This window comes from Cyprinus carpio, chromosome A25 (assembly GCF_018340385.1).
Source record: "Cyprinus carpio isolate SPL01 chromosome A25, ASM1834038v1, whole genome shotgun sequence".
Lineage (NCBI taxonomy): Eukaryota > Metazoa > Chordata > Actinopteri > Cypriniformes > Cyprinidae > Cyprinus > Cyprinus carpio.
Window position 1 is genome coordinate 11,240,913 of NC_056596.1, and position 71,365 is coordinate 11,312,277.

The window sequence follows — 71,365 nt, forward strand, 5'->3', positions numbered from 1 at the left end:
AATTACCCCGATTAGGTGTCAATACTCTATACAATATGGCTTACATGTAAGAAAGAAGCAAAAGCTGAAAAAAAAATATTAAAGGATTTATTAAAAGATTTACACAAACAATACAGACTGGGAAAAGTGCAATCTGTCTTTTTATTATTTAGTGTAATATATGTAAACTTTGTAAACTTTTTGAACACAAGTACACATTCAACCTGACATAAAAATACCAGATAAAATTAAGTGATACAGATTCACATATTCTGTATGATAAAAGTACCAAATACTGTTCAAAAGTTTAGAGTTGGTAAGTATTTATTATTATTATTATTATTATTATTATTATTATTATTATTATTGTTTAGCTTCTTCCACCTTATTATTATTGCCGTTAAAAAAATGACATGAAATTACATTTTAAAATCAAAAATGACAGTAAAGACATCTATAAATATTTGCTTTTTAAACTTTCTATTCATTAAAGAATCCTAAAAAAAAAAAAAAAATAACTAATGTATCACAGTTTCCACAAAAATATTAAGCAGCACAATGTGACACTGAAGACTAGAGTAATGATGCTGAAAATTCAATTTCACATCACAAGACATGAACATGTATTTAAATAGGAGACATTTATTTTGTAATAATATTTAACAATATTACTGTTTTTAATTGAATAAATTATATGTAATTATAATACAATTAATATATAATATTATTAAATCAATATAACATAAAAATGGGCATTTTGTATCTATTTTGTAAATATCAAAGGCAGTTTTGGATTATTTCTGATATTGCACTCTATGAATTCTTGTAGTAACCTGGTTCTTTAATCTAATTTAATCTTCAATTCTCCCCCCTCAAAGCCATGGAACTGACTTAAGTGACAATGATGCAGTGTGAAGACAGTGTCCGATGTGGGGGGTTCAGCTGGGACCATCTGTTCAGACCCCCCTCTAAGAACTCTACAGGGGCCTTCCAAGGACATTGGGTGGTGGGGTAATGAGTGTCCACAGGCCCTCTACAAACAAACAGAAGGCACTTGTAAAGTGCATGGAAAAATCTACACAGGTGGACAGATGAAATCACAGAAAGCTTGAAATAGAAGCAATAAAAATCATAATTCTTAAAGTGGGGTGGGGGGGGGTTGGGGGGGTTCACAGTGATGCCACAGAATAATCATTTTTGGTTCTTCACGGAACCTTTCACTGAACAGTTCTTAAAACAATGTTTTAAAAATCTAAAGATCTTTTTACACTATAAAGAACCTTTTGTGGAATAGAAAGATTCCATGGATGTTAAAGATTTTTTCTGGAACCAAAGATGCTAATAAAGAATTTTCATTTTTGTGAGCATTTGCAACACTTTTCTACCCAGAGTGGACAGAACATTGCAGCAGGATGATGTCTCTGTTATGCTCATAGACTGGTAACAGGTGTCTATCCCATTGTCCTCTTTGTCTAGAATTGAGACAGAGTCTCAGAATGGCCAGACAATGTAGTGGTGTCGGACTCATGAATATCTGAGAAATGAGTTTGAATGTGGTCAGTGGGGGGCGGAGAAGTGTATTTATTTCAGATTTATTTCCATATGCTTTGGAGTCATTCATCATTGATCGTTTACTGATCTATTTATGCATGTGGCACGGTGGGTTTGGTTAAGAGAATTGGTTAACAGTGAGTTTAACATATGCAGGACCATAAATCACAGCCAGATAACACAGGGTCAAGATATGCAGACGCCGGAGAAACATTGTTTTGTCTGGAACAATGTTTTCGTCCTACAAAAATCTTTGTAATGTTTTCATTGGCGTGTCTGTTGAAATTTACAAAAAAAACCACCGTACCCAATTTGACAACTGCATTATTACATATTCTCCATATAGCTTGGAGGCACCACTGAATAATGTAATTAAACATGTAACAAACTAATTACCAAACAGAGTGAATTATATGGCAAAGTACAAAGTTGCCTCAACAAGTCCAGGAACAATTGTTCAGTGACATCAACAACCACCAAAACCCCCTCTAGGAACTGTAATTCAAAAAAATTGTGAGGAACACTCTGTTTCTAGGATATGACCTTTGTCTAGGGAATTTCCTGGTATGTATGATCACCGGTGAACAAGGACCGTCATTTACTGACAAGCAGTGTCTTAATAATTCTAATGAACCTGTGTGTATTAGCGACCTGAATGTGCAAGGACTGTTTTGCTCAAGTGGATGTGGCTGATGCTTGCAATTGATACATTACTGCTGCCCATTAACCAATCTTACCAAGGGTTTCAGACTGTGGCTAAATGTGACAAAATCAGCTTTTGAATGAATGTTTCAATGACTCAAAAAAAAGTCACTAGCTGTATCCCAAATGACATACTATGCAATATGCACTTACACAATGCACTTACTGTATGTACTGAACCTGTACATTCTGTATTTGAAGTGCACTTTTTCTTTCTGGAATTTGTGAACACACTACTCATGCTACAAAATGGCATAGAATAGTGCATAAGTATGTGAATTGGGAAGCATCTACTTGTTTAGTTCACAAATGAATCAGAAGTATCTGAAGTTGCATTCTGCACCCTCATTCACTATTACACTAATATAGTCTACTTAAAGCGATAGTTCACCCAAAAATGAAAATTTGATGTTTATCTGCTTACCCCCAGGGCATCCAAGATGTAGGTGACTTTGTTTCTTCAGAAGAACACAAATTATGATTTTTTTTAACTACAGCCGTTGCATTCTCTCAGTCTACAATGCTTGTCAATGGTAACAGAATTTATGAGAGAAAAAAAAACATGCACACAAAAATCCAAATTAAACCCTGCGTCTCGTGACGATACATTGATGTGTAAAGACACAAACTTGCAGTTTGTGCAAGAAACTGAACAGTATTTATATTTTTTTTGTTTTTTTTACCTCTGATTCACACAATGTCCGAACTGTTAGAACCGGGCTGATTCGGCGATCCACAGCACGAAGTTGATGTATTTCCTCAGCGACCAGCACGGATTAGCTCTAGGTATGACGAAGCGGATATCATCCTCATTTGGAAGGCCAAACAAAGTAGTTTCGCTTTCACAATGAAACACACAGCATCTCCACAACATGGTGGCAGCGGCAACAACAATACTACAGCGAGAATCAAAGTTACGCCTCCTTTCTTTGTGTCAACATTTGGGTGGTGTTATGCAAATCTTCCCACACAGTGATGTAGACGTGGGGGCGTGTTTAAACAAGGCATTTTAAGAGGGCATGGACAAGTCTTAACTTTTATAAAGAATATCTTATTACATTATTTGCAACTGTTAAAAAGTGTGTTGTATATAGTATGAATGTGTTGAATTAATATAATCTGGATATTCAACATCCGCCTAGTTGTCATTGTCATGTGACCTACCAGCATCAGTTGTGTCACTTCACTGCCATTCACAAATCCTCTCTCTTGTGGCCTCATGGGATAGTAAACTGTCCATTGATTGAATCTCACCTGTACTTTTCGCCTACCGTTTATTCATTACTTTGAATTGGGACATATTCTTTTCAGTAAAGAAGTATGAGATTTTGACAAAAAGTCATTTGGCTGGTGACTCCACCTATCTCTTTGTGTCTATTTTATTAGACCATCTCTGCCAGGCAATGTTATTGTAAGTATGGTTGTGTCTGCAATGGATTCCATGCCCAGTGCCAGCAGACCATTATCACCATTAGACAAGGGCCTTGGTGTACTGGATTTTACTTTAGCGAGCTGGCTGGACTCCACGTAGAGGAAGATTCATTATGGATGGTCCCAGGGTGCTGAATGCAAGCCTGACCCCACTACCACCCCCACTGGGGTTTGTGCCCAATGGACCATTATGATGTCCTTGGAGGCACCGGACCATGAATTTATGGGCTATGTTCCTTACTCTCTGTTTCCCAGTGTTCCATGATGCTATTCTGTGCTGTTTAGATGAGGCAAAAAAGTGTCTGTTCCAAAAACTTCAAATTGCAGCACTGAACTCATTAGCTGTGTGAAGCTGTGAGAAGACAATATGCCAGAGACAGGAATACTGTGTCCTAAATATTTTAAATGGCTTCCTTTCCCACATCTACAGTGGTATGAAAGCAGATGACGCCTGATGTCATAGTTTAAGTCTGTAACGTTAAACACCAAAAGCGTTGAATTATCATTCTCATTCTACAAGTGTATAAAGTTACACATAAACAGTTATTAAAATTACCTGACTAAAGTTGTGATTGGTAGTGTTGTGATCTCTCTACTAGTGCTATTGGATCTTAGTGCTGCGTTCGACACTATTGACCATAACAATCTTTTGCATAGACTAGAAAACTTTGTTGGCATTAATGGAAGTGCATTAGCATGGTTCAAATCGTACTTTAATGACCGCCTTTAATTCGTAGTAGTGAATGAAGAGGTATCATATTAATCACAAGTGCAGTATGGAGTACTGTACCTCAAGGCTCAGTACTATGGCTGTTACTCTTCATGCTTTACATGTTACCCTTGGGAGATACCATCAGGGAACACGGTGTTAGCTTTCACTGTTATGCTGATGATACTCAGCTCTATATTTCTTTGCGGCCCGGTGAAACATACCAATTTGAAAAACTAGCGGAATGCATAGTCGATATAAAAAACTGGATGATGAGTAATTTCTTACTGCTTAATTCTGAAAAAACAGAGGTGTTAATTATAGGACCTAAAAACTGCATGTAATAACCTAGAACACTGTCCAAGACTCGATGGCTGCTCTGTCAATTGTTTGTCATCAGTTAGGAACATAGGTGTGCTATTTGATAGCAATCTTTCCATAGAAAGTCACGTTTCTAGCATTTGTAAAACTGCATTTTTCCATCTCAAAAATATATCTAAATTATGACCTATGATCTCAATGTCAAATGCAGAAATGTTAATCCATGCGTTTATGACCTCAATGTTAGTAATGCTTTATTGGGTGGTTGTTCTGCATGCTTAATAAATAAACTCCAGCTGGATCAAATTGCAGCAGCTAGAGTTCTTACTTGAACCAGGAAGTATGACCATATTAGCCCGGTTCTGTCAACACTGCACTGGCTCCCTATTAAACATCGTATAGATTTTAAAATCTTGCTTATTACTTATAAAGCCCTGAATGGTTTAGCACCTCAGTATTTGAACAAGCTCTTGTTACATTATAGTCCTCCATGTTCGCTGCGTTCTCAAAACTCTGGCAATCCAGATCCTTTTCCTATTTAGTGCCCAAACTCTTGAATAACCTACCTAACATTGTTCAGGAGGCAGACACACTCTTGCAGTTTAAATCTAGATTAAAGACCCATCTCTTTAACCTGGCTTACACATAATACACTAATACGCTTCTAATATCCAAATAAGTTAAAGGATTTTTAGGCTGCATTAATTAGGTCAAACGGAACCGGGAACACTTCCCATAACACCCGATGTACTTGCTACATAGTTAGAAAAATGGCATCTACGCTAATATTAGTCTGTTTCTCTCTTATTCCGAGGTCACTGCAGCCACCAGATCCAGTCTGTATCCAGATCAGATGGTCACTGCAGTCACCCGGATCCAGTATGTATCCAGACCAGATGGTGGATCAGCACCTAGAGACGACCTCGACAGCCCTGAAAGTCAGCGGAGACCAGGACAACTACATGAGCCCCAGATACAGATCTCCTGTAAAGACCTTGTCTCTAACGACAACAGGGACAAAACCACAGGAACTGCCTTTAACTGAAAAATGAGTGTTTACTATTGTAATTTTGCACTATTGACACACTATTTTCCTAATTAATGTTGTTCAGTTGCTTTGACACAATTTGTTTTGTTAAAAGCGCTATATAAATAAAGGTGACTTGACTTTAGTGAAGCGACACAATTAACACTGTAAGTCACATGACACTGACAGCATGGAGGGGTGTAGAACATCTGAATTTCATTCATACTAAACACATTCACACTATAGAACATACTTTTTTGACAGTCATAAATTTCCTCATCGAATATAGCACCTACTCAGACAGTATGCGATTTTGGAAATTGGAAATACCGTTTTTTGAATACTACATAGTAGTGAAGTAAGCATATCCTGAGATTAGAATGCTTATTATACTCTCTGCATTGGGATTTATGGGTTCAAACACCAACAGATGGTATGAGTCCGTGGTAATAAAACTGACCAGTCCAAAAGGTTAGAGGACAGGGCTGGTGGCTATTGACCCCAACCAAAAAGGTCACATGCGGTCACTGGCAGCTAAGTGAATGTAGCTAAACCTACAATAACTCAGCAAATGCTTTTGTCTCTATTTCTTTTTTTCAGTGCTTTATCCCTTTATCCCAAACACGTTTTGGAGGCAAAGCACGACCAGTCGAACATTCTGTCAGGGAGGTACAGAAAAGGTAGCAGTGGTCTGTATGGAAAGCATCAAAGGGGAATGCTTTACTCCCAGCTGAAGACTAGCAGACAGCAGGTGGAGTCTGGAGGCAGCGATGAGGTCATTGAGGCCAACAATTTTCACATGGGTTTGTTTTACAGTGTTTACCAGAGTCAAAAACTCCCTAGTGCTAGCACCCACATGCCACGCACACTTTTAAAAATAAAGTTTCTTTTTGTACAGTGAAGAACTTTAACGTCCATAAAACATAAATAGGTTATTTATAGTGGAAAAAGGTTTTGCATTATTAAAATGTTCTTCCCACATTGAGTTTATAAACTGTTCATTTGGTTCTTTGCAGAACCAAAAAGGGTTCTTCATTGGCATCACTACAAAACCCCCTTTCAGAAACTTTATTTTATTAAGAGTGAACACTGTGTACTCTCGGTATGATCAAAAAATACCCAGTTTATACTCATAAACAAACAATAGAATCACAGATTAAGAAGGACAATGGTAGCATCTCCCCAAAACTATATTTGTCCTATATCTGTGATTGAGCTCTATTGTTTGGGCTTTACTCTATACTTCAGGAATGTTTTCATCAGCAAACCCCAGAGCCAATTCCACCCAGCCCCTCTCATCGGCACAGAGCCGCACAATCCAGGAATGTCATACAGTATCTCTGCATCCTCAGAATCAGAGAAAAGTGTGTCATCGAAAATAATAACGACAGGCACAGGCGACACAGGAACATGTGCAGCCGCAAAAGTTTCTATGGCAATGAACCAACACACTCGGTTTGCTCAAGTGTCTGTAAGCTGACCACCCATTTGTGACCTAGTTTCAAGCCTAACGTGAGAGAAATATTAACATCAGAAGCAAAAATTTCACACTGCTGACACAGACATTCATTTGTTTGCGACACTGCCCTCTGCTGTACAAAAGCAGTAGCTCATAGGTGACAAAAACAAATTGGATTATGCAAAGCAGGGAAGAAATTTAATGCATCACATAAATTCAGTCTTATATTGACATGCATACAAAATTTCCAAAGTTTTATATACACAAATGCTTCAAATTCTGTGCGTGCAATTTTTTTGTTAATGTAAATATTGCGTGTTATAATATCTTAAAGCAGTTGTGGCATTATTTTAAAAAAAGCTAAACAGATGTATTTAAATACATTTGTACAAAAGGCTCTGCCATACACCGACGAGTCAGAGGTTCAGCTGAATCGTGAGCGGAGCTGATCAGGTGTTAGAGAGAGACGCAGCGCACGTGAGCGCACATGGAGAGTTTGGCAGCTGTATTCTAGTTCATTCAGAGTTACTTTAAAGACATTGACTTCGAGTTATACTGGGTTACAGTGTGCGTACATGTAAAGTAAGTAACCGCGATATATATATATATATATATATATTTTCTGTTATTGTTAAGTGATCAGCTGTTACTCTTGTACCGATTAAGGAGTAGCCAATTAGCATAGCACTGCCTGTATTTCCTGCTCAATTTAGTGCATTCACGAGTATTTATGTGAAATTCCTTGTGGTGAGATGCTTATGATGCTATACATTGTGTTAGTGAATGTTATCCTTATTAACATTGTGTGTGCGCGTTATGTGACGGTTGTTGTTTGCACGTAGCGATCATCTGCTTAGTACATGTCCAGGCATGTTACCCTGCCCCTTGCTGCATTCATGTGCGAATAGTGCCCTCTTATGGACATTTAGAGCATAATACGCCCATGTTAAATAGTGTAATATAGCATGGTTTTGGGTTGTTATATTTATATAGTGTGCTGTTCAGTGTTTTAATGTTTATTGTGGAACATTGTATATTCATATCATTAAGTTTATTTCTCTTGTTTAATCCATTTCAGAAACCACACATATGTGTACCCACAAAGTCTTCAGTAAATCAGACATCAACCAACTGCATTGTGTACTTCTCTTCCATTAAGAAATCATCTCACTCAGCCCTGACAGACTGCCTACAGTGTTTCACACCCCCATAATTAAACACATCAACGAAACCTACATTTCAAGTGGTCCTTCGAGCCGGATCAGTGAATCACTGTAGAGAGATGACATCGCGTTCTGAGCCAGATCCTCCTGTTGTCCGACCTAGACGACAAATAAGGCCACCTGCACATCTAGCAGATTATCAAGTTTATGGATCAGGCTTTGTGAAGAGAGTACCATCAGCTACACATCTGAATGAAGTTGAAATCCAAGCCGCTGCACTCACACCAGAGAATGCATCCCGATCGTCTTCTCCACAGAGTCAGCCTTCATACGGAGATGATCTAGTTCTCAGAGATGTATGGCCAGAGCCATTTGAAGATGTGTCACCAGAGCAAGGTGAGCGCCACCTTCAAATCCAGCAGCTGTCTGATATAAAGTATATGTGGTTTGAGATGAAGAGGGACAACGACGAGCTTCGCAGCCACATTCTACCAGAGATCATGTCTACACTGCAAGGACTCAAGACGGAGAATGCTTCATTGAGAAAGGAAATTCAGCAGTTTAGCACCAGCTTTGAGACTCCTGGTCGATCAGCGACACCAATACCAGCCCCTCGTACTCACCTGCCACCGTCTGTCTGTAGTCGGAGAAGTTCTGCAGTGTATGCTGATGAAGTTCCTCCACCCCGACCTGCCCCGTGTGAGCAGCTGACGAGACATATGGAAGACCTTACAGTTTCACCTAGGATGCCTCATCCTGAAGAGAGTCATCACACACCGATTCAGAGGTCATATACATACTCAGCCCAGCCTGCAGGAACAGGACAGTACGACTCTGTGATGCTTGATCCCAGACACAGTCATCTTCAGAGAGAGAGAGGATTCAGTCTACCCTCACGTCCACAGGTGACACCTAGAAAGGAGCTGCTGCACGTCCAAGAACAGATATATCGAGGACCTAAGCCTACTATCCCCAGCCTGACAGCAGTAGATCCCCGACAGTTTTCCAGACTGCGGATGGCACTAGAAAACCTTCTGCCAGCAGATGCGAGTGAGCGCTTCAAGTATCAGATTCTGACTGATCATCTGGAGCTAGAAGAGGCCTTGCTAGTGGCTGACTCCTACTGTAACTCTGTGAGACCATATACAGACACAATGCAAGCTCTTGTGAAGATGTATGGGCAGCCACACAGGCTTGTGCTGCGGAGTATCGCTGAAGTACTGGAAGGTCCCAATCTCAAGCCAGGTGACGTGAAAGCATTCAAACTCTTCGCCCTTCGAGTGCGCTCACTAGTGAGTATGCTGGAACAGTTGGGTTCAGAGGGAGTAGCTGAGTTAGAGTGCGGTTCACATGTGTCCAGACTCCAAGGCAAGCTTCCACATGAACTCCAGATTAGTTTTTAAGAGATACGTCCACCCGTTTAAGATCACAGTTCCCACACTTCTCGACTTTGCAAACTGGTTAGAGTACGAGCTTCAGGTCCAAGATGATACTGCCAAATCAGTCATGTATGCTCCACCCTTACCTAGTAAGAAAAGAGAAGGTCGTCATGACACCAAGCCTCCAGGCAGATCTACGAGCATCCTGCTGGGTACTGAGAAGCCCACTGTTGACAGTGAATGCAGAGCGCATATTCCAGAGTCCAGACCCAGCTTGGCCAGGTATAGAGAGAAGTCACGTGCCTACTGTCCTTATTGTGACAATGCTAGTCACTTCCTTAATGGATGCCCCCCAACTTCAAGGAGCTTACTAAAGAACAGAAACAGACATGGATCCGCAAGAACAACAGGTGTTGGCGGTGTGGCCGCAATCATCATGCTTCCAGATGCACACTGAAGGCTCTGTGCAAGACCTGCAACAGGAAACACCTGTTTATACTGCATGACCTGAATGAGCGAGCTTTGAATACCAATGCTGAGACTGATCCCAAGGAGAACTCGTGTCTTGTGAGTTCCACGAAAGACATCTTGTATGCAGACCGTTCGGTCGGCAGCCGCAGAGTCCTCTTGAAAGTTAGTAAAGTAATCATCACAAATGGGGATGCATCATTGGAAACGTATGCAGTGCTAGATGATGGGTCAGAAAGGACTATTCTCCTCCATGCTGCAGCTCAGCAACTGAACCTCAAGGGGCAACCAGAAGATCTGATCCTGCGCACAGTGAGACACAAAGATCAGCAGGTGCTTCATGGAGCGGCTGTCTCCTTCACGGTATCACCTGTGTCTCGTCCCCACAAGAAATACCTCATTCAGCATGCATTTACAGCTGAGAGATTAGGCCTTGCCGAACACACCTATCCAGTGGCTTCCTTACAGAAGAGATACAGACATCTAGCTGGCCTTCCACTGCAGCAGATGGAGAAAGTGCAGCCTATGTTACTGATCGGATCAGATTGTCCACATCTCATCACGCCTGTTGAACCAGTCCGGTTAGGCCCACCAGGGGGTCCTGCAGCAGTCAGAACCCGCCTTGGATGGACTCTTCAAGGTCCTACTCATGAGGTTCGTCGTGAGATCAACACACACCAGTGTTTCTTTACATCCATTCTCCCCAACACAGACTTGTTTGCTCATGTCGAGCGACTATGGCAAATGGATGTGATTCCCTATCGCAGTGACAAGATAGCAACACGATCCAAACTAGATCAAGAAGCCATCAGACTGCTGCAGGCGAAGACTGTGCGAGTGGAAGTGGAAGGTACGATGCGGTATGCCACACCGCTCCTTCGTATGCAGAGTATGCCATGCTTAACTATGCCCAAGGAAGCTGTTCTCCCTCAGCTTAGGAGTGTAGAGAGGAGACTGCTTAAGAATCCAGAGCAGGAATCTGCCTACCAGACCGAGATCACCAAACTGAAGGAAGCAGGTTATGTGGCCAAGCTGGAACCGAGAGAGGAGGATAGTTTCCACAGAGTCATGGTACATCCCGCACCATATGGTTCAGCACAATAACAAGAACCGGGTCGTCTACAACTGCTCCTTTCAGTTTGAAGGCCACAGCCTTAATGAGTTTCTCTTTCCAGGACCCACACTAGGCTCATCACTGCTAGCAGTCCTGCTCCGCTTTCGAGAGCACTCTGTCGCCATAAGCAGTGATATTCGTGGTATGTTTCACCAGGTGAGGCTGCTTCCTGGTGACATGCCATTGCTCCGATTCCTGTGGCGAGACTTGAAACCTGAGCGACCCCCCGACGTGTACCAGTGGCAGGTGCTCCCCTTTGGCACCACGTGCAGTCCCTGCTGTGCCACTTATGCCCTGCAGAGACACGTCATGGATCACAGTCAGCCGGGAGACCAATTCAGAGAGGTAATTCAGAGATCATTTTACGTCGACAATTGCCTGCACAGTCTTCACTCCCCCCAAGAGGCTAGAGACCTAGTTGATCAACTTCGAGCACTTCTAGCTACCGGAGGCTTCGAACTTCGACAGTGGGCCAGCAATTGTCCATCTGTGATTACTCACCTCCCCGCTGAATCGAGATCCAGTACCTGTGACCTCTGGCTCAGTCAAGGCCAACAAGACGTCCACGAGTCTACACTTGGACTGCAGTGGCATTGTCAGTCTGATACTTTACGTTACAAGCATCGATCCAGATGCTCTTCTTCTGTAACAATGCGTCAGATCTACCGAGTACTAGCGAGCCAATATGATCCTCTTGGATATCTTATCCCTTACACCACCCGGGCTAAGATATTAGTACAGCGCCTGTGGGACAAGAAGCGCGACTGGGACGACCCACAGTTGCCTAAGGAACTGCTTGCATCATGGCACAAATGGGAGAATGAGTTGAGTGGACTAGAGGAGATCTCTCTGCCCAGGTGCTATTCTCAATCACAGAAAGATCACTCATCCTGTAGATATGACATTCATGTTTTCTGTGATGCCTCGGAGCAGGCATACGGTTCAGTGGCCTATCTGCGTATAGAGCACAAAGAGAGTCAAGTCGAAGTTGCCTTCATTGCCGCCAGGTCCCGGGTAGCACCTCGCAAGCAACAATCCATACCACGCCTAGAGTTGTTTGCTGCCCTTAATGGAGCACAGCTATCCCAGCTTCTGACCACAGAGCTTACAATTCCTATCTGCTCCACTACACTCTGGTCTGACTCCACCACTGTGCTTAAGTGGTTTTAATATTGCTATTTTCGTTACAAGGTGTTTGTGGGAACAAGGGTAGCAGAGATCCAAGAGATGACAGCTTCCGCCATCTGGGTGCTACGTCAGATCTTCAGACAACCCAGCAGACGACATCACTCGTGGCAAGCCTCTTGGAGACCTCTCCAGAGAAAGCCGATGGAGCCAGGGGCCGGCATTTCTTAAGCTTCCATTAGATTGTTGGCCTGAGCAGCCTCGTTTATCGCTTGAAGAGCCAAGCTGCGAACTAAGACAGTCATCCTTCTCTGGGTTAGTGACCACTACTGCACCCTCAGCTAAGCTGCAGCACTATGTCACACTGGCAGAGTGCCTGAATGCCTACGGGCAGGAGCTTCACGGGGCGGCCTACACCTCCAGTGCTGACCTCCAAAGGGATGTTCAACATGCAGTCCTTCGTCAAGCTCAAGCAGAGTGCTTTCCCTGATGAGCTGAGACTTCTGAAGTCTGGGAAACCCATATTATCTACAAGCAGACTGATCACACTCTCCCCGGAGCTTGATGCTGCTACTGGACTTATTTGAGTAGGAGGTCGTCTATGCCACTGTGAGGTACTGGAAGAGGACGCTGTACATCCAGCTGTTCTAGACCCTCGACATCCAATCACTGTGCTAATCATAAAGGATTATGATGAGAGGCTACATCATCCAGGTACAGAGAGGTTGTTTGCAGAAATCAGGAGGACGTACTGGATACTAAGAGGTCGTGAAGCTGTCCGTCGGTACCAACGCCAGTGTACAGAGTGTAGGAAGTGGAGAGGACGCCCAGAAGTACCTCTCATGGCTGACCTGCCCCTCACCAGACAGAGATACTTCCGTCCAGCTTTCTACTCATCTGGCATGGACTGTTTTGGCCCATTCCTCATTAAGATCGGCCGACGTAATGAGAAGAGGTGGGGCATAATCTTTAAATGCATGACCTACAAGGGCAACCCATCTTGATCTTCTCAGTAGTATTGATTCTGACTCTTTCCTGATGGCTCTACGACGGTTTATTGCTAGACGTGGCAAACCGTACGAGTTATTGTGTGACCAAGGCACCAACTTTAAGGGAGGAGAACGCGAACTGAATGATGCCTTCGCCACCCTCCAAGATGAGCTACAGAGCCACCTTGCCAATCAGCAGATCAAGTTCACCTATAATCCACCAAGCGCCCCTCACTTCGGCGGGTGCTGGGAGAGGGAGATCCGCTCCATCAAGGCAGCACTCAGAGTGACTATCGGAGCCCAGACTGTTACTGAGGAAGTGTTAAGGACAGTCCTGATTGAGGTGGAAGGTATCCTCAATTCAAAGCCTCTTGGGTATACCTCCTCTGACGTTGCTGACCTTGACCCGATCACCCCGTACTGCTTCCTGATTGGCCGTCGAGATGCGTCATTACCCCAAGTCATCTACCAGGAGTCAGAGATGCTGAGTCGGCGACGCTGGCGCCACAGCCAACTGCTGGCGGAGCACTTCTGGAGACATTTTTTTGAAGTACTACTTACCAGATCTTCAAGCTCGCCAGAAGTGGAGAACTGAAAAGAAGGCATTGGAAATCGGAGACGTAGTCTTGATTGTTGATCCCCAACTTCCTCGAGCCCTTTGGCCTGTAGGCAAAGTCACTCAAGTGTTCCCCGGTGTAGATGGTCGAGTCCGGACAGCCAGTGTAGATGTCAAAGGGAAGACTTACACACGAGTTTTGGCCCGTCTCATCCAGCTTCCAGCACTGCCCGAGGACGACTAAGACCTTTTGTTAGATGAGCGAATTCAGTTCCTGGATTCGGGGGCGGCTGTACAAAAGGCTCTGCCATCTCTAAGTGCCGGATGATTCTGCCCAATCAGAGAGTTCAGCGCAGCAGCAATGGCATCACGTGAGGCGGAGCTGAATCGCAGGTTAGAGAGAGACGCAGCGCACGTGAGCGCACATGGAGAGTTTTGGCAGCTGTATTCAAGTTCATTCAGAGTTACTTTAAAGACATTGACTTCGAGTTATACTGGGTTACAGTGTGCGTACATGTAAAGTAAGTAAACCGCGATATATTTATATATTTTCTGTTATTGTTAAGTGATCAGCTGTTACTCTTGTACCGATTAAGGAGTAGCCAATTAGCATAGCACTGCCTGTATTTCCTGCTCAATTTAGTGCATTCACGAGTATTTATGTGAAATTCCTTGTGGTGAGATGCTTATGATGCTATACCATTGTGTTAGTGAATATTAACCTTATTAACATTGTGTGTGCGCGTTATGTGACGGTTGTTGTTTGCACGTAGCGATCATCTGCTTAGTACATGTCCAGGCATGTTACCCTGCCCCTTGCTGCATTCATGTGCGAATAGTGCCCTCTTATGGACATTTAGAGCATAAACGCCCGTTAAATAGTGTAAAATAGCATTGTTTTGTGTTGTTATATTTATATAGTGTGCTGTTCAGTGTTTTAATGTTTATTGTGGAACATTGCATATTCATATCATTAAGTTTATTTCTCGTTTAATCCATTTCAGAAACCACACATATGTGTACCCACAAAGTCTTCAGTAAATCAGACATCAACCAACTGCATTGTGTACTTCCCTTCAATTAAGAAATCATCTCACTCAGCCCTGACAGACTGCCTACAGTGTTTCCACCCCCCATAATTAACACTATCAACGAACCCTACATTTCAACATTACTCAGATGTTACAACTTCCATGTGTGCATCAGACAAGAAGAAAAATGCAAACGCTTCATTCCTTACAGTAAAAAAAAAAAAGTAATGAAAAAAAAAAGACATGCATGCTTTATTGAGAATTATCCTACAATCTACATACTCTTGCTGTGAAGGCAGGTGTCACTGGTTCTGTTAAAAGGAACATATCACATGATATATTTGTTAAAATAACCACAAAAAACTCATTCATATCTATACATGTTATATCTATGCCTAGATCTACAGGTGCTGGTCATATAATTAGAATATCATCAAAAAGTTAATTTATTTCACTAATTCTATTCAAAAAGTGAAACTTGTATATTATATTTCTGATATATTTCATGTTTATTTCTTTTAATTTTGATGATTATAACTGACAACTAAGGAAAATCCCAAATTCAGTATCTCAGAAAAATTAGAATATTGTGAAAAAGGTTCAATATTGAAGACACCTGGTGCCACACTCTAATCAGCTAATTAACTCAAAACACCTGCAAAGGCCTTTAAATGGTCTCTTAGTTTAGTTCTGTAGGCTACACAATCATGGGGAAGACTGCTGACTTGACAGTTGTCCAAAAGATGACCATTGACACCTTGCAGAAGGAGGGCAAGACACAAAAGGTCATTGCAAAAGAGGCTGGCTGTTCACAGAGCTCTGCGTCCAAGCACATTAATAGAGAGGCGAAGGGAAGGAAAAGATGTGGTAGAAAAAAAATTGTCCAAGCAATAGGGATAACCGCACCCAGGAGAGGATTGTGAAACAAAACCCATTCAAAAATGTGGGGGAGATTCACAAAGAGTGGACTGCAGCTGGAGTCAGTGCTTCAAGAACCACTACACACAGACGTATGCAAGACATGGGTTTCAGCTGCCGCATTCCTTGTGTCAAGCCACTCTTGAACAACAGACAGCGTCAGAAGCGTCTAAAGACAAAAAGGACTGGACTGCTGCTGAGTGGTCCAAAGTTATGTTCTCTGATGAAAGTAAATTTTGCATTTCCTTTGGAAATCAGGGTCCCAGAGTCTGGAGGAAGAGAGGAGAGGCACACATTGCTTGAGGTCCAGTGTAAAGTTTCCACAGTCAGTGGTGGTTTGGGGTGCCATGTCATCTGTTGGTGTTGGTCCACTATGTTTTCTGAGGTCCAAGGTCAACACAGCTGTATACCAGGAAGTTTTAGAGCACTCCATGCTTCCTGCTGCTGACCAACTTTATGGAGATGCAGATTTCATTTTCCAACAGGACTTGGCACCTGCACACAGTGCCAAAGCTACCAGTACCTGGTTTTTTAAGCATGGTATCCCTGTTCTTAATTGGCCAGCAAACTCGCCTGACCTTAACCCCATAGAAAATCTATGGGGCATTGTGAAGAGGAAGATGCGATATGCCAGACCCAAGAATGCAAAAGGGCACTATCAGAGCAACCTGGACTCTCATAACACCTGAGCAGTGCCACAGACTGATCAATTCCATGCCACGCCGCATTGCTGCAGTAATTCAGGCAAAAGGAGCCCCGACTAAGTATTGAGTGCTGTACATGCTCATACTTTTCATGTTCATACTTTTCAGTTGGCCAAGATTTCTAAAAATCCTTTCTTTGTATTGGTCTTAAGTAATATTCTAATTTTCTGAGATACTGAATTTGGGAATTTTCTTTGTTGTCAGTTATAATCATCAAAATTAAAAGAAATAAACATTTGAAATATATCAGTCTGTGTGTAATGAATGAATATAATATACAAGTTTCACTTTACGAATGGAATTAGTGAAATAAATCAACTTTTTGATGATATTCTAATTATATGACCAGCACCTGTATTATATTTTCTAATGAAAGTGTGTCATGTTTGCCCATTCAAAACTTGCCCATTCATGTTTTGGGTGGTTGCCAGGTCATTGTTATAGGTTGCTAAAGTGTTCTAAGTTTTAAGCATGTTGTTATGCGGTTGCAAAAGTAAAAAAGGAAAATAAAATAAATAAGTAAAATGTAAACTAAAAAACATTTAAAAGTGAAAATATACAAATAAAAGATCATTCAAAATATTAATAAATACTACAATAGTATATAGGTAATACAAAAACAAGCCTCTTCTGGGTTAGTTTAAGCATGTTGTTATGGTGTTCGTTGCTAGGATGGTTGCTAGGTGGTTACATACTAGCCCAAGTCTCTCATACAATAACTATGGGGTTTTTATGCTCAAGGTCAAAAAATAAATCTGATTGTTTAGAAAGGTAATAGCACACTTCAACTCAACAAGCCTCACAATTTTAGACATGAGCAGCATATTTAAAAAGCACCACTAATAATAGCTAAAAGGTGGATTATAATAGCACTGTGCAGTATAGGTCAAGTTAAACAAAATCACAGAATAAAATACCTGACTTTTAATATTTATAAACTAATATGCATTTGCAATTTTACTTTGAAATTGTAAGTATATTCATTTGTAAATTGAACTTGAGACCTTTGTTAGCTATAAAAGTAATCAAACTGTATCTAAAGTAAAAGGAATTCATACTACATGTACAGTAAATATCGTGCATGTGTGTGTTGGGGGCTCATGTCTGATCACGTCATGTGCACCAGTGATTGTAATCATAAATAGAAAAGAACTAGAATGCTGAGGACTCCATTATATGTCTATTATATCTTCTTGGTTTACATACCATCCTCAGACATCTGAGTTTTGTCTATGGTGTTCTCTTTTTGTCCCAATCTATGAAACAAGAAACAAATCAAAATCAAAACAAACCACCAGATCTTTCCAGGAAAAACTGACAGTAGCAACTGGAGTCTAACAACTGGTATCTCAGAGATTTTCATCTTTTTTCACAACATGTCCACACCCGATTCATTTCTAAAGCTTATATGCAGGTTTGGAACTGGTATGTCTACTATTTGATTTGTGTTGAAGCCTACTGTTCATAAGACTTACATCTATAATTTGCTTTTAATTATAACTTTTATTTTCAGTGGAAAGGTGTTGTTAAATCAGGGACTACTGTTTTGAAAATTATATATACATTTTTGTCATAGACTCTTTAATCTCAAGCACAATGTGTACTATTATCACCAATAACAATCTTGCCTTTTCCCTCTAGCCAGTGGCAACAGGTGTGTCAAACCAATGTCGGCTTACCTTTTATTGTCATTCTACCAAACAAGACAGCCGCCAGGATCACTGTCAGAATAATGAGAAATGTCTTGTTTTTTCCCTCTAGCCAGTAAAATCTTCCTAATAATGTAAACTCCTCACAAGTGACATTACCAAGTACATTTTTATTAGCTTGACATTACTTTAGATGTTTTCAAAATAGTATAGATTTTCCAGTACAAAACACTACACTGCAAGGATTTATCCCACCTTATTGTGTTGTGTGCTATGTAAATAATTTTAAAAATCAATATCTGCTTGAAAGTATGCATAGATTGTATAACAGATAAACTAATCCTACTAAACCTATCAGCTTTTTAATAAAAGCTACACAAAACTGTGAGTAGCTCAAGATTACAAACTGTTTTTAAATTATTTTAAAAGTCATGCTACTAACGGCTACACTGCATAATGCTAGTTTAGCTGTTCAATGGTGTTGACATTAAGAAGCTACCACGGTGGATGATCACAATCTATTGTTGCCTGTCATGTTACCCTGCCAATGAGATGACTGGGTTTTGTTCATAGTGTATAACCTGGCCTAATTCAGTTTTACTACAAATACCATGGTTAAACTAGTCTCTCATCTATTGACATCCATTCAAACAAAACGGCCTCTGGTCTCCTTCCCTGTGTACTGCCAAAGCGCCATGGCCATTAGCCATTACTGACCTGGTTGCAGTGGTTTTCTGCTGCTACTAACTCAGCTGCAGGCAGTTTCACTGTTTTCAAAATAGTGTAGCCTTTACAGTAAAAACCTACAAAATACATTGCTAAATTTTCATCGCATTGTATTGTTGACACATCTCTACATACCAGAGGCGTTTCATCCGAGGAGGGAAGGGAGCCAAAATATTGAATAAGAAAAAAAATTGTAGTACAAAAATAAAAACAATGTTACAACTTATCCCAAAATCAATATCCTTAATAGATTGTATTGTGTAAACTATCCTACTAAGGTTGTTGGTTAATATTTCTATTATTGTAATGTTAATTATAATGAGACTGTTCATAGTTATTCTGCCTGTTCTGTCACAGCCAGGTGGTCTGGCCATGTCCCTGGTCTCTTAGCCACCTCCCCTGCGGTGGTCCCTACTCCTGACCTGCGGTGGTCTTCTGCTCTGCAGGCTCCTGACCTGCGGTGGTCTTCTGCTCTCCTCGGTCCCACCTGCTCTGTCTTGGTGGTCTTCGGCTCTGCCCTGGTTTTCTTCTGTTCTGGTATGAGGCTTGCTTCTTTGGCTGTGAGATGGTTGTCTTTTGTTTCGTGGTTGTTCTCCTAATTTTAGGTCCTCCATTGCTCCATGGTTTGGGCCCACCACTGCTACACGGTTCAGGCCCGTCTCTGCTCCATGGGCCAGGTCCACCATGGCTCCACTGCCCATGTCTTGCCCCAGGTCAACCACTGCACCAAGCAATTGCTTCATGGTCCAGGCCCACCTGTGCTCCATGGGCCAAGTCCACCATTCACCAAGTCTTTCCCTCTGCTCCATGATCCATGGCCTCGGTCAGTGCTCCTCGGTCCAGGACCGCCACCATGCCATGATCTGGGTCCAGTTCTCCTGCATGGGGCTGCCTCTCCACTCCGCCCCCTCAACAACATCCAGTCCTCCACCACCACCACCAGACTCTTTGTTGGTTTTGGGTGGTTTATTAGGGCGTCGGGAGCTGCCCTTAGAGGTGGGGGATATGTCATGGTTGGTTTTGGGTTTTAGTTTATGTTCATGTTTTCATGTCTTTTACTTTGTATTCACGCTTTTAGTCTAGTTTTCTGGTTTGTCATGTCATGTGTTTCCCTTGATCCTGCCATGTGGTTCTTTTGTTCATGTGTTTTGTTCCCATTGGTTCCTTTGTTGTATGTGTCATGTGTTCGGTGGTTGGATTATGTCATGTAACCACATTTGCCATTAGATGTGTTCAACTTGAAGCAGCACTGTGCAGACCAATCAGCGTTTGACATCAAAGTACCACGAGAGCAATTCAAAAGCTTAAAGAGGTGTCTGCTCTCCAATTGCGCTTGTGGTACTTTGAGGTCATAAGCCGTTTGGTCTGCGCAGCACCACTTCATGTCAAACACACCTATTGTGTCTCATCTAGCTTTGTGTTGTGTAACTGCTGCTTGGTAAGTCTTTGCCTGTGTTCATTTTCAAGTTTATTTCATGGTTTGGTATCAAGTCAGGTCTTCATTTATATTTATATAGTTTAAGTCTTGTAAACAAAAGCGGCACATGGGTTCAGTATGCTTGCCTGCAGTGGACTTTGTTACAAGTAGCTAGACTACAAACATTGTTATATTTTTCAATGTATTGTGCCCACTTTTTAATAGCTTATAGTTGATGCATATTAGCATAACTATAGTTGAACTTGAAAGTATTAGTAGCTGTAGCTGTATTGCATGTGACGACACTTACATACTAACTTTTCATAAGCGTGACACTAGTTTACTTTGCCCATGATGTAACTAGTAGCTTATTACGAAGCTGTTTTTAAAAGTTTACCTGTAGATTAGCTGAACTACTTGAAATTATGGGCAGTGGTGGAAATGGCCAAAATTCATTGGGGGGACTCTAGCTTATAGAGCTATATTTATAAACGTTTTCATTGTTTTTATTAAAACAAGACATTCAATAATAAGACACAATCAGGAAAAATTTGTAACCAATCAAATGAAAGCAGTATCAACAAATTTAATCCTTGCACTTCAGAGGTGTCACAGAAGAACGCAAAAGTGGCATTTAGGTTTATTTACAGGCTGTTTAACAAGGCTCACAAGTGGCATGAATGCACAATAATGCTATGAGATTCATGTTTTAAATATAAAGCTTTGAAATGATGAATATTAAACTGATTAGCCACTGTGTTCAAGAAGTCAACAGTTATGTCTGTGATTGGCTACGTTGCTCATTGCTGCATAAACATGTTGTAAATAGAAGCCCATGATGCAGAGCGCATTTGTAAATTCTGTTTCACCAATATGCTATAATTAGTTTAAGCTGAGGGTGCACCCTCTAGAAGTGTGGTAGATTGTGATACTGTTTTCACTCAATATGTGTCTCATAAGATCTTTTCGGGCTAGAAGAAATTATTTTAAGACTGAATTTACATTAAAATCTAGATCATTTGAGATACACTAACACAGCTTCACCCATATCAAACTTTCTGTTATCGCATCTGATAAAATAAGATGTTCAGATTTCCTGCAAAAATCACGGTTTATCCCAGATAATTTACCTTAAGCAGTCTACTTTCACAATCTGTCCTGTGAGGACTAGAACACGCAAATAATGAAAAGTTTCCATTGGCTGCAGTCTGCAGGTATTATGGCCAATCACAAAAGCGACATTGAACAGTCAACCACAGACAAAAATATTCAGCTACGTTTTATTATATATTGCACTATGTAATGTGTGGAACTCTGATTGCTATTGAATGAATAAGATATATACAGAAATCCCTTTCATTTCTCAAAAAAATCAAACCAGTTGGAACAGGAATGCCCAGTTTGCTTGTCGGTTAACAAGCTACAATTTCAAAAGTAGCCTCTGCAGCAATCTTATCACCTTTACATATGTACTTACAACACTGCAAGTCGCACTGAAGTACAGGGACTGAAAAGCGTACATCTACCCTCTGGACCTACAAACATGAAAACACAAGACCATCCACATCAATATTTACCACTGAGAAAATCCAACAAGATTAGACAGCACTGTTACTGTCACTCTCCTTTGCTGCCATACCTTGATGCAGACACACACTTCGCATGCACTTTTAGACAAGTTGAAATCTGTGTGCTTCATTTTGTCCTAGAAAACAAATAAGACCTGGCATGACATCAAATGAGCTTAAACAAGACTGCTTCAGTGTTTTGAGTTTTCCTTAGAACAGACCCTTTCCTTTCGCAGATCATCGGGCATGAACCAGTTGAAAAAATTTACTTTGACAAGACAGTTGCCTTCAGTGGAGGCCTCAAGGCATGGTTTACTAAGATGAATAGGGGTGTACAGAGAAAACCATAAAAAAAAAAACATCCATATGACATCATGTACATTTGCTTTGAAGTTATTATAACTGATCCTACAGGCAGTTTATCCTGCTTACCACTGAAAAGCTTTGGAATTTGTTTCCCTCGATTTGTTTACACTGAGGGGAGGGATTCATCTCACAGACAGAAATGGAGAAGCTGGCTTTGACCCATGTTGAAATCTCTGCCCACTGCTGACCATCTTTGGATGTAACCTTTGCTGTCCAGACTGTCAGATAAAAGGATATTTAGATTCATACAGTGTGTAACATAAACATCTGTGAAAGGTATTGTGCTGATATACCTGAGAAATTTCCTTTGGCAAAAGGACACTTTATCCATGTCCCCACTTCAGTGGTAAACTACAATAAAGAAATTGTCATTACAATGAATTCCAAACCAACCCAAAAAGTTATTTTCTGTCAATGACATCATTCATTTAACAGAACAATTCACCCAAAATTTAAAATTCTGTCTTCATATCGAAACAACTGGTAAATTCCAAGTCATCAGAAGTCATTTGATAGTTTTTGTTTTGTTTGTATGGTAAATATAACTCAAGAACAATATGGATATAGTGCATGTGTCATATGGACTACTTCTATAGTTCTTTTTATCATTTTTGTAATGTGACAGTTCCAGTCCCCATCCACTTTCATTGTATGGAATACAGCAGCTAGGAAATTTTACTACATCTCTCCTTTTGTGTTCTTTAGAAGAATAATTCATGGTTTGGAACCTCATGAGGGTAAGTAAATAATAGCAAAATTGTAATTGAAATATGCAATAAAAAACATTCAACCTTCGTGCAAAGCATTGGGTGTGGATCCACGGAGGAGAATATCGCCTGAGGTCAAAACAGTAAAAAAAGATGTAAGGGTTCCTAATGATCAGCAGCTATTACTGCACATGTAATAAAAAGGAACAACTGAACATACTTTTTGCCCCTCCGAATGAAAAACATTTCCAAGGTCTTGGCAGCTTTTCCCTCCATCGGCATGGCACAGAGAAACTGACACTTTGACAGGACACAGTGGCTCCCATATCAGCTCTTCCTTATTGAGGTCATAGGTTATCCCAGACCACAGTTCTTCTAAATCTTTAACAGAGGACAGTGTGGGTATTTTAAAGTAAAATTTGAGCTTTAAAATGTCCATTTATAATATATGTTTTTTAAATTCCCATTTATAATATTCATGATTTATCCATGGTTATTTTAAGGGAAAGTTCGATCAAAAAATGAAAATGTAAGGACAAAACCATTTAAACATGCTTCAAAATATCTTCTTTTGTGTTCCAAAAAATAAAAAAACTGCTGCAGGTCTGAAACGACATTGAGACTTATGTGATGGTGAATTATTGATTTAAGTGCTTTAGCTTCACATACGAGACCACTGGCAAGCAAGTAATTTGGAACGCTATGCAACAGGAAATAGGTACTCCCTTTACAAACCCGACAAGTGCTAACTAGTACAAAAAATCTCATTCAATATAAGCATATGCAAATAAGCAAACCAATGCAAAAAAGTTTTTTTGTTTATCAATTCAGCTGTTGGGAAAAAAGCGGTTTTGATGTGGGTCTCAAGATTAACTTAGTAATTGGCACTTGTTTTAAAACTTTAGCTTACCTCACAAAGCATTCTGACAGTGAAAATCGAGAACCTGAAAACATCTAAGACTTTTGTTTTTAACAAAACTTTTACTCACTGTTTTTAAATGGACACACTTGAACTCTCCGTGCATCTACTCTAGCAGGCCAACCCTGAAATAAAAGACAGTGGAAATCAACAGTTCCTTTAACTGTCAGATTCATGTTCAAAACCCAATTTTCCGTAAAATAAAGCTTTCATACCTCAATGCACAAACAGGGCAATGGTTTGGAATAATGAAGTGTTATGCTACTCTCTAGGTATTGTGGTTTTATCTGAAACACATGCAAAACACAAGGGTAAAATAAAATGATGCAAAGTCTTCTAGGAAATGCAAAGGAAATGTGCTTGCCGTTCTTACCGTTCTCTGCGCCCCTTCCCCAGTACAGATGACATTGCGTTTATGGCAGAGCCTGAGGTTGTAATCTGTGTTCTCAGGAGCATCAGTAACTTTCACTGTTAACATATTCCTGGCTTTATCTACAGCGTACGCCAGCTTCCCAGCTACAACAAAACGACAATAAAGTTACAGATTTACATACTAACATATGTATTTGTGTGTGTGTGTGTGTGTGTGTGTGTGTGTCTGTCTGTCTATGTCTATCTTTCTATGTCTGTTCATCAGTCTGTCTGTCTGTCTATCTATCTATCTATCTATCTATCTATCTATCAATTTGTCTGTCTGTCTGTCTGTCTGTCTGTCTGTCTTGTCTATCAATGTAGTGACATCATGATAATGAAACTTACTGATGCACTCTGTAATTTCATCTTTGATACCTTCGTGACTGCATTCTGGCATTCAAAAAGGAAAAGGGCATTAAATGTAAATGTTACTCATGTCATTTGGTACTACATTGTATATAAACTCAGACTATTTATAGACTGCTGACAACACAACACTGATACCAGGAACAAGGTGTCTTTGTGTCCACATAGCCTTACAGTAGTTGGGAATCGTTTTGAGAGTCACAAAAACAAGCTGTCCAGGTCTAACAGGAACACACTTAAACTGCACATCAACCTAGAAGCAGAAACGAGAATACAACATCTGACAACCATGCAAGGAAGGAAGATTATAGTTTTGGTGGTACAATGATTTGTCATTGATACAATTCTTAGTTGTAATGTTAGAAATCTATTTGCATAGTGTAACCATCAGGTAAGCATCATATGTTCATACTGTACCTGTTTTCCTGTGGCTTTTCCTTTGCCAACATTGCCAAAGGTATAAATCTGGCAATGTCCTATCATCCCTGCAGAGTCGGCACACACTGAAACTCCACGAATATCACCTGGAAAAACAGTCAAAACTTTAGAAGAACCAAAAAAAAAAAAAAAAAAATACATCTATTTTATGGCAAAAAAACATCAATTTTATGGTTGGTGCAAAGAGGTGACATCATTAGTAATTATTAAGGCATATTGTGTTTAGTTAATGTTAGACCTTTAAGATTATAGAGTATTTAATTAATAACTTATTGTTGTGAAAGATGCAGTGATGTAGGAATGACTCAGTAGTTCTACCAATGTGATTACAAAACATTCTAACAGAGGTTGTTGAGGTTTTTCAGGATTACTGCACCAGACAAAAAAAAAAAAAACAGTTCACTAAACACACATTAAAACATAGTGGGGTAAGTTGTCACAATGCAAACATTTAACAATTTGTAAAATATACAAATATCATCCAAAATGAGGTATTTTTGCAGAAATATGGAACCACTTATTATAGTTATTTGTAGTTTGTATAAATGTATAACATTTAAAACATATCACATTAAAATCTTTTCATTCATAGAATGTGACCAGAATAATACACACCAGTAACATTCACTGATGCTGCGATTTTGAGCTGGAGTGAACATTTCCTCCCCTCACACGCTAACACATTAGACAACATCACATTATTGAACACGGCGCTGCTAACAGCCTGATTCCTGCAGTGAAATGCTGACAGTGGAGCTATAAGATATAAAATATGTTAGGATCATAGATTACTGCATATATAGACAGGCAGACAGGCAGACAGACAGACAGACAGACAGAAAGACAGATAGACAGATAGATAGATAGATAGATAGGTAGATAGATAGATAGATAGATAGATAGATAGATAGATAGATAGATAGATAGATAGATAGATAGATAGATAGATAGATAGACAGATAGATGATACTTACAGTAAGCTCTGGGTTTACACTGCAGACCCTGTATGTAGAGATCAAAATGAATATTATTTTAAGCACTATGCCGAATCTTGATAGTGTGAATTACTATTCTATTTATATACGGCCCAGAACTGCATTATCATTTAACGGGAAATGTGACTGTACTGTACGGGTAGTAAAACAAGGGGTTTCCCACTCATGCCTTAGGAAGTTCCTGGTTGGAGCAAATATAACAAGGCTGGCAGGCATATGATGTAAGTTTAGTGTATCCTCATATCTAATAACAATAATCAACAGAATACACAAAGATTAACTTTGCCTATGTCTGATGACCGAGATGAGTGAGAGTGGGTTATTTGTGTATGTCTGCTTCTGTAAGACTGAGACAAATGCTTTTTTAACATATCTTATAACTCGCTGGGTTTGATTGTTACAAATGATATCATATTTTTATGACTAATAATTTACACCCACTCAGCCTGTCACTAGTTACTGTTCTGGCATAACACAGAAATAGCTCATATAAATAAACACTGCCTTAATAAAGTTAATTATTAATAAATGCAATTGTCATTTGGCAAATTTCATTCAATTTAATTTAACTATATACAAATTAAATGTCTCCCACCTGGCAAGCTAGATTTAATTCCAGTATATTATTGTTAAACTAATGGTAATATCAAGTTTTAAGAGAGAGAGAGAGAGAGAGAGAGAGAGACCTTACTAAATTAATCATTTACAAAACAATCATTTAAAAAACATTCTAAACAACAGATTGTATTTATTTTTAGACTAAATAAAAATCTAACTGACTAACCTCAGAACAACTCCAAGCACAGTCCTGGTTCCTCCCAGTGCTGTCCATATGGACCTTGTGGTTCTGGAGGATGAGAAGCAGAAGAAGAAGCTGAAGATCTTTCATGCTCGGTCAGTTTTGACACGCGCTGATGTTCCTGTACAAACTTGCTTTGTTGCTGTGAATGACTTGCTGCCACAGTATGTAGCACTTTGAATATCAAATGGTAATTGACATATAGAGGGAAATTGCTCCCGCCCACTAAACCCCAGATGCAGCTTCCAAAGCTCATCTCTCTCTCTCTCTCTCTCTCTCTCTCTCTCTCTCTCTCTCTCTCTCTCTAGTTCAAGTTGCTTTATTGGGATGACATTTGTGTTACAGTATTGCCAAATCATTTTAGATGTGTACAATACTGAATATTATTATTATATTATTAATATCTCTCTCTCTCTCTCTCTCTCTCTCTCTCTCTCTCTGACACCTAACGTTATACTCATCACGTCAGTTCAAGAAAATCAAAGCACTTAACGCCCCCCAACCGCCTAAATGTCCCTAACAGCGCCCTCTTTGGCATTTAGCTCATAACTCTAGGGCGCTTAAAATAAAGTTTCAGTTGAAACTGCATGACTGTACAGTTCCGTAGAAACTATATTTGCCGCTAGATGGAGACAAATAGCAACAGCAGACAGGCCTTACGGATACAACAGTGAATTGAAATGTAGATTTCCAACAAAAATACCAGTTACACAGTTACATAATTATAGTTTTTGTTTGTTTTGTTTTTTTGCTCTCACAGGTCTTTGTCACTTTCTTGTGTGAAACGTTGCATATTGCCAAAAAGCACAAAACAAAAGCAACATGGATCTGGAGACAGTGTCAAGTTCCAAAAACCAACAAGTCAGTCTATGTACCGACAAGAAACACTTTAATAATAATAATAATAATAATAATAATAGAAAAAATCTTAAATATGTAATATTAAATAAAAAAAAATGTATATGCTATATGGTAGTGCAAGGGAATGACTATATCCTACTCAAATTATTTGTTGTCGACCAACCCAAAAAAAAAATAAAAAATAAATATTATTAATAATTATAATATACATTTTTAATTTATAATAATAATAATAATCATTTATTTTTTATTTTTTATCCATTATTATAAAACGTAATTATTACTTAGAACACTTATTAATTTTTGTATTATGTTATATGCTAGACAGTGCCAGGGGTGATTATATGAGATAGTGTCGGTTCAAATTACTTGTCGACTTTCGTAATTGCCATATAGATTTTTATTGTATTACTATAACATTCTTTAAAATCTTTTTTTCAATCATATGAAATACTGTTGGTTCCTGCTCAAATGATTTAATCGACCATGCTGTAAATAATAAATAGTAAGGATAATTATAATATTGTTTTACATTTATTCTTCTTATTATTAATAATAATACCAGAAGAAAGATGCCTCAAACAAAACAAAACAAACAGCATCCCATGTAGACACTGATCACCCCTTACACTCTCTGTCTGGCCCCTCGCACATTATTTTTTGGCGGGCGTTGTTTTGTCGTCTCTCCCCTGCTTCCAGTGCTCCTCTCTCCACCTCCTCTTTGTTGTTTCTGTCCTCCAGCCTCCGCTGCGCGCGCACACACACAGTCTCTTGCTGGGATCAGCTGCGCGCTCGCAGTAGTCCGTGAGTCCCTTCCCCCCGCGGCCTGGCTGCTAAAGAGATGAGTGGAAGATGTCGGTGTCGGGGCTGAAGGCCGAATTAAAGTTCCTGGAGTCAATTTTTGACCCTAACCATGAGCGCTTCAGAATAATCGACTGGAAGCCCGACGAACTGAGCTGCCAGTTCAATGTGACGGGAGAAAAGCTGCTGATTATTCACTGCAACATCACGGTAAGATTCATCAGCCGTGTCTGTCTTACAGGCGAACAAAATCAGGCCGAGTGAAATAACACCACCCGTTCTGACTCGCATAAAGCCGTCATATTCCGAATAAACCATTTAGGCCGATCAGAATCGATTATATCCTCAAATAGGTGTCAAAATCACGGCAAAAGAAGTATGCACTGCTAGCACGAGCTACATTTAGCCTGCTAACGTTAACGTTAGTTGATTAGCTAACAAAGTTAACTGCGTTGGCTCTCGCTTTAACTTTATTAGCTATACAAACTCGCCAGATAGTGTTCAGGTTTGCTTGGTCACATAAAACATTTAAATAAAGCATGTGACGTAAGGGTTGTTTTATTCCGCGTTTGTGGGATTTTGCAGTTAAGTTAACGTTAGTTGGCAGATAATTAGCTTGTGTGCTAATTTTGCTAAGCGGATACTTTAGCTAGCTAAACGACGTTTTGGACAAAACATGTTTTTTTGGTCTTGCTAAGCCGACTTTGAGATGCTATTTTGGATATTTATAGCGTAACAAAAAACAATAAAAAAATATTGGCATAAACAGCTAGTTATAATGTTGGCTAGCTAATTCAGCAACGATTAACTTAACGTTAGCTGGTTTGCCTAAGTTCTTATTTTCGCAAGGCCTCTTAGGAAAAGCGTAGCTATTAGATTTAAAACGACACAACTGTGTGTTTAGTTACATTTATCGTGATTTGTTACAGAGTAATTGTTAGCGTAATTTATAGTTGCTATCGAAATGTGTTATACGTTAGGTGGTATTAGCAATATTAGCAGATTTTCAAACTTAGTATTTGAGCAATTCCTGCATTTTCACAGCTTTTTATTGGACAAAATGCGCGTGTATATTAAGTGTACTACATTTTCAAGAAGACGTAGAGTGTCTTTTAAAGCACACTGCAAGACGAGGCCACTGCAATGCAACTGGCTGCTGTTTTGTTGTTATTGAGGCCAGTTAGTTCGCTGAGCTTAGATCTTGATATTTGAGTCGCTGTAAGGTCAGTATGTGGTCCTGACAAGCAGAAGCAAATCACACCGCCATCATTTTGGCTCTCCCCTCGACGGGAGACATAGTGATGGGAGGAGATTTCTAACAAGTGGATGGGAACATAATGTTCACATGATTTTACATGGAACCTTATCAGCTCAGACACACACTTCTCTGAAATAAACAGCACTGCACAGATCTGCCGTGGTCATTTCTGGGTTTTCATTAGGAAAGAGAACCTGCAGAGTTTGATTCATTGGTTTGGCAGCTGGCAATGTGGCTGCTTATCATGCAAGTGGCTGAACAGATCCTCTCAGTAACCTTGTGAAAGGACAAAGGGTTTTGATACAGTTCTGAAGATGCTGATGTTGTAACTCTTGATATTTTCGTAGGAGTCTTACCCTTCAACCCCACCAATATGGTTTGTTGATTCAGATGACCCAAGTCTGACTGAAGTCCTCGAACGACTAGATGATGTCAGAAAAGGCAATACCTTGGTAAGGAGGTATTTCTTCTCTCTGAGACTGTAATGAGATGGGATCATCAAAATAATGCACAAAATAAGTATTTTAATGTACACTAAAGTTTATAAGTTTGGGGTAATTTTTTTTTTTTTTAAATGTTATCACTTGTATTCAGCAAAGATGCATTAAAGGGTTAGTTCACCCAAAAATGAAAATTCTGTCATTAATTATTCACCCTCATGTCGTTCCAAACCAGTAAGAGCTCCGGTCATCTTCAGAACACAAATTAAGATATTTTTGATGTATCCCGAGAGCTCTCTGACCCTCTCTATAGACTGCAAGGGTGCTACCATGATCAAGGTCCAGAAACATAGCAAGGACATCAGTAAAGTAATCCATGTGACATCAGGGGTTCAACCGTAATCTTACCAAGCTAAGCGAATACTTTTTGTATGCAAAGAAAACAAAAATAACGACTTTATTCAACAATTCGTCTCCTCTGTGTCACCCTAGCACCATTTTGGAGAATATCCACTGAACGCCACTGACCTGTTCTGTGTCAGCTGCGGCGTGGCTTTTTTTTTTCTTTTGCACACAAAAAGTATTCTCGTAGCTTCGTAAAATTACCGTTGAACCACTGATGTCATATGGATTACTTTACCAATGTCCTTGCTATGTTTCTGCACCTTGATTGTGGTAGTACCCTTGCTGTCTGTAGAGAGGGTCAGAGTCAGAAAGCTCTTAGATTCCATCAAAAATATCTTAATTTGTGTTCCGAAGATGAACGGAGGTCTTACTGGTTTGGAACGACATGAGGGTGAGTAATTAATGACAGAATTTTCATTTTTGGGTGAACTATCCCTTTAAATTGATCAAGTTACAGTAAAGTCTTTTACATTGTTTCAAAAATACTATTTAAATTTTGTTGATCTGAAGCAGCACAACGGTTTTCATCATTGATTAAAATAAAAAGAAATGTTTCCTGAGCATCAAATCAGCATATTATAATGATTTCTGAAGGATCACGTGACACTGAAGTCTGGAGTAATTGGTGATGAAAATTCAGCTTTCCATCACAGGAATAAATTACATATTAAAAAAGAAAATAGTTATTTTCAATTGTTATAATATTTCACAGTATTACTGTTTTTATAAAATAAAAGCAGACTTGGTGACCACAAGATGTCTTTCCAAAAAAAAAAATCTTACCAACCCAAAATTTTTGTATGGTACTGTAAATCTATTAATTGAGTGATTACAATATTGAGGGAAATAATCATCAGTTACATCTCTGTCCATATGTTAATTTATTCTAAAAATACATCAAACTTGCAATTCATATGCACAGTGATCTGAAAACCCCTCTTTGATTAACATTTTAATTTCTGAATTAAGACTCCAGGCATGTGATGGTATCAAATTTTCATGTTGCCATAATTGCTTAAGCTTTTATCACAGTTCATTATTATTACGATATTGAAATAATATGCAACAAAGTTGTCATCATAGAACAGGTTTGATTTTTTTTTTTTTTTTTTTTTTTTGGTATAACAAGATCTAAATATTTAAATACAATAAAGCAATACACAAAAATATAAAGTAAACAAAGGTTTCAAACGGATTAAAATACAAAAGAATTAAAAAGAACAATAGGTGACACTTTACATTAAGATCTCATCTGTGTTGGGCTTGTTTACATGTCTCCTTCACTCGTTCCACCACGGGCTTCTCGATGATGAAGATCATTTTAACCAGTTGATGGGAAAAGTATTCTTAAAATGTATTAAAAAAAACAGAATAATTTGTAATAAATAATTATCCAGGGAATTTTGAAGTGCCCACGAAAACAATATTGTGCATGTTCATTATCATAATTTTGAGATTATTAATGTGCACACCAGGTGCAAGGGGAATTTTTTTTTTTTTTTTTTTAACTTTGCACACCATGTGACATTCATATAGTCAAACTTTTATTGAAAATGGTACAAAACCATAATCGCACAAGATTAATTGCAATTGTCAAGTGCATTTAGTCAGTAAAGCTGGTTCTGTGATTAGCAGTAAATCTCCACCTGCTTTCAGGTGGCGCAGCATTTACTACGCAGAACCATAGTTCTCTGACAAGCTATGCAAAATCGTCTTCATAATCGCAGATGTTTGCATATCTTCTCAGTGAACTACGGCTCTGTGTAGTAAATGCTGCTCCATCTGAGAGAACGTGAAAATACCGAATTTAATAACGTTTTAACTCCAAATTCACTTCATAATGTCAGGCGAGTGTTTAAAATAAATCCTTCTTTTAAACAGAATAATTAAGGCACACAATATTTCATTGTATTCTAAGCAGTGATAAAGGCTATGTCGATTAGTATTTCATTATAAATATACTTTATTATGATGAAAATTATAATAAGAACTCAGAAAAACCATATATTGCTGTAGTCGTGTGTTTATTAGTCATGTTGATTCAATGAAAGCAGTTAAATCTTCTGTTTATTCAGCTGCAGCTATAGTCATTTTTTGGATTTCTTCTTCGGGGCATATTTGGATTTTCAGCGTGAGAGCACCCTCTGGCATTTGGATGAAGATTTACTGCTGATCACAGAACCGTGCTTCACTGAAAGATACACATGACAATCACAGCTTCTGCCTAATCGTGATTTATTGCTTTTGCGATTTAATTTCGATTAATTGTGCAGCCCTATTAGTTCTTTTATAATGCTTAACTGGCCAGCTTTTTACCCGCTTTTGTCTAATAGAGTTACTTAGCACAATTTCTTCTTATGCAGCTCCTACAGCAGCTGAAAAGGCTGATCTGTGATTTATGCCGACTCTATAACTTGCCCCAGCATCCTGATGTGGAGATGCTGGATCAGCCTCTTCCTGCTGGACCCATCAGTCAAGACAAGAAGGTAGCCCAAATCAGCACAGACCTACATAGTCTAATTACACTCCTTCATGTGAGCTGATGCAGAATTTTTGTCCTTGTTCTTCCCAGCATGGAACAACAGATGAAGTGACATCAGAAGAGGAGGAGGAAGAGGAAATGGCAGAGGTATTAAGCTGCAGGGAATGTGATGGGTTCCTCATGACTCCAGTTTTGGCGAGGACAAGTTGATACCTAACACTTTCTTTTGTTTGTTGCTGTGGCAGCAGGATATTGAAGATCTAGACCACTATGACATGAAAGAGGAGGAACCAGTTGATGGGAAAAAGTCAGAGGATGATGGCATTGAGAAGGAGAATCTGGCCATTCTGGAGAAAATCCGCAAGAACCAGAGGCAGGACCACTTGAACGTAAGTGTCCATTCGGTAAGGTACCTTTTTATACAATTTTGGGGTTGGGTGGAGCATTTGATTTTGATTGATTTTATTGATGCATTATAGTAGTATCCTCTCTTTATGATGCATAATACAATGCAATAATTCAAATGTTTTAATTGCAAGTCGGGTCAACTTTTTTCTATTTGCAAGGTCTGTAATGTATCCACAGAAGAATAATTTGAAAGATTGTTTCTTGCAGTGCTGTATATGTTCCCTAAATGCTGCTTTGTTGGTCTCGTAGGGTGCGGTGTCCGGATCAGTACAGGCTTCTGACCGCCTCATGAAGGAACTCAGGGAGATCTATAGATCACAGAGTTATAAGACAGGTAATTTTAGTTGTGCATTACAGCATTGACATCTCCATACGTCTGTTCCAAACCTAATGAGTTGCCTACTGCCTACATAGGCTGCTGCCTTCTAAGGAAGTATCTTCACTGTTATGGCAGTTCCTTTGTCCAAATTTTGTGTAGTATCGCTTTTCGGTATTAAACATGGAAAAAAACAGTGTTGCTTTCAATTAAAATTACAATTTTAAATTGTACCATAAAATTGCTGTCATGGTTTTGTAACACATCTCTCAGTTTCCATTAGTTGTGTCTTGTTTCAGTACTGTTACAGATCTGTCTGATAAGTTTGTTTACCGTTCTGTCTGTTCCAGGTATCTATTCAGTGGAGTTGGTCAATGATAGCCTGTATGAGTGGCATGTCAAGTTAAGGACGTAAGTATGGGTTGCATAACATATGAAACACCATGTGGGCTGATGATGTCTTTACTGTGTAAAATCATTGTCGTGTTTTTTAAGGGTTGACCCAGATAGTCCGTTACACAGTGACTTGCAGGTATTGAAGGAAAAAGAAGGCATGGACTACATTCTGCTCAATTTCTCTTATAAAGTTAGTTTTTTTTTTCTTTGTACAAAAACACTGATTGAAGATCATTTGATTGAAAGGAGAGATTATGCAACTGAATTTCTGTTTTCTTGCTTGCTGATTGCAGGATAACTTTCCTTTTGATCCTCCCTTTGTACGGGTTGTGTCTCCTGTCCTGTCTGGAGGGTGAGCATGAGAACTTTTTTCCTAGTAAATAAGTCCGACTAGCCTTTCTATGCTAGTAAAAGATTCTACAAGTAAAGATTTTACTACATTTGATGGAAGATTATATTTTTTCCCCAGAGAATAACATAAAGAGATGTATTGTGTATAATGCCATCTTTAAAGTTTTTTGCATGAATTAACCTAGCTTATAATATGACTTCAGCCGGACACACACTCTGTGATTTTGGCCATCTGAGACTAATTTCACGAATCCTAAAAGATTCCTCTGGTCCTAGACTACAATCTGTAGTCTTTGATCGTCAGTTTGCCATGTTGACTGACAGCAGATTAATGACTGTTGCAATCAAATTTTTACCTCCGAGAAAATTCTGGCAGCGTCAGAAGATTTGCCACACAGTTTGTTTATTTATATATATATATATAGATATATATATATATATATATATATATTATATATATATATATATATAAATAAAATCTCTTTTTTTTTTTTTTTTTTCTCTCATCTAGCTATGTTCTTGGTGGAGGAGCCTTGTGTATGGAGCTACTTACAAAACAGGTTTGAATCCTCTTTGAATTCTGTAAGGTTTGCACATTGAAATAAAATAAATCAGAAATAATGAAATAAATCTGACCTCATAGGGCTGGAGCAGTGCCTACTCAATAGAGTCAGTCATCATGCAAATCAACGCCACCTTAGTCAAAGGGAAAGCCAGAGTGCAGTTCGGAGCAAATAAGGTTTGTCCGGCCTCCTTATGAACAAAAACAAATAATAATAATTGCTTGCAGAAATGTTGACCATTTCCCTTGTGTTTTCTACAGAATCAATACAATCTTGCAAGAGCACAACAGTCATATAAATCATTGGTTCAGATTCATGAAAAGAACGGTAGGTGGAGAAACTGTAAAACAAGATGCAGAATTGATGCACTTTGAACTGTTCTCAGATGTTTGTTTTTTTTCTGATGTTTTTCCTCTAGGCTGGTACACACCTCCTAAAGAAGATGGCTAGGGAAATCATTGATCCGCTTGCACACTGCAAACATGGGATATCTGGTCAAACCTTTGCTTTATTTTACTAATGTTTTCACCTCTTCAGCTTGAGTATGATGCCCCCTCCTGTAAGTGGAAGCCATCAGGGGAAACGTTTCTCCTCTTGCTGTCTGGAATGCTCAGAAATTTACATCATCCTTTATCTTCTGCAAGGCTGGACACTTTGACCAGATCCCATGATGTCTGGATTTCTGTCTGTTTCTCATGCTCCCTTTCTCTCTCTCTCTCTCTCTCTCTCTCTCTCTCTCTCTCTCTCGCTCTCTCTCTCTCTCTCTCTCATCTATTGTCTTCTATACCGATGGGACGTTCACAGCCTTACTGTACTAACAAGGCATCCAACATGCCGTTTCAAAATGGTCTGATCAGAGAAAGAAGAATTTTTTTTTCCCCTCCTTTTTTGTTGCTTCCTCCTCACTTTTACTGGAGCATGGCTCTGTTCAGGATTATTACATAGATGGAGATGCTCAATGAAGATGCTGGATCTGATCCTCTGTCTGCTTTTAAAGGACATTCTTATGGCCATGGACTTTAAATGGTGGTTTACTGAACTTAAAACAGGATATGGATGCAACTAGAGACAATGTGAAGACAATGTGCCACTGCTCTTGTATCTATAGAGACTTTTTTTTTTTTCCCCTCATGCATTCTGAGTTAACCTGTACTGGTACATTTAATGCTGATGTCGTCAAAGAATCGTTATTTGCCACAATTATACGTGTAAGCTTCCTAAGCAACCCTAATGTTAACGATAACAGCGAGGAGGAGAGGAAGGGGCGCTTGTACAACTCTAGCTCCAGATCTCATTTTTCCAACTAAGGATGAATTCCACTCAGTTTCCTCAAGCTTGCTTTTAGCATGTGGCTGATCTGACCAATAATGGACAAATGCGAGCTTTGGCTTTGAAAAGGCGAAGCAGAACTTGCTGTCTCTCCATAGTTGAACAGAGTTCCACTTGTATACTTGTAAATGGATTTGAGGTGTCTTAAATGTGGTGTTTATGTGAAGTGGGGGAATTAACAGTTGTTTTCACATGCGGACTTGGGACTCGAAATGGGGAAAAGGTTGATGTTTTTCAAAATAACGGGGGTAATATCTTAAAAATTGTATTTATATAAGTGATATGAACATAACATTTTTTTTTGTTGTTTTTGTTTCTACACTTAATTGTCATTTTCATAATTTCTGCTCCATTAAAAAAAACTGTTACAGATTGAGACATTTGAGGTTTACATTACTAATGGACCTCTCATGATCAACAGTACTTCAACTTAGAGTTTGTTTGTCCATGCTGTCAGTTCATTTTGTGAGCATTGAAGAGCGCAAATAATACTTTTCTCATAGCACAACACTACAAGAGCACTGTTTCTTTCCATGCCTGATGGACATTTTTCGCAATACTCAAGGCGTTATTTTACCTCTTGGATTTGAACATCCAGTATAAAGTCTTAAGACTGGTCAATGCTTCAGCATTCATGGCGAAAAAGAACTTGTGAAAGTACACCATACCTCCCTGTTTTTTTTTTTTTTTTTTTTTTGGTCTTTGTTTTGCAGTGTATTATAAAACTGGCAGTCGAAGACTCGTGAGCATGTGAAGGCATCTCGCAATTTTCATTGAAAACTCAGGAAAAGCCATTCTGTTTGAAACCTTTTTTTCTTGCTCCGTTTGATCTACCTATCTACTTTAAGAACCTTCTCTAGTTCCTGAAAGCAAAGAAAAGTAGGATTTTAACAGCTTCCTGTGGTCGCTATTTAGTATTTTATGATGGGGTTTGGTTCCATCTTAAGAAGTGTTAAAGGCCAATGGTGATCAGATTTCCATTATGTTTACTGATTTTTAGTGCTCAGTCAAATGTAACTTATGTTTTTGTTGTTGTTTCTCATTCCTCTGACTTCAGCTTTCAGTTGTAAATATTTTGGGACATTTGGGTTTAGTATTTGCACAGAATGTTGTGATTGTGCCTCTTGGATCAGTCCTGAGTTTGAACTTCGTCCCATAACAGGCAGGCTCTTGGATATGTATATCTTTTACATGGATGCAAATGTAATCTTTTTCTCCAATCACATGTAAATGTAATTCAAGAGAGCCACTGCAGCAGGGATGTCTTGAATAACTCAAGTATCTGCTTTGCACGTTATTTCTGCTGTCTTTTTTCAGAGATGTGCTTGGTCTTGGGTTTTCATTGGTGAGATCTGAAAAAGCAGACCTCAGAATGGTGTTCATTTAGAGAGGTTTTCATCTCAGAAGTACATCGGAGTTCTCTCAGATTTCTTGACCTAGGCTTGTCTGAATTGACCAAGGTTTCTGTAACTGATGAGTCTTTCTTCTGTTTCCTTGTCTAAACAGTAATGACTTTTTTTTTTTTCACACCGAACTTGAACCTCACAATAACCAATAACAGAACTCGTCTCCGGTGCCATCTCATGGAATGGTTTTTTGAAGCTCACACTGGTGGCATGCTTTCTGGGTTTTTTTTTTTTTTCTTTTTTTTTTTTTTTTTAAGGTTTTTCCATTACAAGAGAATTTTGACCATGTACAGTATATTTGTAAACTTGCATCAAGTTTATGAATAAAGAATTTTATGAGGAGCCTTGTTGGGGTATCTGTGAGTGATCTGATTGGTGCATTTACTTAAATTTCTTCTCTTCCGTGTCAGTCTTCGATACGTGTTCACAAGAGTACACAGCGCAAGCATGTGCTGCTGATGCTGGAGCCGACGATCTGACGTAGAACCTGGATGTGCTACGCCTTGTTTGCAAGCAGAGGAATCCAAACGCATGGGTTGGGTACTGTCGTGAATGCACATCGAAGACAGACACGGAGGAGAAGAACTATTGAATAAAGTAATTTTTTTTTTTTTGCGCACAATGTATTCTCATAACTAAATAAAATTAAGGTTGAACCACTGTCACATGGACTATTTAATCGATGTCCTTTCTACCTTTCTGGGCCTTGAATATGGTATTTACGTTGCTGTCTATGCAGGGTCAGAAAGCTCTCTTCTTTCATAAGAAATATTTTTATTTGTGTTCCGAAGATGATTGAAGGTCTTACGGGATTGGAACGACACAAGGGTGAGTAATTACTGACAACTTTCATTTTTGGGTGAACTATCCCTTTAAGGCTTTTCTTGATTCTGTATATTTTAGTAATGGGGGTTTAATTCAGAGTCAAAAGTTCAAAAACATATTATCCCTGACAGCTACAAGATTTGGTAATGTTAGAGTTCAGTTCTACTAAAAGTTATACAGCTGTGATATTTGATCTATGCACATATTTGAGATTATAAGAATTACAATTACCTGCAACTAGTAACTGATCATTTTAACACTCTTGATGTCTAGAAGTATTATCCAGCCTTTGACAGTGAAAATCTATTTGTCACTATTGCTGTTGGCATGTTTTTAAATCATAGGATGCCAGGTATATTTGTAGTATTTTGAGCTATAAATTAAAATGTAAGAAGTTAAAATTGCAATTGCAGGTTACAACTTCCCTAGTTTTAGTCATAGTTAAAGTGTCAAAATGGAAGATTATATGAATTGAATTATAATTCTTCCTTACCACATGGGGTAGCTGTTTGCCATTTTGTGTGTTTGTGGTTCTTTCTCTTCAATTAACAATGAGACCAAAGGTTTGAATGCTCTAGTTGCAATACAATACAAACGTTATTATTTCATTTTGTTTTATATTACAATTGATAATTAATGTTTGCTTATAGTCACTGGAATTGTAACTGATGCTTAAGCTAAAGCCATTATGGACCATTGACACTGGTACTCAAATCAACGACTAAAAAATTAATTTACTGTATAACTGAGCATTAAATAAAAGTTACATGAGCTGGGTAGTTGTCCAAAAATGCACCTGATTTAGCACAAGATTTAACCATTTTTTCCTGCATGCCATGTGCGGGGCTCCGTATGTTTTAACTCAAGGCAATGTACATTTTAAGCATAACACTAACGTTATGCAATATCCTTTTACAAGCAGAACAGAACATGCACTATTTGTCTTGTGAAAGTTGGGGTTTTATTGAGTTTTATAGAGACTAATGAACTTTTTAACCACATTTGGACAGGCATTAAGTAACTGTTTAGTAGTATAGTGTCAGTTTTTAACCCTGGTGATCTACCACTTCAGAAAAATCTTTGTCAGAGTTAATTACTTATGCATTGTGTTAAACAAGAAGAATCAATCCTAGCTCAGATTTCCTTTCATTCTTTCTGCCTGTTACATAACTGACTCAAACAATAAACCGCTTAGTTCACTTCTCCCCTGGAATGCTCTTAATGGAGGGAGAGTAGCATGATCTTCAGTCTTTACAAATCCAGACATTTAATCTTAGATATCATGTTGACATCTAGCGTGAGTAGTGCAAAATGGAAGAATCACCCTTTTTAAAATTTCATTAAAAGTCAAATATAAGAAATTCCTGTAATTCCCTCATGATGTTTGGCTGGTTATAGAAATATCATAGTTTCAAAACAGGGTCCAAAGATCTTTGACTGCTATTATCGTGGCATTATTTAACTAGCCTGCCTAAAGGAACCTGATAGGCTTTTGCTCTGCTCACTCATTCAAAGGAACCTTTCACCTAAATGCACTTTAAAAGCGTTGCACGATAAATCTGTTGAAGGTTTTGGATGCTACACTTTGCCGAGGTAAATTTTGAGGAGTAGTTGCAGGTTGTTAGGTGAGGTTTGAAATATTATCAAAATATAATTCTATGAAAATAGGATTTGATTTGGCAAAGTAGAAGTTCTTTCGCAATCGATCCATAGATCTGATTTCAGATTTACATTCTTCTTAATTCATTATGTAATCTATTTATTGGTTCTATATTATTCAGTTTTTACTTTGTTAAACCAATTCTTAATTCATTATGTAATCTATTTATTATTAAAGTATTTTTCATTTCTTGTATCGAGGTGCCAGGTTTTCATTTCTTGTATTTTTATTTTTTGTTTATGAAAATTTTGTTCGAGAGGTAATTAGTAATTGTTGCAAGGTATTTTTTTAGCATGTACTGTGAGCTTTTTGACAGATGTTGCAGCATGTGTAGTGAGGTATTGCTTAACTTTGACGTATTTAGGAAGCTCTCAGCACGTAACACTACTAGAAAAATATAAAGCTGATTCAGATACTACTCATCTGCAAGGTGAGAACTTTTTACTTTTTCCTGAAAATATGGCCTATGCCACACACATGTACATTAGACTGCTTTGTATTTGTGTTGTTATAAATTAAGTGGTTTTTACAAGGTACAGGGTTGATGACATGAATGCTTATAAAGGAACAATTGCAGTCAAAATTTTACATACACTTTGCAGTTTCTGCAAAATGTTAATTATTTTACCAAAATAAGAGGGATCATACAAAATGCATGTTATTTTTTATTTAGTCCTGACCTGAATAAGATATTTCACATAAAAGACATTTACATACAGTCCTTGTTTGTCCTCAACAGTTAAACTGCCTGCTGTTCTTCAGAAAAATCCTTCAGGTCACACAAATTCTTTGGTTTTCAAGCATCTTTTGCATATTTGAACCCTTTCCAACAATGATTGTATTGTTTTAAGATCCATTATTTCACACTGAGGACAACTGAGGGACTTACTTGCAACTATTAGAAGTAGTTCAAAGGCTCCACAAGAAAACACGATGCATTAAAAGCCAGATTCACGGCCACACCAGGCTCATCCACAACTCAGCACACAATGTAAAAAAGGTGTTATCCATTTACTGATTTCTTTTTTGTTTTTAAAGGTTGTGTACGAAGATGCACCATTCAGCACCTCTTGGTTTGTTGTTGGTTTTATGCGTATTATCTGGAATAGACGGCGGTAAAGTGTTGGTGTTTCCTCTAGATGGAAGTCATTGGGTCAACATGAAGGTCCTGATTGAGGAACTGCATAGCAGAGGTCACAATGTGACAGTGCTTAGAGCCTCCAACAGTTGGTATATCAAGGAGAAGTCTCCCTTCTACAATTCCATCACCATTCCAAATGCAGGAGGATTTGATGAGAAGTTTTTTGGTTTACTGATTGGTCGTCTCTTGAAGATTAGAAGAGAAGGGCATTCCATTTGGAGCCGTCTTCAACTGGAGTACGAAATAATCATGAAGTTTAAAAGCATGCATGAAGATATGATGCAGATGATGGAGAGAATGTTAGAGGACAAAGAAATCATGAAATCAATCCAAGATGTTAAGTATGATGTGGTATTAGCAGATCCAGCAGCCGGAGGCGGTGCAATCTTAGCTTACAAGTTTAATATTCCTCTGGTTTTCAACGTTCGATGGACCATACATGGAGAGGGACATTTCGCCATTGCTCCTTCCCCTCTGTCTTATGTTCCTGTCCCAGGAGCAGAGTTAACAGACAAGATGTCATTTCTCCAACGTGTCAAAAATTTTATGACTTACTTATTCTCCTGTTTCCAGATTGCAGTCGTTGCTGAACCCATCTTTACTTCTTTCTGTCTCAAACATTTTGGCCCCAGCGTTAATTATTTCTCCCTTTTCCAAGATGCAGATATCTGGCTCATGAGAAATGACTTTACCTTTGAGTTTCCACGACCCACAATGCCCAATATCGTATATATGGGGGGCTTCCAGTGTAAACCCGCCAAGCCACTTCCAGCTGATCTTGAGGAGTTTGTGCAAAGCTCAGGGAAGCATGGAGTCATCGTCATGTCTTTAGGCACCCTTATTGCTCAGCTTCCACAAGATGTCACTGACGACATAGCGGCAGCTTTTGCTCAGCTTCCTCAAAAAGTGATTTGGAGATATACAGGACCCCGACCTGTGACCCTTGGTAACAACACTTTACTTGTAGACTGGCTTCCCCAGAATGACCTGCTTGGACATCCCCAGATTAAAGTATTTGTGGCACATGGAGGAACTAATGGAGTTCAGGAAGCCATCTATCATGGGGTGCCCATCTTGGGTGTACCTTTAGTGTTTGATCAGCCTGACAATCTCTTCAGAATGGAAGCAAAGGGAACATCAAAAATTTTAGATATTGCAACTTTGGACAGGACTGTGTTTCTAGAGGCATTAAAGGATGTTCTGCATAACCCATCTTACAAGGAGAACATGCAGAATCTGTCAAAACTGCACCACGACCAGCCAATGAAACCTCTTGATCGTGCCGTCTTCTGGATTGAGTTTGTCATGAGGAATAGAGGAGCTCCTCATTTGCGAACACAGTCTTTCAGAATGTCTTGGATTGAGTACCACTCTATTGATGTTGTTTTGACTATAGTGGCGACACTTTGCATTTTTGCTTTTTTGTTTATATATGTGATTCGGTATCTTTTTAGAGTTTTATTCAAAAAGAAAGTGAAATGTGCATGATAGAAATAACTATTTTTGAGTTCATTGTTACAATGTTCTTGCTGGATTTGTGAAACACATTTTAGTGAAATAAAGTTATATTTCATGACAAATTCATTCTCTGGAATTTACTGAAATTCGTAATGACTATTTAGAACTGCATTTATGTTAGGTAGCCTAGGTAGTAAAAAAAATAAAATAATTGAAAGTGACAATACAAGGCATAAAAAAAGTTTGCCCTTGCTTAATGAACTTCACTATTGTTTTCATGGTTGAGTCACTAATTGTGTTTACATGCAGTTTAAATGTCGGCCCTTAGTCAGACTAATAATTAAAATGTAATTTACATGGTTTAAAACTAATTCGCACCAGTCTGATTTTGGCAAAGTTGCAGTAATAAACCTAAATAATGTGATTGCTGATTCTAATGTAATATTGATTGGCCTCATCCAACATTAATCATATTACAATTGGCCTTACTGTTGTGCACATGCTCAAAAAGACAGAGGTAATCCAATTGTACAACTGTGGAATTTCTCTATATCACTACATTTTGCGAAATATAATTTACTTTATAACCATAGTTATAGTCCCTAGACTGCCAAGTAATTAACAGTGTCAAGGTCCATAAAAGGTATGAAAGTCGTCGTCAGAATACTCCATCTGGAATCAGACATGCAATCAAACACAGAGCAAACTGTTTTTAGCACATAGAGGCACCAATGGAGTTCAGGAAGCCATCTAGCATGGGGTGCCAATCTTGGGTGTACCTTTAGTGTTTGATCAGCCTAACAATCTCTCAAATATTGTAGATATTGCAACTTTGGACAGGACTGTGTTTCTAGAGGCATTAAAGGAGGTTTTGCATAACCCATCTTACAAGGAGAACATGCAGAATCTGTCAAAACTGCACCACATCCAGCCAATGAAACCTCTTGATCGGGCCGTCTTCTGGATTGAGTTTGTCATGAGGAATAGAGGAGCTCCTATGAAATGTCCTGGATTGAGTACCACTCTATAGATGTTATTTTGTCCCTGTTAGCAATTGTATTTTAATGGTGAAAATTTGAGTTTTGAGTTTAATGGTGACACTTTTGATATTTGCATTTGTAACTGGTTATATAATTATATATGTTTGTGTGGTTTTATTCTGAAAGAAAGTAAAACATGAGTAATGTACTAGCTGGAAATATCAGTTCATTTAAAATGTTTCCTTTTGTTTGATTATTTCATGACATCATGTGCTTTCATGAATCTTAAAGTATTTTAAATTCTTTCCTTTTAGTGTACAACAATCTATAGTATTAGGACTTGCTACAGCCAAATATCAGTCACAGATAGTACAAGGGCTAAAATCAATCCTCTAAATTCATTTCATCTTTGTGTTATGATTGAGTCAACAGAATTGTGAATGACCTCTCTGTATTAGCTATTGCTGAACTCTTATCTGACATAGTTCTATGAACACAATACAATAAAGAGCCATCCAGTCATGTGTACATGATATGTTATCACTCCTTGACTTCTATACATAGTGAGACTGTGTAAAATCTATCAGTGGTAGCAAACTACAGTGACTTGCAGATGTAACATCTAACCTTATTATTGAAGATGCATTACTTGATGCCAAGGAATAAATTAAGATTATTTAATATACCTGAATAAATGTCCAATTGTGCAGAGTTTGGCCATAAAGTAGTACAAATCGGACAGTAATGCAGATTCTCTTTATCATTGTAAAATACCATTTATTATGTGACATTAATATAGCTATTATTCTTTTTCATTTAAGGTAATCAATGAAGATGCATCAATCCACCCTTCTCGGTTTGTTTGTTCTGTTATCTGCTCTATCAGGATCCTATTGTGGTAAAGTTCTGGTCGTCCCTGCGGATGGAAGTCACTGGATCAATATGAAGGTCCTTATTGTGGAGCTACATTCAAAAGGTCACAATATCACTGTGGTCCGAGGCTCAAATAGCTGGTATATTGAAGAGGAGTCTCCTTTCTACACTTCCATTACTGTAGACATTGGTGAATTTGACAGTGACTTTTGGATGATGTTGCTTCCCCGATTACTGCAAATCAAGAGACATGGAAAATCATTTTGGTCTGAAATAGAAATTGCTCAGGAGATTTTTAGCAGGTTTTCAGAAGTTCATCATCAAATATGCAATATGACAGCCATGATATTCGAAAATGAGATCTTGATGAATTCACTGGAGAATGGTAAATATGACCTTGTTCTCACGGATCCTGCTTTTGGAGGTGGAGTGTTACTGGCTCACCGTCTTGGCCTCCCTCTTGTGCTAAATGTTCGTTGGACCATGTATGGAGAAGGTCACTTTGTTGTAGCTCCATCTCCTCTCTCATATATACCTATTCCAGCATTACAACTAACTGACAAAATGACATTCAGTCAAAGAGTCATGAATGTAATGGTTTATCTGATCTTTACCTATCAAAATCCAAAATTCTTTGGTTATCATTACCAGGAGTTCTCCCAGAAGTATTTTGGGCCTAATGTTGATTTCTTCTCCCTCCTCCAGGATGCAGACATCTGGCTCATGAGAAACGATTTCACTTTTGAGTTTCCACGACCCACAATGCCAAATGTTGTCTACATGGGCGGGTTTCAGTGCAAACCAGCTAAGCCACTTCCAGATGACCTTGAGAAGTTTGTGCACAGCTCTGGAGAGCATGGGGTCATCATCATGTCTTTAGGAAGTGTTTTTGGTCAGCTTCTGAGTGAAATCAATGATGAAATTGCTGCAGCTTTTGCTCAGTTGCCTCAGAAGGTTATTTGGAGACACACAGGTCCACGGCCTGCCAGTCTTGGTAACAAAACTCTGATTGTGGACTGGCTCCCCCAGAATGACTTGCTTGGACATCCACAGACCAAACTGTTTGTAGCACATGGAGGCACCAATGGAATTCAGGAAGCCATCTACCATGGAGTGCCTATTGTGGGCCTTCCTATATCATTTGATCAACCTGACAATCTCTCCAGGATGCAAGCAAAAGGAACTGCAAAAATAGTAGATATTGCAACTTTGGACAGGACTGTGTTTCTTGAGGCAATAAAGGAGGTTTTGCATAACCCATCTTACAAGGAGAACATGCAGAAACTGTCCAAGCTACACCACGACCAGCCAATGAAACCTCTTGATCGCGCTGTCTTCTGGATTGAGTTTGTCATGAGGAATAGAGGAGCTCCTCACTTACGAACACAGGCTTACAGAATGTCCTGGATTGAGTACCACTCTATAGATGTTATTTTGTCCCTGTTAGCAATTGTATTGTTAGTGCCAGTAAGCATTACCTTTATCATTAAGCTGGTTTGGTACAAGGGATTTTATAAAAACAAAGCTAAAAATTAGTAATCAGATCTATATTTTTTTCATGATATTGTTGATTTTTGTTTTATAAACAGCATTTCCTTGAGTGTATATTATAATTATATGTTCATTTTTTCATTAAGTTTCTTTTTATTGATATTTTGGGTTTTTTGCAATTATGTTATTGTTTTATGAAAATGGACTACATATAGCTAAATATGCATTAATCTTTGGTTATAGTGTCTAATTTGTAAAGTACTAACTGTTGGGTGGTAATGTTAACTTAATGCACTAAGAAATGTAATAAACTGAAAACACAAAAAGTATTAAAGTTTTTAACATTGTCCATTTAAAAAAAACATTAATCAAATAGGGTGGATTAGACATTAGTGTGTGTGTGTGTGTGTGTGTGTGTGTGTGTGTGTGTGTGTGTGTGTGTGTGTGTGTGTGTGTGCGTGCACATGTGTGTGAAGTGTTGTCTTTCTATTTGTTTTATTGTACTCTTTAATCCATATTTACATTTAGACAGGAATGAAAAAGTCTGTGAGGGATAGAAGTACATGTACTGTTGTTTAACAACATACCGATTGTTCAGCTGATGAAACATATTTCTGAAGAAGGAAAAAATCAGTAGACAAAAACTACATAAACAGGTTTTAAAGTTATGAAAATTATATGATCTAGCATTTTTATACAGTGGGTTTCATTGTAAGTTCATTGTTCAATGGTGTCCAGTCTGACTACCCTTACGAAAAAGAAGTTTATTCAAGTGTGCTATTAGTATACTTATTTTAAACTAAAAAATAGGAAAGTATACTTTTAGTTTACTTTTTATGTACTTCTCAGAAATGGGCTTTATGTACTTCTAAGATATATACTTATAATGACAATTAAGTATACTTGACTTATACTTACAAAAAGTCAAAATATACTTGAAATTTACTTAAGTATACTTAATAAAATAAACTTGAAGTATACTACTTTTTGGTAAGGGTAAGGTTTCTAAGTAGGCTAACAGACTATTTTGAGTCCAAAATGTCACTTTCGTAATTCATCTAAGGAACCAGAAACGTTACAAGCTGTAGTCGTCCCCTACCTCAATATTTTCTAATATTCTTAATGTTATTCACAACTTGATAACTTTAAAAACTAATTTTGTCGTGCAATAAAAAGTACCTCAGCTCAGAAATTTCGCGCTCTTCCAGTCAGCCTCGCGCTGCAGTGAAGCACGTGTTGGTCGAGAAAGATCAGGAAAATTTGCTATTTGCATTTGAATAGCCCTAAATTTAATTAAGTGAAAAAGAAATTAAGTGCCTTTTTTAAATAATGAATTTACAATGTTTAAATTAATAAATGAGGAACAGTTCTGAAGAGCAGCCTGTCATATATCTGGACTCAAATTAGAAAGTATGCCTATGCTACTCCTAATCGCCATCTAGCGTTGGAAAGACATACACCACGTAAATTAAATTACATAAGTCAGTTTTAAGTCGAATTTTGTGATTTGTGACGCAATCAGAATAAATATATGAATGACTCTACAACTATGGGCACATTAGGCCCATGTGGATATTAAAATCACATTTTTCTTATTCTCACTTGTTAATTTGTGTATAAATTATGTCCAACAGTGTGTGCTTTCGTCCTATTTCTCCGGAAAGTTCACAATGTCATGTCCATCACACCTCAAAGAAGAAATGACAATATTTTATATACAATAAAAATATTGTTCACAAGTGATACTTGGATTTTTTTTTTATGACATTCTTGACATATCAAATGAATCTTATATCATCTAACATATTATTATTGACACTGTTGTCTTCTTGGTAAACAAGTACACTAACATTTAGGGGAAAAAATTCCTTGTTTACTATTTTATTTGGGCATATAGAGGACATAACTAAATCTACGCACTTCTCAGAACAATAGCATTTACAAGTTTAGAAGTTTTGTGCGCACAGAACAATCATTGGTATCAACTTGCCCTTGCACGCTCACAGTGTGTTGCACATATTGGCAGGGCTGGGCTTGTTTCACACCATTTTAGTAGGAATGCAGTCAGTATTTTACCTGGTCGGTCACATACTTGAGTTTTCAGCTAATAAACTTTGTGTGGTGAGTAAAGCAGATTACCTAATTTATTTAAACAGTTATTAAGTGTTGGCGTGTTTTGTTAAAAACTGAATTATAATGTATTGTAATCAACTTTCTTTCATCAAAGTTTAAAAAGAAGATGCATTACCTTCCTGCCACTTTGTTAGCATTCTTGAGCATATTATCTCAAGTGTTTGGAGGTAAAGTGTTGGTGTTTCCATTGGATGCAAGTCACTGGGTGAATATGATGGTCCTGATTGAAGAATTACATACAAGAGGTCACAATGTGACCGTGCTAAGAGCCTCTAATAGCTGGTATATCAAGGAGAAGTCTCCCTTCTACAACTCCATCACTGTTTATAATAGTGGTGGTATTGAAAAGGAACTGTTTGATGCATTTACAAAACATATCCTGGTCATTAGAAGAGAGAAACTGTCCTTCTGGACCCACTTATCTCTGGCCTCAGAGGTTGGAACACTATTTGAAGAGATGCATCGCAATCAACTTGTCTTAATGGGGAAAATCTTTGAAAATAAAGACTTAATGGCTTCACTACAGACTGCAAAATATGACCTGGTTCTGACAGATCCGGCTTTTGGAGGTGGAGTTTTCCTGGCACACCGTCTTGGTCTCCCTCTTGTGCTAAATGTCCGTTGGACGATGCATGGAGAGGCACATTATGAAATAGCTCCTTCACCACTATCATATGTTCCTGTACCAGGAGTAGAGCTGACAGATAAGATGACATTTGGTCAGCGTGTACAGAACGTAATGGCATACATGTTTTCTGTTTATCACAAAACCAGATTTGTCTCTTCACACTACCACTCCTTCTGCAATAAATACTTTGGATCAGAAATTAATTACAAATCCGTACTTCGGGATGCAGACATCTGGCTCATGAGAAATGACTTTACGTTTGAATTTCCACGACCCACAATGCCCAATATTGTCTATATGGGCGGCTTCCAGTGTAAACCTGCCAAGCCGCTTCCAGATGATCTTGATGAGTTTGTGCAGAGCTCAGGAGATCATGGACTCATTGTCATGTCTCTAGGGACTCTTTTTAGCCAACTCCCACAAGACATCACAGAGGAAATTGCTGCCGCTTTTGCCAGATTGCCCCAAAAAATCATTTGGAGACACACCGGACCTCGACCTGTGAATATAGGTGATAATACATTACTTGTTGACTGGTTACCTCAGAATGACCTGCTTGGACATCCTCAGACTAAAATGTTAATAACACACGGAGGAACTAATGGCATCCAAGAGGCCATCTATCATGGGGTGCCCATTTTGGGTCTACCTATAATATTTGATCAACCTGACAATCTTTCGAGAATGAAAGTTAGAGGCACAGCTAAACTTGTGGATATTGCAGAGTTGAACAGGACAATGTTTCTACAGGCACTGGAGGAAGTGCTGTATAACCCATCTTACAGGGAGAACATGCAGAAACTGTCCAAGCTGCACCACGACCAGCCAATGAAACCTCTTGATCGCGCCATCTTCTGGATTGAGTTTGTCATGAGGAATAGAGGAGCTCCTCATTTACGGACACAGTCTTTCAGAATGTCCTGGATTGAGTACCACTCTATAGATGTTGTTTTGACTCTGCTGATTATAGTTGCATTGTTTTGTTACATGATTTACATTATAATAAAATATCTGTGCTTTAAAGTAGCATTTAAGAAGAAGATTAAAGCCGAGTGATTCAATGTTTGGCCTAAATCTCAGGAATTAATTCCATAACCCACGTTTCTATTTTCTTTTCTGAATGAGAAGATAATATTTATTGGAAAGTTTTAAAATAACAAATGAAACATATATAAACCTCATTTTAAAATTCATATTTTTATTTGTGCTCTTTTCTGTTCTCTTTGAGAATGTAAAATCAAAAAAGCTGCCAAACCTCATCACAAATAATATGTTGTATGTTTGTTTAAAAGTGAAATAAACTATACTTTGAGGTTTGAATATTGTTTTTATTGTTGCACTTGATTTACATTTCCTGTAGTAAAGTACACTGTTTGTATTACAGCGAATTTTCAAACTTAAATCTAAAACATTTAATCATAATTTTTATAAACACATAAATATATATATTACATTTTTAATACTTATCTTTGTACCTAAGGCAGGAATTGTCTATAAAAAAAAACTTTCAATCTTTATGTCTGCACAGCCTGTACATTAAGCATATAAACAAATAAAGAAGAATGCTTGAGGAAAATACAATGCTACCTTGTAAGCACTGTATTTAAGTAAATAAATAAATCTTATTTAACTATTACTATTTTTAACTATTATTTTGTCAAACTATGTTTTGGGTGGTTGTGAGAATGTTAAATGAAGCGATCATGATTCCTGTTGCTCAACTATGAAGCTCATATTTTGAGAGTGCATTGTCAAACTTGGTTCTTAGCTTTTGAGTGGATTTTTTGTGATTGCTTTATGTTTTCTAACTGATCCGGCTTATGGTTTTCGTAAACCAGACTACCAAAACCACCTTAAATCCCATAGACTTTCATTGAGGGGGTGCAAACTTTTACAAAATAAGACTTATAATGTATTTAAGTTGTCTACTACCATAGCAAACCTTAAACAAAAAAACTCTCTACTGAGAATACAGCTAAAACCAGCCTAAGCTGATCAGTTGCTTTGGCTAGTCTCCCAAGCTGGTTTTTAAGTGGTTTTGGCCACTGTCACGCTGGTCTTAGCTGGGTTTTAGCTGGTTTTTACTGAATCCACTGGTTTAAGCTGGTTTTGGCCGGATTAGCATAGAAACATGCTAACAACATGCAAGTTACTCACTAATCAGACTAGAAACATACTTCTAACATGGTTTAAAGTGGTTTTGGCCACTGTCACGCTGGCCTTACCTGGTTTTAGCTGGTTTTCTTTACTGAATCAACTGGTTTTAGCTGGTTTAGTATAGAAAAATGAAAACAACATTGCTAGTTACTCACTAATCAGACTAGAAACATGCTTTTAACATGGTTTTTTAAAGTGGTTTTGGCCACTGTCACGCTGGCCTTAGGTGGTCTTAGCTGGTTTTAGCTGGTTTTCTTTACTGAATCAACTGGTTTTAGCTGGATTAGAATAGAAAAATGTTAACAAAATGCTAGTAACTTGCTTATCAGACTAGAAACATACTTCTAACATGGTTTAAAGTGGTTTTGGCCACTGTCACGCTGGCCTTAGCTGGTCTTAGCTGGTTTTAGCTGGTTTTCTTTACTGAATCAACTGGTTTTAGCTAGATTATCATAGAAACATGTTAACAACATGTTAGTAACTTGATAATCAGGTTAGAAACATGCTTTTAACATGCTTTTAACATGGGTTTTAAAGTTGTTTTGGCCACTGTCACGCTGGTCTTAGCTGGTCTTAGCTGGTTTTAGCTGGTTTTCTTTACTGAATCAACTGGTTTTAGCTAGATTATCATAGAGAACATGCTAGCGACATGCTAGTCACTTGCTAATCATGCTAGAAACATGCTAGCGACATGCTAGTCAATCACTAATCATGCTTTTGGCCAAAAAACATGCTAGTCACTTGCTAAAAAATACTAGTCACTTTTGCTAATCATGGCTAACAAATGTTCTGGCACTTGTTAATCATGCTAAAAACATGCTAGCGACATGCTATTCACTTGCTAATCATGCATGCTAAACATGCTAACTTGCTACATGCTAGAAACATGCTAAGCGACATGCTAGTCACTCGCTAATCATGATGCTAAACACATGCTAGTCACATGCTAGTCACTTGCTAATCATGCTAGAAACATGCTAGCGACATGCTAATCACTTGCTAATCATGCTAAAACATGCTAGCGACATGCTAGTAACTTGCTAATCATGCTAGTGACATGCTAGTCACTTGCTAATCATGCTAGAAACATGCTAGCGACATGCTAGTCAATCAATCATGCTAATCATGCTAAACAACACTTGCTAATCATGCTAAAAACATGCTAGTGACATGCTAGTCACGTGCTAATCATGCTAAAAACATGCTAGCGACATGCTAATCACTTGCTAATCATGCTAGAAACATGCTAGCGACATGCTAGTAACTTGCTAATCATGCTAGTGACATGCTAGTCACTTGCTAATCATGCTAGAAACATGCTAGCTAAAAACATGCTAGCGACATGCTAGTCAATCGCTAATCATGCTAAAAACTTGCTAGTGACATGCTAGTCATTCGCTAATCATGCTAGAATCATGCTAACGAAATGCTAGTAACTTAATAATCATGCTAAAAACATGCTAGCGACATGCCAGTCACTTGCTAATCATGCTAGAAACATGCTAGCGACATGCTAGTAACTTGCTAATCATGCTAAAAACAGGCTAGTTACTTGCTAATCATGCTAAAACATGCTAGCGACATGCTAGCTTGCTAATCATGCTAATCATGCTAAAAACATGCATGCTAAACATGCTAAAAACATGCTAGTGACATGCTAGTCACTTGCTAATCATTGCTAAAACATGCTAGCGACATGCTAGTCACATGCTTGATAATCATGCTAGAAACATGCTAGCGACATGCTAGTCAATCGCTAATCATGCTAAATGCTAAAAACATGCTAGTCACTTGCTAATCATGCTTAAAACATGCTAGCGACATGCTAGTCATTAGCTAATCATGCTAAAAACATGCTAGTGACATGCTAGTCACTTGTTAATCATGCTATAAACATGCTAGACGTGACATGCTAGTCATTTGATAATCATGCTAGAAACATGCTAGCGACATGCTAGTCAATCGCTAATCATGCTAAACACATGCTAGTCACTCCCTCGCTAATCATGCTAGAAACATGCTAGCGACATGCTAGTCACTAGCTAATCATGCTAAAAACATGCTAGTGACATGCTAGTCACTTGTTAATCATGCTATAAACATGCTAGCGACATGCTAGTCACATGCTCTTGCTAATCATGCTAAAAACATGCTAGTGACATGCTAGTCACTTGTTAATCATGCTAGAAACATGCTAGCGACATGCTAGTCACTTGCTAATCATGCTAGAAACATGCTAGCGACATGCTAGTAACATGCTTATCATGCTAGCGACATGCTAGTCACTCGCTAATCATGCTAAAAACATGCTACTGACATGCTAGTCACTCACTAATCATGCTAAAAACATGCTAGTGACATGCTAGTCACTTGCTAATCATGCTAGAAACATGCTAGCGACATGCTAGTCACTTGCTAATCATGCTAGAAACATGCTAGCGACATGCTAGTCAATCGATAATCATGCTAAAAACATGCTAGTCACTTGCTAATCATGCTACAAACATGCTAGTGACATGCTAGATACCTTGCTAATCATGTTAAGTACATGCTAGTCACTTGCTAATTATGCTAGCAACATGCTAGCAACTTTGCTAATCATGCTAATGACATGTTAGTCACTTGCTTTTAATGCTAGCAATATGTTAATCACTTTCTTTTTTAAACTTCTGAACTTTTCAAAATTGTTAAATCTTTTTAAACTTTTTAAACTTTTCAAACTTTCTAAATTTTTCAAACTTTCTGGTCAGGGTTTTTCAAGCCAACTTAAAGTTTGACCACAAACTTTACTATCTAGTTATTATTATTATTCTTCTGAGCCAAATTTTAAACACTATCTCCTCCTAGAGCTTTCAAGCTAGAACCACCAAACTCGGGTCAGACCTTCAGACTGGTCTGACTCGGGTTGCTATATCTTTTCTAACTGATCCGGCTTATGGTTTTCGTAAACCAGACTACCAAAACCACCTTAAATCCCATAGACTTTCATTGAGGGGGTGCAAACTTTTACAAAATAAGACTTATAATGTATTTAAGTTGTCTACTACCATAGCAAACCTTAAAAACTCTCTACTGAGAATACAGCTAAAACCAGCCTAAGCTGATCAGTTGCTTTGGCTAGTCTCCCAAGCTGGTTTTTAAGTGGTTTTGGCCACTGTCACGCTGGTCTTAGCTGGGTTTTAGCTGGTTTTTACTGAATCCACTGGTTTAAGCTGGTTTTGGCCGGATTAGCATAGAAACATGCTAACAACATGCAAGTTACTCACTAATCAGACTAGAAACATACTTCTAACATGGTTTTTAAAGTGGTTTTGGCCACTGTCACGCTGGCCTTACCTGGTCTTAGCTGGTTTTCTTTACTGAATCAACTGGTTTTAGCTGGTTTAGTATAGAAAAATGAAAACAACATGCTAGTTACTCACTAATCAGACTAGAAACATGCTTTTAACATGGTTTTAAAGTGGTTTTGGCCACTGTCACGCTGGCCTTAGGTGGTCTTAGCTGGTTTTTAGCTGGTTTTTCTTTACTGAATCAACTGGTTTTAGCTGGATTAGAATAGAAAAATGTTAACAAAATGCTAGTAACTTGCTTATCAGACTAGAAACATACTTCTAACATGGTTTAAAGTGGTTTTGGCCACTGTCACGCTGGCCTTAGCTGGTCTTAGCTGGTTTTAGCTGGTTTTCTTTACTGAATCAACTGGTTTTAGCTAGATTATCATAGAAACATGTTAACAACATGTTAGTAACTTGATAATCAGGTTAGAAACATGCTTTTAACATGCTTTTAACATGGTTTTAAAGTAGTTTTGGCCACTGTCACGCTGGTCTTAGCTGGTCTTAGCTGGTTTTAGCTGGTTTTCTTTACTGAATCAACTGGTTTTAGCTAGATTATCATAGAAACATGCTAGCGACATGCTAGTCACTTGCTAATCATGCTAGAAACATGCTAGCGACATGCTAGTCACAATCACTAATCATGATAAAAAACATGCTAGTCACTTGCTAATCATGCTAAAAACATGCTAGCGACATGCTAATCACTTGCTAATCATGCTAGAAACATGCTAGCGACATGCTAGTCACTCGCTAATCATGCTAAAAACATGCTAGTCACATGCTAGTCACTTGCTAATCATGCTAGAAACATGCTAGCGACATGCTAATCATGTGCTAGTCACTTGCTAATCATGCTAGAAACATGCTAGCGACATGCTAGTAACTTGCTAATCATGCTAAAACATGCTAGTCACTTGCTAATCATGCTAGAAACATGCTAGCGACATGCTAGTCAATCACCAATCATGCTAAACAACATGCTAGTCACTTGCTAATCATGCTAAAACACATGCTAGCGACATGCAATCACTTGCTAATCATGCTAGAAACATGCTAGCGACATGCTAGTCACTCGCTAATCATGCTAAATCATGCTAGTCACATGCTAGTCACTTGCTAATCATGCTAGAAACATGCTAGCATGCTAGTCACTTGATGCTAAAAACATGCTGGTCACTTGCTAATCATGCTAGAAACATGCTAGTGACATGCTAGTCACTTGCTAATCATAGAAACATGCTAGCGACATGCTAGTACACTGCTAATCATGACATGCTAGTCACTTGCTAAACATGCTCACTTGCTATAAACATGCTAGCGACATGCTAGTCACTCGCTAATCATGCTAAAAACATGCTAGTGACATGCTAGTCACTCGCTAATCATGCTAGAAACATGCTAGCGACATGCACTTGCTAATAACATGCTAAACATGCTAGCAACATGCTAGTAACATACTCATGCTAGTGACATGCTAGTCACTTGCTAATCATGCTAGAAAACATGCTAGCGACATGCTAGTCACTTGCTAATCATGCTAGAAACATGCTAGCGACATGCTAGTCATGCTCTAAATCATGCTAAAAACATGCTAGTCACTTGCTAATCATGCTAAAAAACATGCTAGCGACATGCTAGTCACTAGCTAATCATGCTAAAAACATGCTAGTGACATGCTAGTCACTTGCTAATCATGCTAGAAACATGCTAGCGACATGCTAGTCACTTGCTAATCTTGCTAGAAACATGCTAGCGACATGCTAGTCAATCGCTAATCATGTTAAAAACATGCTAGTCACTTGCTAATCATGCTAGAAACATGCTAGCGACATGCTAGTCACTAGCTAATCATGCTAAAGACATGCTAGTGACATGCTAGTCACTTGTTAATCATGCTAGAAACATGCTAGCGACATGCTAGTCACTAGCTAATCATGCTAAAAGCTAAAAACATGCTAGTGACATGCTAGTCACTGCTGTGTTAATCATGCTAGAAACATGCTAGCGACATGCTAGTCACTTGCTAATCATGCTAGAAACATGCTAGCGACATGCTAGTAACATGCTTATCATGCTAGCGACATGCTAGCGACAGCTAGTCACTCGCTGCATCATGCTAAAAACATGCTACTGACATGCTAGTCACTCACTAATCATGCTAAAAACATGCTAGTGACATGCTAGTCACTTGCTAATCATGCTAGAAACATGCTAGCGACATGCTAGTCACTTGCTAATCATGCTAGAAACATGCTAGCGACATGCTAGTCAATCGATAATCATGCTAAAAACATGCTAGTCACTTGCTAATCATGCTACAAACATGCTAGTGACATGCTAGATACCTTGCTAATCATGTTAAGTACATGCTAGTCACTTGCTAATTATGCTAGCAACATGCTAGCAACTTTGCTAATCATGCTAATGACATGTTAGTCACTTGCTTTTAATGCTAGCAATATGTTAATCACTTTCTTTTTTAAACTTCTGAACTTTTCAAAATTTTAAATCTTTTAAACTTTTTTTAAACTTTTCAAACTTTCTAAATTTTTCAAACTTTCTGGTCAGGCTTTTTCAAGCCAACTTAAAGTTTGAACACAAACTTTACTATCTAGTTATTATTATTATTCTTCTGAGCCAAATTTTAAACACTATCTCCTCCTAGAGCTTTCAAGCTAGAACCACCAAACTCGGGTCAGACCTTCAGACTGGTCTGACTCGGGTTGCTATATCTTTTCTAACTGATCCGGCTTATGGTTTTCGTAAACCAGACTACCAAAACCACCTTAAATCCCATAGACTTTCATTGAGGGGGTGCAAACTTTTACAAAATAAGACTTATAATGCATTTAAGTTGTCTACTACCATAGCAAACCTTAAAAACTCTCTACTGAGAATACAGCTAAAACCAGCCTAAGCTGATCAGTTGCTTTGGCTAGTCTCCCAAGCTGGTTTTTAAGTGGTTTTGGCCACTGTCACGCTGGTCTTAGCTGGGTTTTAGCTGGTTTTTACTGAATCCACTGGTTTAAGCTGGTTTTGGCTGGATTAGCATATAAACATGCTAACAACATGCTAGTTACTCACTAATCAGACTAGAAACATGCTTTTAACATGGTTTTTAAAGTGGTTTTGGCCACTGTCACGCTGGCCTTACCTGGTTTTAGCTGGTTTTCTTTACTGAATCAACTGGTTTTAGCTGGTTTATTATAGAAAAATGATAACAACATGCTAGTTACTCACTAATCAGACTAGAAACATGCTTTTAACATGGTCTTTAAAGTGGTTTTGGCCACTGTCATGCTGGCCTTAGGTGGTCTTAGCTGGTTTTAGCTGGTTTTATTTACTGAATCAACTGGTTTTAGCTGGATTAGAATAGAAAAATGTTAACAACATGCTAGTAACTTGCTTATCAGACTAGAAACATACCTTCTAACATGGTTTAAAGTGGTTTTGGCCATTGTCACGCTGGCCTTACCTGTTCTTAGCTGGTTTTCTTTACTGAATCAACTGGTTTTAGCTGGTTTAGTATAGAAAAATGAAAACAACATGCTAGTTACTCACTAATCAGACTAGAAACATGCTTTTAACATGGTGTTTTTAAAGTGGTTTTGGCCACTGTCACGCTGGCCTTAGGTGGTTTTAGCTGGTTTTAGCTGGTTTTCTTTACTGAATCAACTGGTTTTAGCTGGATTAGAATAGAAAAATGTTAACAACATGCTAGTAACTTGCTTTTCAGACTAGAAACATACTTCTAACATGGTTTAAAGTGGTTTTGGCCACTGTCACGCTGGCCTTAGCTGGTCTTAGCTGGTTTTAGCTGGTTTTTTCTTTACTGAATCAACTGGTTTTAGCTAGATTATCATAGAAACATGTTAACAACATGTTAGTAACTTGATAATCCGGTTAGAAACATGCTTTTAACATGCTTTTAACATGGTTTTAAAGTAGTTTTGGCCACTGTCACGCTGGTCTTAGCTGGTTTCTAACTGAATCAACTAGTTTTACCTGGATTAACATAGAAACATGCTAGTCACTTGCTAGTCATGCTAGAAACATGCTAGTCACTTGCTAATCATGCTAAAAAAATACTAGTCACTTTGCTAATCATGCTAACAAAATGCTAGTCACTTTGTTAATCATGCTAAAAACATGCTAGAAACATGCTACAAACATGCTAGTCATGCTAGCTACATGCTAGCAACATGCTAATAATGCTAACAACATGCTAGTCACTTGCTACTTAATGCTAGCTACATGCTAGCAACATGCTAATAATGCTAACAACATGCTAGTCTCTTGTTAATCATGGTAACAACATGCTAGTAACTTTGCTAATCATGCTTAAAACATGCTAATAACATGCTAGTCACTTGCTAATCATGCTAGAAACATGCTAGCGACATGCTAGTAACTTGCTAATCATGCTAGTGACATGCTAGTCACTTGCTAATCATGCTAGAAACATGCTAGTGACATGCTAGTCAATCGCTAATCATGCTAGTGACATGCTAGTCACTTGCTAATCATGCTAGAAACATGCTAGCGACATGCTAGTCACTTGCTAATCATGCTAAAAACTTGCTAGTGACATGCTAGTCACTCGCTAATCATGCTATAAAAACATGCTAGCGACATGCTAGTCACTCGCTAATCATGCTAAAAACATGCTAGTAACTTGCTAATCATGCTAGAAACATGCTAGCGACATGCTAGTCACTCGCTAATCATGCTAAAAACATGCTAGTCACTTGCTAATCATGCTAGAAACATGCTAGCGACATGCTAGTCACTCGCTTATCATGCTAAAAACATGCTAGTCACTTGCTAATCATGCTAAAAACATGCTAGCGACATGCTAGTCACTCGCTAATCATGCTAAAAACATGCTAGCGACATGCTAGTCACTTGCTAATCATGCTAAAAACATGCTAGCGACATGCTAGTCACTTGCTAATCATGCTAAAAACATGCTAGCGACATGCTAGTCACATTCGCTAATCATGCTAGACATGCTAACATGCTAGTCACTCGCTAACATGCTAAAAACATGCTAGCCACATGCTAGTCACTTGCTAATCATGCTAGAAACATGCTAGCGACATGCTAGTCACTTGCTAATCATGCTAAAAACATGCTAGCGACATGCTAGTCACTCGCTAATCATGCTAAAACATGCTGGCGACATGCTAGTCACTCTAATCATGCTAAAAACATGCTAGCGACATGCTAGTCACTCGCTAATCATGCTAAAAACATGCTAGCGACATGCTAGTCACTCGCTAATCATGCTAAAAACATGCTAGCGACATGCTAGTCACTCGCTAATCATGCTAAAACATGCTAGCGACATGCTAGTCACTCATGCTAATCATGCTAAAAACATCATGCTAGTGACATGCTAGTCACTTGCTAATCATACTAAAAACATGCTAGCGACATGCTAGTCACTTGCTAATCATGCTAAAACATGCTAGCGACATGCTAGTCACTCGCTAATCATGCTAAAAACATGCTAGCGACATGCTAGTCACTCGCTAATCATGCTAAAAACATGCTAGCTACATGCTAGTCACTCGCTAATCATGCTAAAAACATGCTAGCGACATGCTAGTCACTTCGCTAATCATGCTAAAAACATGCTAGCGACATGCTAGTCACTCGCTAACTCGTTAATCACATGCTAGTGACATGCTAGTCACTCGCTAATCATGCTAAAAACATGCTAGCGACATGCTAGTCACTCGCTAATCATGCTAAAAAACATGCTAGCGACATGCTAGTCACTCGCTAATCATGCTAGAAACATGCTAGCGACATGCTAGTCACTCGCTAATCATGCTAAAAACATGCTAGCGACATGCTAGTCACTCGCTAATCATGCTAAAAACATGCTAGCGACATGCTAGTCACTCGCTAATCATGCTAAAAACATGCTAGCGACATGCTAGTCACTCGCTAATCATGCTAAAAACATGCTAGCGACATGCTAGTCAGTCGCTAATCATGCTAAAAACATGCTAGCGACATGCTAGTCACTCGCTAATCATGCTAGCAAAAACATGCTAGCGACATGCTAGTCATTGCTAATCATGCTAAAAAACATGCTAGCGACATGCTAGGCACTTGCTAATCATGCTGAAACAAATGCTAGCGACATGCTAGTCAATTGCTAATCATGCTAAAAACATGCTAGTGACATGCTAGTCACTCGCTAATCATGCTAAAACATGCTAGCGACATGCTAGTCACTCACTAATCATGCTAAAAACATGCTAGCGACATGCTAGTCACTCGCTAATCATGCTAGAAACATGCTAGCGACATGCTAGTAACTTGCTAATCATGCTACAAACATGCAAGCGACATTTTAGTCACATGCTAATCATGCTAGAAACATGCTAGCCGCATGCTGATCATCCTAGAAACATGCTAGTGGCATGCTAATCATGCTAGGAACATGTTAGCAACATGCTAATCATGCTAGGAACATGCTATTAACGTGCTAGCGACATGCTAGTCACTTGCTAATCATGCTACAAACATGCTAGTGACATGCTAGATACCTTGCTAATCATGTTAAGTACATGCTAGTCACTTGCTAATTATGCTAGCAACATGCTAGCAACTTTGCTAATCATGCTAATGACATGTTAGTCACTTGCTTTTAATGCTAGCAATATGTTAATCAATCGGCTCGCCGTTCTACTTAAATACGCTCACAGATAGGTAATATTTGTTATATTGTGACAGAGGGGGTTTATTTATTGTGTTTTCGCACTTGTGCTTGATTTGCATGCAGATAGTGACTCAGGAATTCTCCCGTTTGTTCCTCCGACGCAAAGCGATCTGTCTGCGTAATTTTCGCCCGAGCTCGCTCGTCAAATAAGAGGCAGGTACCCGCTTTGAGCACCGGTCCTCTGCAGCGCCGTAAATAGCAGCAGTCCATTCTGCTGCATGTTTCTATTTATAGAGCCGATGCAGCAACGGTATGCATGGCGTTAATGTCCTCCCCGTGCGCGCGGACCCGTTAAAGTCTTAACGGAGGAGCACCACGGTGCATTATGACGTCATGAACGCGCTCAGTTAATGAGCGGTAACACATGAGCCCGTCCGACTTGGCCATAACCTGTTATGAATTACTGCCGTTTAACTAATGCGTTCGTTTTAGCACCGTTCATCTGATGGTTTATTACAGGAATTGGAGGAAAAATTAGTTGATTTAGAGTTTTTGTTAAACACCTGATTCAAGGTGACCAGCTGGTTGGATTTGGTGGTTCTCAACCGGTTTTGCTCCAGGATGACTCTTTTTTACTATCCATCACATTATTTAAAAAAAAAAAAAAAGTATTTCTATAATGAAAAAATCAAACATTGGCCCAACCATGTGCAAGTGCATCTGTATTTAAAGGAATAGTTCACCAAAAAATTAACATTTGCTGAAAATGTACTCACCCTCAGGCCATTCAAGGTCTAGATAGGTTTGTTTCTTTTTCAAACAGATTTGGAGAAATTGAGCATTGCATCACTTGCTTACCAATGGATCCTCTGCAGCGAATGGGTGCCGTCAGAACGAGAGTTTTAAAAGCAACGAAAACAATGTTTTGAAGTTAAAAATGTCTTATTGATGGATTTGTTTATTACAAACATGCAGCTTTTTCTTCACAAGACATTAATTGATGGACTGGAGTCGTGTGGATTATAGAGTGCTGCAGCCGTGACAGCAAAACCCATTCCCCATTTGTGAGGGGCCACAAACTCATATGAAGATCAAACCCAACACTTTTCCTTTCATCTCACTCACATGCATTTTATCTCTTCCGTACAAATGCATGAGCACACGCAGACACATTTGATCAAATGGATCATTTTGGCATAGCTGTCTTTGGTTACAGGGATAAGAGCACAACAGCACTTGCTGCCTTTAGGCTAACAAGGTTTTTGCTTCTATCTTTAGCAAGTGACTGTATGCAATAGCAAACATACCCTGTCCACATATGTTCATTAGTTCCTCAATCTTAGATTCACTTACACTGATGGAGACAATAAAATGATTTAAAAAAAATATATATATATTGTTCCATACACATTTTTTTTCTGTTGTAGCTGAATGCATCAGATTACGTTAATAAAATGGATTGGAATACACATTGACTTTAAAGAATCTGCTGGAAGTTTGTTAGCTTTGAAGGTTCGGCACTATGTTAGTTTCCTTTCAGCCACACAGGAATGTGGAACAGGAGCTGCTCGTTTAGCTACGCCTCCTAATTACTGTGAGGCTCTTTTGCAATCATCACATCAAAAGAAAACATGCTTCTGTAATTGTTTTTGTCAATGTAGCATGTGGTATGTTCTATCACCCATGGAGTAGGAAGTCTCTTTAGATGTAAAAATCATATTTGGCCCTGCTTTATTTCTCATTATGCCCTTATATGATTGTTTTATCATCACAGTCATTATCAGAATAACCAGCAGTAGGCTACTGTGTGTAAACATAACTAATAAAATGTTCAGATTAACATGATATTACTGTACAACCAGTAAAAAGCCTTTCTGCATATTTGTTACATAACCTCTAAGGAAACATTCTGTATTAGTTGTGCTATTGATCTTTTGTCTGTTCTTCCTACTATCACAAACTGACTGACTGATTCCACAATACATCCTTAAAACTAAATAAATGATTAGTGCACTAGTCACAATTGTTTTATATTTTTCTCTTCTGCTAGACTTTTTTTTTCTTTATATGGTAAATAAAACGTTTTATGGTGCATTAAAAAAAGGGCAGATGAAAATAGAAATGCCAACAAGACATTAAAATAAATCATAAAATAGTTATTTCTATATGTTGTGAAATGCATACAACAAACACTTATTGCACTATATGACTGTTGACACTTAGCAGGGCAACATATCTGTGAATGCAATCAGCTTTAGACAGCAGTTAATGAGGGGGCGGCAGACATGTATGCAGTATGGTGGGCAGCTCTCCCTCTTCTTAAAGGCCTACCTGCTCAACTACTGTAGAATGCTTCTATGGAAACTGCCTGTCTTATCAGCACACCCACACATGAATAGTGAGATTGCACTGAGGTGCTCGGAATCAGAGTGCTATTGTGACAGCACCGTTTAAAGCTGTGCACTTTGTGTTTTCTGTAGAATCAATTGCGTTATCTTCAAAGTTCAAACCAGTTATGGTCGGAATAGCAGACTGACATTCTAGTCGGCATACTGCAGAAATATGTAGCTTGTGTACTATGCACAGTATGCACATTTTCTGTGTGCATAGAATACCCAGATGAAGTACTAAATTAGCTAAAATGTGCAGTGCAAAATTATACCCCACAATGCAATGCACTTGCCTTGACCTGACTTTCCATTTCCAGTGTGACAAATCAAATATAGTTTTTACTGGATATTTAAATGTACATGCTTATTTCCTCTAGTTTATGATTCATGAATTATTTTAGCTATTTTTTGTTATATATAGATATATTCTGCAAGGATGTATTTTATTATTCAAAAGTGACATTTCAAATAAATGCTGTTCTTTTGAACTTTATAGTCATCAAAGAATCCTGAAAAAAAAAACTAAAATCTAGTATATATATATATATCTAGCATAAATATATTATCATATATAGAATGATTTCTGAAGGATTAAAATGTGACAATATATATATATATAGCACAAATGTTTCATATTAAAATGATTTCTGAAGGATCATGTGACACTGAAGACATCATCACAGGATTATATTATTTTTATTTGTATATGTTTTTTTTGTTTTTTTTTTTAATTAAATACAGCCTTAGTAAGAATAAGAGATCTAACATTAATATATTATTAATTCATTTTATTATTATTTTAAGCCATGTATTGAGTGTTGGACGGAATTTTAAAACTCAATGCTTTAAGATGGAAAAATTATGGTAAAATATAGGTCATATTGGATATTTTACATTACTGCGGTTAGGATAAGGCCCCTGACCTCATTTCATTTCCTATATATATATATATATATATATACACGATTGAATAAATAACTTTTTTTATGCACGTGGTAAAGAATAACTAAATTAAGATCACTAATATCTGATTTCACGAACAAAATGTAATAATCAGTACGCAATCAAACTTAACAGAAACAAAATCAGAAATAAAATTTATCAGTGTCCTAAATGTAAATGCATGTAATGTAAAAGAAAACCTTTTTCATTTTCTCATTCATCAATTGTGCAATTATTCATTTCTTGTTATATTTTTGGTTTGCAATTTGAGTTTAATCTTTTTATGTTTTCTGTTTTCCACCCACTGCCCTCTTACTGTCCTTTTTTCTCTTTATTTGTCATGTTTCCCTGTCTTCCCGCCTCTGTGCCTCCCCTCAGCGGGGTTTGTGAAGTCGCCCCTCTCTGAGACTAAGCTGACGGGCGACACGTTTGAGCTGTACTGTGACGTTGTGGGGAAGCCCACACCTGAGATCCAGTGGTGGTACGCAGAGGTGAACAGGGCCGACAGCTTCTTCCAGTTGTGGGATGGCGCGCGCAGGCAACGCGTGTCCATCAACACGGCGTATGGCGTCAATGGTGTAAGCGTGTTAGCCGTCACTCGCGTCACCATTGAGGATTCTGGGATTTATGAGTGCAGGGCCAGTAATGACCCACGGCGTAACGATTTGCGCCAGAATCCGTCCACTACCTGGATACGAGCCCAGGCAACAGTTTCCGTGTTGCAGAGTGAGTTAAACTGTCCCCACTAGTGGTGTGGCCTAAATAAACCATCCGCCCCCTTGATTTTACCTCCATTTAGTGTAGTGCCGTGGCCAGTGTTCACTGTAGTGATCTTCCCTTTTCCTCTTCTTTTGTTGTAGTCTGTATCCGGAGTACAAAATGGTTAGAGCACCATCCTATTAGATTACTCTTGCCCTTGTAGCTGCTACATATACAGGCAGTGACCTATTTTTGTATTCAGAAAGCCCTTATTAAGTGTAAAATGTCCTTGTCCTCCTTATTTGACCATGAGAATATTACAGTTTCTGTTCCGAGGAATCCATGGAATCTGGTAAGGTACAGTGCTTATCGGTCAGCCGATATATGTTTTTCAATGTCCAATGGCTGATATGGTTGCACTACTCCTTTCCTATAGGACTGTATCATATATGATGTACAGTGGAGTCCAGATGTGTGAGCTCACTATGCTTCCTTATAGAATTCAGTATAAATTATATTATCATAATATAACAGAATGTCTTATGTGAAAAGCTTAACTAAAGCAGGGTTACTATCTATAACTGAAACTAAATCATAATAAAGGCAAATTTTCTCATTTTCCTGTAGTTCAACTTTAAATATTAAAATAAATAAAATAAACTAAAACTAATAAATAAAAAATGATAAAAACAAATGTAAAAAAAAATTATTGTAAATGACAAATACACACGGGAAAATTACTAAAGCGTCAACTAAAATTAAAGTTAAAACAGAAAATGTAAAATAAAACGGTTCAAAAAATTAACAAAAACTATAATAGTGTATCAGTGATGTTATAATAACAATGAACTTTGTTTTAGTATTTGGTTTGTGTTTGTCTGCAGAATCTGAGACGTTTATTAAAATGTTACTTTGTTTTAAATGTCAAAATTCAAAATCCTAAAATCATACAAAACCTTTTATGGTCTCTGACTTTTGGACACCACTGGATATAGCATAGGAAATAAAAGAAAATTATTTTGTCTGTTTAATAATCTTGTCATAATGGTAAACCTCAGAACCATTTTATTCTAAATATGTTTTATATATGTATGTTTTTCTAAATATAATGTATTTTTATCATCTTTTTGTTAATTTATATGTAGTATTTTGATGTAGTATTTCTGTGGCCTTGACCGATACTTCTGTGCTTCCAGAACCATCAATTGAGTCAACGGATCACATGATTCTACCCATGGGTTACCACATCCAACCAATCACGCTTCAGTGCAACCTTACAACTTCCCAAAGCAACCACCATGAGAGCTTCTGGATGAAGAATGGGGAGGAGATCTCTGACACAAGGGGCGAAGCCAAGAACACAGAATACAAGTAGGCATCCAATATAGGCTTCTGCAGTAGGTGTTAAAAATTTGGCATCACCCCAGTTGGCCTTTGTTTTGTAAATGTATTATCTCAGTGACTCTCAGGCTCTGGCTGAGTGTTTGTTGATGCCGCTCTGCTCCGCATTGCTCTAAATCCTGCGCAAGGCCTCGGTCTCTACCAACACGTGTTGCTAATCTCTCTGCCTGACTCCTAATCTAATCAGACTAACCTTTTAGGAACACACTAGTACTGCTAACATTTAACCTGCATTAGATTTGTCTTTACCTGTGGGTGTGTTACTCTGAATCTTTTTATATTATGCCAAGGTACTTCAAAGAACGCCTATGGTATCTTCCATTTAAAAGTTTAATGTGTTTTATCTTTTACGCAGACTTAATAAACCAAGGCCAGATGATTCGGGCGAGTATATGTGTGTGTACACATTCGATTCGGCCCCTGCGGCAAATGCCACTATTGAGGTTAAAGGTAAGATTCCCTCAAAAAAAAAAAACACCATCTAAAAAACAGTGAAATTGAATGGTCACTGGTTTCTTTCTATGACAGGAAGTTTGATTTTCAGTTGATTTGGATGAGTGTTGACATTTCAAACCAGTCTGTGGGGTCAGCCTGTCTTTCTATCTATCTCCTGCACATAACACATGCTGAGTCAGAGCAGAGCTTGGACGCTCACAAAGGCCATGACAGCATGAATGTGAGCTTGGTTTTTGTTCACCAGGCAGTACAGTGTGAATGGTAATAAATTGTTTGCAATATTAATAATTAGTATATAATTATACAATTACCAATATTTTAATAATCATCATCTATTTACCTTTTTTAAAGAAAATTTTTATTTTACATTTTTAATTAGGTTTTCATCAAACTTTTGACTTAAATATATATTTCTGAATCCTGAATAATATTTGTAAATCTGGTTATACAATTCTAGGTCTGAATGTATTTGCAAATCTAAAGATATAGTTATACCTCTGAAAATATAAATGTAAATCATGAATATATAAATGTAAAAGAGTATTTTATGTATGGATTTGTTTATACAATTTTAGGTTTTGTTTGTGTGTGTGTGTGTGTGTGTGTGTGTGTGTGTGTGCGCACAGGCATGTGTGTTTGTGTTCTGTTTTAAATTTATATATCCATGATCATGATTTACATTAATTATAATACATTAATTTTATATATGGGCTGGGCTGATGTCTGGTATACACCCATTGACATATACAACTATTGAAGTTTCTCAGTACAAAAAAAAAAATATATATATATATATATATACATAATATATATTGTGTGTGTGTGTGTGTGTGTGTGTGTGTGTGTGTATATATATCGTGCAAATTAAATTTTGAAATTCTCTACTTATGATAATTCACGAACTAAATAACAGCGATTGGCCAATTAGACCTCGGTACTGTAACAAGCTGCGCACAAGCTGAAGCAAGTGTCCATCATTTTTCGTGCAAAATGGTTCAAGCGCAACTTTTGAAGTTATTTAAAAAGAAAAAATACCCAGGTATGAGTTTTTATGTTTTTATATTCATTATAGAAGCAATGTACTTTTCTGAATATCAGCACATAAATATGCTAATAATTTAATACAACAGTGTAGAGCAAAGCGGTGTTTCGTTCCTCGAATGAATCTGCTTTTGAACGAATCATGTGAGCCAGTGATTTAACGGTCCATTCAGGCCCTGTCCCAAATCGCACCCTAAACCCGCGGTCTTCTTCTGAGTCCCCACTTTCGTGACGTAATGCCGCCTTGACTGTGCGGGCTCGGCGGTAGTGTGGATCGAGGGCGCATAACGGCTGCAAAGAGTCCCCACTTTCGTGACGTATTTTGAATGCTAAAAGACGAATGGGACACTTAAAATTTAATGTACAGACTTCACTTCATGTGGACTTTCGGTCTCGTGGACTTAAATTGTGCATGCTCGCCAAATCTACGAGTCCGTAGGCCGTCCCATTCAGCATTTCAACGCTCTAAAGTGTGCACAGCAGTGCCCCCTTTGTACCCTTGAAGCAGTCTTCCGCGAAGCCTGCATAGATGCAGGCTCCACACACTTTAACTACCCAGGAATCCTTGCGAAATGCCAATCAACGGATGGGAGGAGATTTTGCTAAAGAGCAATTAATGACATGGCTGAGAAGAAAATATTTAAGTGTAGGTATTATTACGGTTTTTATGACCTAGGTGTACATTTTACCAGTTGTTACCTACAGTTTATACAAACATTATGGTTATCGACCAGTGGTTGATATCTCAAACATAATAATAGCGCATTGAATAATATGATCGCATTATGATTCATTAAATAAATAGAACTGAATGTGTGTGCCGAGTGTGCCATTTGGGACAGGCCCACTATGGTCTCGTGTACTTAACGGTCACCCGCACGCAGCTGCCGTTGTAAGTGTTCTGTTTGGGACACGGCCTCACTTGTTTGGTTTCTAATTGAATCAGCCATTTTGAACGAATCGTTTGATTTGAATGATTCAATTAATCATTTATTAAAACAGGGATTTGCTGCCATCTACGGGCGTTTTTATCGTCATCTTTATTTATACACGACAGTCCTAAACCAGCCAAGATGCCAGCTCAAAATCACATTCAGCAAAATATTGTTTAATTAGCAGTATTGACCCAAATTCCTCAATTTCAGATCCCAGCAGAAAAAACAAGAAAAAAGCTTTAAAAAGTTTGTTTTATAATGCTAATTTTTCATTAAATAAAACCCTATTTAAGACAGATTTTGTAATCATTGTGTAAAATTAGCTATGGGACAACCCATAATTGTATTTGGGAAAACCATTCCAAAGTTGTTTGTGTGTGTGTGTGTGTGTGTTTTTTGATATGGTATTTAAGATAGATTTTATTGACCACACCATCCCCCCTGTATATATATATAAATATACGAATTACGAATTGTGAAAAAAATAAATTGAGGGGGGATGGTGAATATATAGATATCCAAATGTACCATATATACCACAATGTCAGGCAGCCCAGATCTCCTTGTGATCATGTGTTTAATAATGGCCTTTAAAGCTCCCAGGCTGTTTGGTTTGTGTGTAAGAGATCATCGGTTGGTAAAGTGCCATGCGGTTTAAGCATGTCCTGGTCACCTCTTTCTGGTTATCCTGCGGTCGGCTCACAGGCACCAGATGGTGGCCTGCATGTCTGAGGGGGTGGGGATGTAAATCTGTCTCTCTTTCTCTTGCTTTTCCTATCTCTTAACTGAGGTATTTGGTGTCATTAGACTGAATTAACCTTTAAAAAGTCTCCTGTCATGATTCATTATTTGACTTTTAAATCACAAAATGTGGATATGATTTACATGTGGATGTTTTTTTGCGTATTTGTGGGGGTACTTGGCATGTGAATAATATGCCTTCTTTTGATGTTAATGCTTCAGTATGGTTCACTCTGTTGGTTTCACTGACTAAGCCTTAGAGATTTGACTGTGAATCATCTCATTATGGTCCTATATATTCAGTGTGTATATTTAACATAACATATACATACATAGTCCTTTGAGATATTATCATATTAGATTTAATATGTCAGTGACAACAGCAAATATATAGTTATATTGTCAATTTGTTAATGTTATTGACTTTGAAGAAGTGCCTTATGCACTTCATATATTAAGTGTCTTAATATATTTTAGAAACACTTTTAAAAACAGTTGTGCTGCATAATATTTTTGTAAAAACCATGATGATTTTTTTCAGGATTATTTGATGAATAGACAGCTCAAAACAAACAGCATTTATGAAAAAATTTAAATCTTCACTGTCACTTTTGATTGAATTAGTGTGTCCTTGTTGAATAAGTATTATTTTTATTTTTTTTTTCAAAAAAATCTTAATGACTTCATACTCATAAATATATCTTACATTTTTATTTTATTAAAAAAAAAAAAATAGGCATGCACAATATATCAATACTTTATCAGTAATCATTCATTTGTCGGATGATACAGAATAAATATTGGTCAATACTGGGTATTTAATTGTTGCCTATTTTTTCTGTATTTACATTTAGATTACTTTGTCATTGTCTAACATTCACTCAAAGTCAACCTGACCTGTAGAAACACTAATAATTTAAATTAATATCCATCTGTCATTCTGTTATAATGTGATACTTGCATTGATTTATTTCTAGCATTTAAAATAACTGATTTTAGTTTTTGCTCTTTTACTTTTAGTTTATTTAAAAAATATACATTTATTTGATAGTGGCTATTATATTTTGGTGCATAATATTAGTGCCTCCCTAGGCTAATTAGTTGTCTTTTGGGCTGTTTAAATAAACCAATAAGATCTCGAACCAGCACTTCACACTCATTTAACCAATTTCAGAAAAGTTACAGCTTTGAATCCTAAGTAATTCATGGGTTAAATGTTAACTTGAATGCACTGTAAATCTCTCTGGGGAAAAAAAGGCCAACTGAATAAATAAATGTGAAGGAGAAAATGTCATTGTTTTCACTGCTCTTAGCATTTTCATCCAAATCGGCTTGTGTGGCAGCACATCAGATCGCTGTGGACTTAAGTTCTTGGTTTATTCCCATGCGTTAGG

General features: G+C 38.1%; 6 protein-coding genes and 1 long non-coding RNA gene across 17 annotated transcripts in view; 5 read left to right on the forward strand and 2 right to left on the reverse strand.

Moving 5' to 3' along the window:
* Positions 1-14,831: 14,831 nt before the first annotated feature.
* On the reverse strand, positions 14,832-18,364 carry LOC122135603. Its single transcript, XR_006153616.1, has 3 exons — positions 18,306-18,364; positions 17,833-17,882; positions 14,832-15,315 (listed from the first exon to the last, which is right to left on the reverse strand). It is a non-coding gene; the product is annotated as an uncharacterized LOC122135603 (long non-coding RNA).
* A 1,255-nt stretch (positions 18,365-19,619) lies between these two features.
* On the reverse strand, positions 19,620-28,616 carry LOC109106435 (putative interleukin-17 receptor E-like). Of its 4 annotated transcripts, XM_042715483.1 has the most exons (16): positions 28,481-28,616; positions 26,976-27,038; positions 26,171-26,198; positions 25,812-25,952; positions 25,176-25,282; positions 24,897-25,011; positions 24,738-24,782; positions 24,352-24,494; positions 24,194-24,265; positions 24,049-24,103; positions 23,280-23,440; positions 23,144-23,188; positions 22,646-22,703; positions 22,419-22,570; positions 22,058-22,123; positions 19,621-21,953 (listed from the first exon to the last, which is right to left on the reverse strand). In XM_042715483.1, exons 2-16 carry the CDS (start codon positions 27,021-27,023, stop codon positions 21,831-21,833), a joined length of 1,359 nt encoding a protein of 452 aa, XP_042571417.1. In that variant the 5' UTR covers positions 27,024-27,038; positions 28,481-28,616; the 3' UTR covers positions 19,621-21,830. The 4 variants fall into 4 exon arrangements, with proteins under 4 accessions (XP_042571419.1, XP_042571417.1, XP_042571416.1 ...); XM_042715485.1 differs by lacking the exon at positions 26,976-27,038 and having other exon boundaries at positions 19,620-21,953; positions 28,481-28,584; XM_042715482.1 differs by lacking the exon at positions 28,481-28,616 and having other exon boundaries at positions 26,976-27,168.
* On the forward strand, positions 28,561-38,353 carry LOC109105792 (ubiquitin-conjugating enzyme E2 Q2-like). 4 transcript variants are annotated; one of them, XM_019119059.2, is made up of 13 exons: positions 28,561-28,862; positions 30,258-30,362; positions 33,119-33,241; positions 33,328-33,384; positions 33,483-33,641; positions 33,895-33,979; positions 34,312-34,372; positions 34,457-34,547; positions 34,651-34,709; positions 35,220-35,268; positions 35,352-35,447; positions 35,532-35,598; positions 35,690-38,353. In XM_019119059.2, the coding sequence occupies exons 1-13, from the start codon at positions 28,704-28,706 to the stop codon at positions 35,719-35,721; spliced, it is 1,143 nt and encodes a 380-aa protein (XP_018974604.1). In that variant the 5' UTR covers positions 28,561-28,703; the 3' UTR covers positions 35,722-38,353. The 4 variants fall into 4 exon arrangements, with proteins under 4 accessions (XP_018974604.1, XP_018974606.1, XP_018974605.1 ...); XM_019119061.2 differs by having other exon boundaries at positions 33,483-33,626; XM_019119060.2 differs by having other exon boundaries at positions 33,486-33,641.
* A 1,945-nt stretch (positions 38,354-40,298) lies between these two features.
* On the forward strand, positions 40,299-46,836 carry LOC109105791 (UDP-glucuronosyltransferase 2C1-like). 4 transcript variants are annotated; one of them, XM_042715488.1, is made up of 3 exons: positions 40,319-40,456; positions 44,892-45,534; positions 45,649-46,836. In XM_042715488.1, exons 2-3 carry the CDS (start codon positions 44,899-44,901, stop codon positions 46,477-46,479), a joined length of 1,467 nt encoding a protein of 488 aa, XP_042571422.1. In that variant the 5' UTR covers positions 40,319-40,456; positions 44,892-44,898; the 3' UTR covers positions 46,480-46,836. The 4 variants fall into 4 exon arrangements, with proteins under 4 accessions (XP_042571421.1, XP_042571422.1, XP_042571420.1 ...); XM_042715487.1 differs by having other exon boundaries at positions 40,299-40,424; positions 44,892-46,834; XM_042715486.1 differs by having other exon boundaries at positions 44,892-46,833.
* Positions 40,315-43,212, forward strand: LOC109105789 (UDP-glucuronosyltransferase 2C1-like). Of its 2 annotated transcripts, none has more exons than XM_042715491.1 (2): positions 40,315-40,424; positions 41,530-43,212. In XM_042715491.1, the coding sequence occupies exon 2, from the start codon at positions 41,543-41,545 to the stop codon at positions 43,118-43,120; it is 1,578 nt and encodes a 525-aa protein (XP_042571425.1). In that variant the 5' UTR covers positions 40,315-40,424; positions 41,530-41,542; the 3' UTR covers positions 43,121-43,212. The 2 variants fall into 2 exon arrangements, with proteins under 2 accessions (XP_042571425.1, XP_042571424.1); XM_042715490.1 differs by having other exon boundaries at positions 40,319-40,456.
* A 1,466-nt stretch (positions 46,837-48,302) lies between the features above and the next one.
* Positions 48,303-50,512, forward strand: LOC109105788 (UDP-glucuronosyltransferase 2C1-like). Its single transcript, XM_042715492.1, has 2 exons — positions 48,303-48,555; positions 48,662-50,512. Exons 1-2 carry the CDS (start codon positions 48,493-48,495, stop codon positions 50,249-50,251), a joined length of 1,653 nt encoding a protein of 550 aa, XP_042571426.1. The 5' UTR covers positions 48,303-48,492; the 3' UTR covers positions 50,252-50,512.
* A 13,245-nt stretch (positions 50,513-63,757) lies between these two features.
* Positions 63,758-71,365, forward strand: part of LOC109059685 (neuroplastin-like) — a 14,278-nt gene continuing 6,670 nt past the window's right edge. Inside the window, exons 1-4 of the mRNA XM_042715919.1 lie at positions 63,758-63,764; positions 65,077-65,424; positions 66,549-66,768; positions 67,154-67,248. Of these exons, the coding sequence (XP_042571853.1) occupies positions 63,758-63,764; positions 65,077-65,424; positions 66,549-66,768; positions 67,154-67,248 (670 nt within the window). The remainder of the gene's footprint in view (positions 63,765-65,076; positions 65,425-66,548; positions 66,769-67,153; positions 67,249-71,365) is intronic.

Coding starts and splice junctions, on each gene's coding strand:
- LOC109106435 (XM_042715482.1), bottom strand. CDS start 27,080: ATGAAAGATCTTCAGCTTCTTCTTCTGCTTCTCATCCTCCAGAACCAC. Junction 25,012..25,175: donor GAAAAGCCACAGGAAAACAG/GTACAGTATGAA, acceptor TTCTGCTTCTAG/GTTGATGTGCAGTTTAAGTG. Junction 22,571..22,645: donor TGCCAAAGGAAATTTCTCAG/GTATATCAGCAC, acceptor TTTATCTGACAG/TCTGGACAGCAAAGGTTACA.
- LOC109105792 (XM_019119059.2), top strand. CDS start 28,704: ATGTCGGTGTCGGGGCTGAAGGCCGAATTAAAGTTCCTGGAGTCAATT. Junction 33,642..33,894: donor TGAACGTAAGTGTCCATTCG/GTAAGGTACCTT, acceptor TTGGTCTCGTAG/GGTGCGGTGTCCGGATCAGT. Junction 35,269..35,351: donor TGGAGCTACTTACAAAACAG/GTTTGAATCCTC, acceptor CTGACCTCATAG/GGCTGGAGCAGTGCCTACTC.
- LOC109105789 (XM_042715491.1), top strand. CDS start 41,543: ATGCACCATTCAGCACCTCTTGGTTTGTTGTTGGTTTTATGCGTATTA.
- LOC109105791 (XM_042715487.1), top strand. CDS start 44,899: ATGAAGATGCATCAATCCACCCTTCTCGGTTTGTTTGTTCTGTTATCT.
- LOC109105788 (XM_042715492.1), top strand. CDS start 48,493: ATGCAGTCAGTATTTTACCTGGTCGGTCACATACTTGAGTTTTCAGCT. Junction 48,556..48,661: donor CAGCTAATAAACTTTGTGTG/GTGAGTAAAGCA, acceptor CTTTCATCAAAG/TTTAAAAAGAAGATGCATTA.